Source organism: Merops nubicus, unplaced genomic scaffold (assembly GCF_000691845.1).
Source record: "Merops nubicus isolate BGI_N331 unplaced genomic scaffold, ASM69184v1 scaffold7585, whole genome shotgun sequence".
NCBI classification, from domain to species: Eukaryota; Metazoa; Chordata; class Aves; order Coraciiformes; family Meropidae; genus Merops; species Merops nubicus.
In genome coordinates, this window is record NW_008610270.1 from 1 (window position 1) to 64796 (window position 64796).

Here is a 64796-nt window from a genome sequence, read left to right on the forward strand (position 1 = left end):
TTGCAGGCAGGTCTCTCCCCGGAGACGCTGGAGAAAGCCCGGCTGGAGCTGAACGAGAACCCCGACACCTTGCACCAGGACATCCAGGAAGTGCGGGACATGGTGATCACCCGGCCGGACATCGGCTTCCTCCGCACCGCAGATGCCTTCATCCTGCGGTTCCTACGGGCCAGGAAGTTTCAGCACTTCGAGGCGTTTCGCCTCCTGGCCCAGTACTTTGAGTATCGCCAGCAGAACCTGGACATGTTCAAGAGCTTCAAGGCCACAGACCCGGGCATCAAGCAGGCGCTGAAGGATGGCTTCCCCGGCGGGCTCGCCAACCTGGACCACTACGGCAGGGAGAAAAGATCCTCGTCCTTTTTGCTGCCAACTGGGACCAGAGCAGGTAAATGCAGAGCCACCCACCCGCCTTAACTCCTTCTTTCTCTGGGCAATGCGTGGGAAAATCTGTGCCAGAGCAGAGAGGGTGAGTGGGCAGCAGGGACACACCCGGCTCTGCCCACAGGGGGCTGGGCAGCAGCCTGGAAGGCAGAGGGAGAAGAGAAGGAAATGTGTTCTGGGACTTAGGTCCTTTCCAGCCTTTCCATCCTGTATGTTTTGGGAGAAAATTAGGAACCACTCAGATGCTTTTCTCAGCTGGCTGATGTGAATTTTACACCCTTCTGCTTCCCCATAGTCAAAGCGGGCTGACATGGTAGGTGATGTGCTTACCCCCTGACGAAGACTAGTCGCGGTTTCAGTGGTGGTCTTTCTGCTTCTGTGTGCACAGAGTTGCTCAGGTGCCATAGGAGAACGTGGGAGATGCTATATGCAAAATAGGAGTATCCATCCTGGCTTTTGAGATGAAAAGTTTGCCTGTGCAGGAAGTGGAGGCTCCAAATCCTTTCCCTCAGCTAAAGCAAGCTCTTCCTGAACTACTTGGAAATGCCAGGGTGGAAGTTACAGTAACCACGTCTTTATTTACCCCAGTCATGCTGCTAGAAGTGTGAATTCTCTGCACAGTAAGAACCAAGCACGCAAAGCTTTGGTAGCAAATTGAAGGAGGCTAGTGCAGTCCCTAGAACAATTTCTGATCCTTTTTGGGACTGCTTTAGCCTGAAGACGACTTAGCAGACCTATTCAAGAGCTGTCTCCCATCAAGACCCTTTCTTTTAGCAATAGGCTTGATACTATGTGACACTATTTGGTTATTCTAAATACCTCATTGGGTGTCATGCCCAGTTTCTCCTGCAGTCTGAAATTACATCTACAAAAATAGCTTGATTTTCAGTGTATGTAAATAAATGAATCCATTAAGAGCAAGCTCTAAAGCATAGTCCTGTGAGCACTGCATTGTTTCCTAGACTCCCAGCCTGAGAGAAGGTTTAGGATCTGAAGCACTTCTTGGTGAGAAAACTTAAAATCTTACTAGTTACCTTCACATGAAGCCCAGACTGTCTTTTGTGCAGTCAGCGCAGGCGGGGTACTGGCAGTGCTGAGTGCTTGGTGCAGATATCTCAAGCTCAGCAATTTTGAAACATTAAGTGGTACAGACAGTGTGGATGGAAAGGACAAAATCTGAGGGATTGGCAAACTTAAGGATCTTGCAGGATGCGTCGATAGCCATTGCAGGGAGTGATCCCACAGCTCTCTGCGGCAGTCAGTGTTATAGCTAGGGACGGGTCTCTGCCTGGAGGGCCACTGGTCCACCGTGGCTTTCTTCCTCTCCAGACAGGGTAGCTACCTCCACAGTGACTACAGGGAGAGTTTCCATGCCCCTGCTAGCTCATGAATCATGCCCAGGGACTGGGAGAAAACTGTCTGGCACAAATCAAAACTGCCCACAGCCAAGCTAACAACTAGAACGTGAGGGTGAACATATGCAGAGCTGGGGCCAGCATCCTTTTCCTGCTTCAGTTTTCTGGCAGATGTAGTGAAAGAAGCTGAGTGAGGAGGCAGTGGTTATGAGGTTAAGGACTCTTGAGTGGGCTTCATTTCCTGCATGAGGACCTTCCATATTTCCCACATAGGGACTAGGTCAACTTTTAAAAACAGCCCTGCAAACTCTTAAAAATCCCTGAGTGAAAAATTAGCAAAGAAATGGATGTTTATGGCTTTTAAGTAATGCATCTACCCTGAAAAAGTTCCCTTATAAAAGGTAATGTAGCCTACTCTATATTGTTATTTCTTACTAATGAAAAAAACCCCAAAGCCATACGTGACACTTTTGAGATCATTAGTTCCTGGCCAAAAAGAGCACCAAGAACTCGAATTCAGAGACAAAGTAGCATTTAAAAATTGTAATGTGGAAAGAATAGATTTATTTTCTTCTTAATTTTGGATGTGCTAATTTTTAAACTACATGAGATCAGCTGACACAACTGAATCTATTATGATCTTTTTCATTAAGTACTACTGGTAAAATTCTTATTTATGATATAATAAAGAAGTGGCTGGGGTACACAGGGCTACCTAATGGCTGTCTTGGCAATTGGGTCCCTATTGCTCTCTATCTCTGCCTGCCCCTAGTACGCCTCTCCAGAGCGAGGGGTTTGTTTTCAGATAGACCACTCAGACAAAGGGGAGAGAGCCTAAGCCCAGCTGGGGGGAGTGGCTTGCTCCAAGGCACATGACAAGTCAGGGACAGATCTGGGAATGTAGCTAGATTACTCTCTTTCCTAATTAATTTAGTGGCTTCCATTATCTGATGTTCAGCAACTGAATCTGAGGAGTGTTGTGTATGGAACGTATGCTGGAGCTGCTATGCAATATGTCTCAAGCTTATGCTTTAACTGTCTCGAGATCTTGCAGTACGTAAACTAGTACTCCTCTTACAGCAACACTGGGAGGATTAAATTTTGTTTTCTATCTTTTTAGGACCCCTTTGTATGCTTCATAAACTAAGTGAACAGAGCACAGCAAGCCTGCAAATTTATCACATGTGTACAGCTTATTATGGCCAGCATGTAACAATTAGAAATAAAAACTTCCAATTTGTGTTTTAAATGAATAGCAGACGTACTATAGATGATTTATATAGCACCGCATTAGAGCGATACAATTTACATAGTTTCAGTTAGAAAGAAAAGCGTGGGAGGCAGAAAATTCCTACAATAAAACAAGCCTGTGTACTAGATGTTAAATCATTAAATTAAAGCAGGGCCTGAAAACTGTACCAGATGTCCTACCATCTGAACAACTAAATCAAGCATGTATTTAAAACAAATAAATAAAAAAAGGAAAGGTGAAGGATAATGCATTGAGTAGCCCAGCAGCCTTCCAGTGGGACACTGCTCTAACTCTCCATGCTGTCTGCTATGGGGAAAATGAAAACGGGTGATGCTTCTGTCAGGAGGCTGCATAGCACACAGGGAGGGATCCCTATCAGCTTCCAGATTGTTGATTCATAACTACATTTGGCTTGTAAGTGCGTACTTGCATTTGAAAACTCCCTTTTCTTAATGTGTCCAGCTGATGAAGTTTTTTTCAGTTGATGGTACAATTAACTTCAGCTTTCTGCAGCAAGGGATCTGTTGTCATGCATGTTCTTCTGTATGCTTTGTGGCACCTGTACACAAATTCCCTAAGAAAATCAGTCCATAATGATGCTATTTATTTTAAATCCTTCCCAGCATTAATTATCTCAGAGTTTTTCATAGACAGTGCAATAGAAAAGTGCAGTAGAAGAGTGTAGTGATATCTAATTCCTGTCTGTGTCACAGTGACCCAGTCAGCTCACGCCATCCTCAGTAAATGTGGAAATCCACTGCAATCACTACTGTTAGCTCTGCTGTTGCATCAGATGATTTACAGCAGGGCAAAGATGGAGTCTACTTGTTTCCTTTTGAAACTACGCTGTCATGTGCAGAAGTGCCAGAAACTTTTCTTTTCCTTTTATTAAATGAAAATGTAAATTCTGCAGCTCCTGGGAGGCTGGTCTGCTCCTCAGCTCAGTATCAACCACAGGCGAGCTGGCAGGGTATTTTTTAAGCTCTGATGGAGGCAATATTGGTAAAGCAATAGCAATACTAAAATAATAACATCTTAACAATAACAAAAATACCTAGGTTAATAGAACAGATTTTTGTTTGGAAGTAGTATCTTTCAAATAATAATAATTAACTAGTGCAAACACTATCATGTTTTCTAAAATTTCTCCTGCTGACTGATGCTGTCTTATTGTTCTCTAGCTTTCCCCCGGTATCTTTTAGTACTTGTATTTAGATTGGGAGTGTTTTGACTATGGATCTTTTTGATAACGCTGATGTAAAGTTTAGATAGCTGAATCTTCATCTGTAGCTGTGACTGTTAGACAGTGGGCTAACATAAGGATTAATGAATGGTCCTAAATCTGAATCTAAAAGCTAATCTAGTAAATTGTTTGAAGCAGTTTCTATTTTTCTATGCATTTTTCTAACACTGGTGGTGCTTTTTGTTTTTAGAAAAAGGGCTCATGGGGCATGCTGTCACTACTTAAGCAGAACAGCAATAAGAGAAGTTTCAATCCCCCATATTTTCTTCATTCAAATATTTACCCAGACTGACAAACCAACGCATTTAAGGCATCTAAGGCATCATTTCTAGGTGCTCCTTTGTCTATCCTGAGGGCTCTGGTTTCACTGAAATTGTAAAAGTACTAAGCTAGAGCAGAAGGTTAGAAATGGGATGATGGCTGAGACAGGACCAACTTTCTCTTCTAAACCACAGCGGTACAAGAGCTCATTTGACAGAAACCTTTACTTTTCCAAATGGTGATGAGCTTAAAATACAGATTGTGGATTCCTTGCATGTTTGGGACCTTCAGGAGACCTTCATCTGGTTTAAATTCAAGCAAAGATGTGGCGTTTACCTCTTCTAGTTAATAGTTTGCATCCTGAGAGGCAGACTCATGCCATTCCGTTTTAATTACCAAAATAACTTGAAATATCTGGATATTGGGGGAAGAAGACAAAGAGCAATAAAGATAATAGGACAACTATGCCAAATCAGATTATCTGTTACTTAGTGCAGAAGTGAATTGACTGGAACCAGAATCTGGTTAAACAGCTGATACGGTGGATGCCACCCATCATCAAGAATATAAAATATTGAAGACAGCTGACACAGCTAGATTTGACATGAGACATCTGTACACAGCTTTCTGCCTGTCTCTTCTTTTTCATTTGGCCTGGTGGAAATCACAGTGGCCTCTGGGGGTAAAGAGAATGCATAGACCACATAACCAAGAGGTAAAGGTGAAACATCATAGTGGATTACAACCAAGAGTTGATAGTAGTGTCTGCCAGACTGTTTTTCCCAGAAATCCTTGGAAATACTTTGAATCTGTTCATGTCTCATAAAAAAATTCTCAAAGAACTTTTCTATAAAGGGAAGTTTACTGCCACTGTTTAGTTACAAGAAAATGGGATGCTCAGTTCATTGTTTGGGCTGTTCTGTTATTGACAAATCAAGACCTGAGTGAGGTGTTACCCTAGAAAGCTCTGTTGCTGTCATGGTAGAAATGGTAGCCATCCCAAAGCATTTGAAAGACTTGCTGTCAGTGTGGCTACTAAGTTGTCAAAACTTCTCTGGCTCATTGCTTTAAAGTTAACCTGAATGAATACTTTCAAGAGGTAGCAGTGTGTCTGCACACCAGTCCCCACTTCATTTGAACTCAAATTTGGACTCATATAGAAAAGGAACGTTAAGAGTGCATTATATATGTGTTAACATATTTCCAGCATTTGTTATTCACATTAACAACTAGGCTAAAAAAGTTGTCTAAGCTTTCCATTGAATTAAGCATGGTCCTATAAATAGAGGCATTAAATACATTTAAATTAACCATGAGTACTTGATTATCCTAGCAAATAGTAATACCTTGCTAGCTACAGTGTGTCCCATAATAGTCTGTTTAAACCAGTGAACGCAACTGAATTTAGCTATAAATAAATAAAGATTTATTTCTACACAGCCTAACTCCAGGTTACTACAGAACATGCACTGCAGCAAATCAGGCCCAGCACACCTTATGTACCTGACAGCACTGGAGCAGTCATGGTAAAACTGGGGCCAGGGCAAAACGAGCCGCTTGCTGTCTCCTAAAACTGCACTATTATTTAACACAGATTGGTAAGAATAAAACAATACCATCTTCCCCTTAGAATGAACACCATGCTTTCTTAAAATTAAAGGTTAACATGTTGATTTTAAATTTTCTTTTTTTTTTTTTTAAGTAGAAAGGTAGTCAAAGCCATCTTGGTTCAAATTTATTTCACACTCACCAGCTTATCCTGTTTTTCTCACTTTTGATTGGTTTGATTGGTTGCATTTTTGTATCTATGTAGAAGGTATTTTCAGTGTGGAATAAAAGTTTCAGCAACAATTTTTCCTGCCTTCTTTTCACGCAGGATTTTAATTTCCCTGAAGTCCAGCCAGGGATGGAGTGTATTTTATGGCAGAGCCTGTGCACACTGGTGCTGACAAGAACAGTAGTAGCATTGAAAAGTTGGACTGGGGCAGGAGTGAATTAAAGATGAGTCTATGCAAATAACTCAGTGAGAGTTTTTATTTGCTGTGAGAAAGCTTCAGTATAATTTTTTAATCATGTTTCATTTGCTGGGGCTGTTCAGCTGGTAAGTTCAGTATTGACCTTGCCATTTGCACCACCTAAGATTTCATCTATCACACCAGGTTTACATTTCTGGCTTGCCTCAGCATATGTCCAGAGTAAAAGCTGCTGTAAATATCCACTAATTGATTTGTCTTTCTTGTCAGGTTTTCTGTACTGTACTTAAGTAAGGTATCAAAACCAAGAGATGAGTTTCATTGCAGAATGAGGCTTCTATCTTCAGCTAATTGCCCGGAAGGGTATTTGAGCTGAGAAACTTTGTTGTTAGTGAATTGTCCCTGTACAATCCTGATGTGCCTTTTTCAGACCTAAAAGGGTACTTCAGATACCTTCCTCTGGCAGAAAGTATTCTTCCTTTTAGCTAGAACTGTGTTCTTCAGAACTTGTTTTCATTGAGAAGACAACTTTTTGTCTTTTTCAGTGAGTAAACATACAATATCGTTTTTGTTGTTAGGAACTATATTTCTAACATTAAGCAAACATGCAGTAGGAGTTACAGTGATGATGAATACGCCATAGATTTGTGGAGGCCTAGCCCTGCGATCGTTGACTACTCTCAGTGATGGCTGAAATCCTAGCCTCACTGATGCCTGACAGTTTTCCCATTGATGTGAAAGAATTCAGGACATAATCGGGTGTATTTGTGTTTACTTGTATACACCTGTATATTTATCACTTAGGTAATAAAGAAAAAAAAATTAAAAAAACCCCAACACTTTATGGCCAGTCTCAGAGACCTGAATGGCCACATAAGCAAAGGATCTTTATGTGTAATTCACCAGATTTCTAGGAGCCTTGTGCCACTAGGGAGCTGTTAATTCAAGGCATGTGATGTTTCCTTGAACTCCATAAGGAGGACACTAGAGATCTGCATCAGGAACTTGGGACTCATCTTCCTGGACTGGACTGGACTGGATGCAGGGTGCTTGCAGCAGCCTTCTGCTTTGTGGAGCTATTCTGAAGAATGAGATCCTCTGAATGGGGCAGCATAAATGTCATGTGGGATTGAGGCTAATTCTAGGATTTGAGTGTTTCTAATGTCTGTTTCCTATATGAGCTCTGGTAGAGGATATTCCCCAGAATGAGGCATTAGCTGCTCTCCAAATGTCTCACCTACTGTGAGTGCAATGTTTCCCCTGGGAAAGCCTTCTACAGGGTTTATCTCTGTCTAATTTCATACAGCAATAAAAAAAATTCTGATACTTCCACTGCCTTCTGGAGGTAGCCAGGGTTTTGAAGGCCTTAGGCCATGTTCTGAACCTAGCTGCAACTCTGAGCACAACTATAAGCCTTCTTCTCAGGCTAAGCGTATGTTTTAATTCCGGTGTTGGCAGTTGTACAAAATGCACGTTGTGCAGGGGATTTTTAGTGACCTTGTTTATTAGATGCCCTGCACTGTCCATGCTCTAGTATGGATAGGTAGACTGGTCTGCAGCTACGCTAGGCAAACTTAAGACCTTTTTAGGACCAGTCTATAGTCTTCATGGTGCCCAGCACTTATTGCACATCCATGCTATTACACACACGCAAACTTGTTCCTTAAAAATAGACTTTAAGGCATGCCCTTTTTTCCCCTGTGGTCAAAATTGTATTTACAGAAATGTTCTTTCTTTTCTTTTTTTTTTTTCCTGCCAAAAGGAATAGAGAATTTTAGCATTTTGAGAATTTCCATATGGAAATTACAGAGAAGAATTTTTCTTGTGCTGTTTCCTGTCCCAGTTGAAAAAACCTAAACAAAAGAGATGGAGCACATCAAACTTCCTGTAAACCTTAGATCTCAGAAAAGTAAAGCCTTAGGTTAAAAAGTAAAATCTCAGAAAATTGAAAAAGAGAGGAGTGAATATGAAGACTTTTATCCTAGTCAACTAAACCAAATTCAAAACAAAATAAGGGTCTCCAAGCTGAAGAGAAGAATCATGTAAAACAATGCTTCTCCTAATGTTTTGTGGGGAAAACACACTTTCTCTTGTTCATTTGTGTTAGGCTGACATTAAGAGCCACCTTTTTTAGTCTGGTTCCTAGGAATGCATGGTTGGGAACTTCACTTAATTTTAGTTGGCTAAAGAAAAAAAAAAGGAAGCAATGTTATGAGGAGTCAGCTAAAGGGGATGAATTTCATTTGGGTTATTTCCCTTCACAGGTACTTTCAAAATATAGTTATGTACACAACTGAATAGTGTACTCATATTAAAGCAAGAAGAAGTCAATATATTTTAATGTAATTTCTAAATAGGCACATATGCTCTTTGCTACACATGTAGTATGGTGAAGATTTCTCTGGGGACTCATAATTTTGAGAGCTTCTGTGTTTGATGCCATCATGGGAGACTTTTAAAGGGCCTTGTTTTAAAATATCTGCACAAACATTGACAATTTAACTCTTTCTTTTGTTCCTGAAATATTTCTTTGTCTGATATTTTTCTGTGTTATCCTTCTAACTCCATGTCTGATACTGTGGTGCAGACTGACAAATTTAGATCTGTTTCAGTAACTATTTATCTTACTTTTAAAAAAAGGTTTTTAGATAGAAAACATAGCTGGAAAAACTCAAAACATAAACTACTACTTTCATATCTTTTTTAAAAAAACCAATTTTTTTAAAAATTTCTTTTTTAAATAACCCAATAAGCTAAACTGCAAGTTGATTAATAGCTATTATATGGCAGTCTGAAGATGACATTGCTGTAAATATTTAAGCTATTCAGCTGCTGTATTAGTTGCTTTAGCTTCAGAAAAAGAAAGACTATACTCAGCAGTGATTAGCAATATGGAATTATGTCTCCTTTTACAAGATCATTGATCTAAGAAAAGATTATGTGCATATATGTAAAACACATAATTACATAATGAAGGTGGCATCTTTCTAACCCCAAATCTAAAGTAGAAAATTCTTAGAGCGATGAATACCACATTCCAAACTTAATCCTGGAATAACATAATTTGAGTATACAAAGTACTCAGAAGAAGATATACAAAGACAGTTAAGTAGCTCCTAAAAGGTTGCTATTACTCTTAACCAGAAATAGCTCAAAGTCCTTGTGTCTGTTACTTTCTGCTTTCAAGATCCATGAAAAATCAGCCTTCTGTAATACCCTTTGCAGATTTAAGAGAAAACATTATGCAGAAAGAGGGACAAGGGGATCGTGTAGAAATCCTATTTTTACCTGATACTTTTGCAGAAGCTGTTATTTCAATCTCTTGGAAAAATACAGGAGGAAACTTTTGCATCTAGACTTCTAATATTAGACTCAGGTTTTGGTATCATTATGATTTTAGGAAAATACAATTTGGATAGACATCTTTGTACAGACACATAAGAAAATGCATAGATATTAAAGCAGATTAGGGGACTACGTGGAAGTTCAAATTTGGTTTTGGTTTGTTGTATTCTTGTAGTTTGTTCTGCCTGGTTTATAGTCTAGATGTACATAATCTCCTCCAGAGGATGAGTTCAACTAACTGAATTTTGAGACTTTCCCAGCTTTGCATACCCATGACCTCTGAGGATATATTTGCAATCCTTTGGTTTAAATTTTTGACAAGCAGTACAAAGAAGAATGCTCACAACTTCTCCATGTCTGAGATTGTTGCTCCTTTCCTAACTGAATCTCCCTTTAACTTTCACAGGTACACACTGGTGGATATTTTGCGCGCCATACTTCTTTCTTTAGAAGCCATGATAGAAGACCCTGAGCTTCAAGTGAATGGATTTGTTTTGATTATAGACTGGAGCAACTTCACCTTCAAGCAGGCTTCCAAGCTCACACCAAGCATGCTTAGATTAGCCATAGAGGGCCTTCAGGTAACATTATCCTTTTCTTTCTTTTCCTAATTCACCTTTGTTTTGCATTACAAATCTAGGTGGCTAAAAAACCCTAAACAAACAAACAAACAAACAAAATCCCAAAACTTCTGAATAGCAAGGCTGTTAATACCTTAAGGCAGGGTGGACAAAACACGCAAGCTACAGTGGCACAAGCAAACCCATGAGCTCAGTCAGCTAACTGCAGTAACTCCTGGTGTGTAGGCTCTGTCTTTGCCATAAATAAAAGGTAACTTTTCTGTCTTTATTGCAAAGTGGCTGGCTTCCTGTAAACGCAAACTGTAGCTCCTGCAGCACAAAGTTAGAAGTAATCAGTTTATCTTGTCATTTTGCACAAGGCTGATGAAATATGGGTTGCTTCTGACACATGAAGATGTTTTTTTTCATTAATGCCATTGGAGACAGGCTCTACATCATCTGTCCTGAAAAGTGTGTGGCACTGTACTTAGACAGATAGCTGGGAATATTTACCCAAAGTTCAGCATGCGTTTGGCTCTTTTGCTAGGTCAGGATTAATTTGGGCAGTGGCTTCTGGGACTGCATATACAATGATTTAAATTTCTTTCTGCTCATAGTGAATGCAATTTACATGGCACAGGCACATTGGTGGAAAGGATACTACATACCTCTTGGCTGTCTCCTGTGATCTTTAATGCTTATTAAAATGAAAGACTAGTATCTGTAAAGTAGTCATTTGCTATGCAAGCTTGAGTTGCTGTGTTAAAAATAGCAGTAATACTATGCTATACTGTGGCAGTGTACCTTTGTTTTACAAGGGTGTATATTCCTTTTCTATGATGTTTTTATCATTTATATTTTTTTATTACTCACAAAACAAAATAACAGCCTTATCTTTGAACTTACTTCACTTTCATATTGCTATTTTGGAAGAAACTTGTATAGCAGTAATATGGAGTTTTGATCTAAATCTTGAAATAGCTTGTTCAGCCTGCTGTTGCACACAAAAGGATAGTGACAGTCATGAGACAAAGATCTCAATTTTGATTTTGTTGTGTTTCCTTGTGCAAAGGTATGATTCCATGGTCTTGAGAACTACATCAGAAAGCAGCAGTGAGATCTGTACTCTAATAGTGCTGCACTTCCTTTTATTGCATTTGAAGTTGTTTTCCTTTTTTGTGATTTTTCAAGCTAGTAGTTGTGTTCTTGTTTAGAAAATGAATAAATACTTTAGCAGTCTTTGTTTTTAAATAGTGATGTTTCTTCTTGTACATTAATCAGAGATGGTTATTTTGAGGAGAGCTGCAGGGTTAATTGCATCAGAAAATATGATGGATGACCTACCAGACTTGAGGTGGGCTCTGAGGCTCTGTTTTCCTGCCATTGTCTGCTTCATTACTGAGTTGAGGTGAAGTACATTGGTTTAACTTACCTCTATGCTCCAGCTCTGTTTATTCAAACATGCTGAGTCTGATGGTGGCCAGCACAGAGGGCATCATTTTGTGCCTGCTATCTTCAGTCCTTTTGATTCCAGAGAAGTAAAACTGGGCAGGAAATCCTCCAGAAGAGGGAATGAGAAGTCACGGAAATGGCAAATGTGAGATAAACCTCTCGCAACACTCGAGGACTCTGTCCTAATCAGTTGTTGCTATCTGTAAGCAGTGACTTTTACAAGGCCTTTTACCACATGTCTTTTGAAGAAATCAATTAGTTGGGCTCTCATAATAAAGCATTTCAATTTCTGTGGAGAAACACTAAGGGAATGAGGACTAAAATTCTTATACAAGCAAAACTGATGCACTGTGTAGTGATATTTTCCCAGTAATTATGCTACTTAGGTTGGTTTTATATTGTTTCTTTTTACTTAGACTTTTTTTCTATGTAAAGATATTAGAATCAATGGAAAGGATTAAAACCAACTGTACTGAACAACTTGAAGGGAGAACCTCACTTCAGAAACAATTGTCATCAGGAAGGAAATGAGAGGAAAGCATGGTGGAAAGGTGGTACAGAGAGACCCTGGGGAAAGCACAGCTTTATTTGCACCTTGCAAGATTTCATGCCTGAAATGTTACATTCCCTTACCCTCAAGTGGGATTGCCTTTTCTTTTATTTTGGACAAAAATGCACAGTGGAAATATCATTCTGAATGATGTCAAAGTAAAAAGTGCTCAGTCAGGTGGTATGAAAAACTCACACACTATTTATGATTTTTGTAAATACTTTCTGTTTAATCAGAGAAATGGAATTTACTTTGGCTTATAAGATTTAACAGGGCTTAAGATGCTGAACTTCATCATTTTGGGATTTCAAATATTTATGTTACTTGGTTAGAAAGGGACAGGTAAAGAGGGATTAGTGACCACACTGAATTTGATGTTAACCAAATCCTTTTGACTCCCAAATGAAATCGACTAAATTTACATTGTATTTGCTTACATTCCACAGTGATCAGAATATTTAATATGGTATGTACCAAAGAGAGTTGATTGCAAAGTATAGCATTTCTAGGCTCTTCACCACTGCTTTTTTTTTTAGGAATTGCTTTTGAAAGCACAGTAAGTAAATATATATAGTTTTCTACTGAAGACAAGTTCTGCTTTACACTTTGTCTGCATATATATGTTGAATAGGAGTATGAAAATAATCATATGTCAGCTGACTCGTATAGGTTAGGAAAACCTCCTAGGTAGTTGTTTTCAGGAAAAGAGCCTTTTGGCCATGGAATTTTTAATATTAAAGGACAGTGATTATTTGTAGCCTAATGTGAATTTTCAGCATATCCATCCCAACAGTGCTATACCAACCAATTGGTGCAGTGTGAGTCAGTGCTTATTTTTAAAACAAATGGTTTTGATAGCAAAGAAGCAAAAACCTCCTGTGGAGGTTGGGGCACTCAGCTGGGACTATTGATGCTCCAGTCCCAGCTAGGGAGAGCCAACACGAGGTGCTAAACTCAGGCCATGGGTTTTGGTTTCACGTCTCAAAGAATGTCTGCCTTTTGCTCAGGTTTTGCAGCTCTGGGTTCTTTGGTACTCCTAGGAACCTAATGCAGATAGACCTTTCTCAGAAGATAAAGAGTATTCCGCTGCAATTGTTTATGTTCTTATTTGTCACTAGATATAGGTTCTCTAAGTGCCAATCCTCCTTCTCATTGATGAGGAGCAACATACATGCTGTAGCCACCAGCATCTGCAAGGAAGAGTATTGCTCCTTTTTTCCAAAAGCACAAGGCCAGTCATACATTGTGTATGGGTATGATTCTTTTCTTTGTGACAGTCCTTTTGTTAAGTATCAAGAAAGCATTGTTTTCACAAATCAGGTAAAAACAGTGTCAAAGACTGAAAATTCAATTTGAAAGTTATATTGGAAGTTTGGGTTTATTATTATTTCCAACAGACAGCTTTGGGGGTAATTATAAGTGAGCTTTGCAAAATGGAAAGTTGTGGGTATGCATAAGATACTTTAGCTGATTATTTGATATTTAGGATTCTAAACCCTGGACCACTAGATTAAATACCTGATTTCCATTTAGCTCATAATAGTGGTTGCCTATATGACAGATTTGTTTTGCATACAGGGCAGACTCTACCTCCAAATGCTTAGTAAAACTGTGTGCTTGTTGGCGGCTGAATATTAATGCTGTTCCCCCGGGTAAAAGGCTGGGGAAAAAGAGATGATACACATTTAAACTGGGAGTTGAACATATATGGAGAGTCAGCACTATTGCAGAAGACAGAAGACTTGCTTTTGGCTGAGGATGCTTACGGGAAGAGAGCAATAGTGTTGCTGGGAACAAGGCAGGTCTTTCAACAGGTTGTGACTTTTTTTTTTCTTTGTAACAAAGGAATACTCCATAAGCAAAACAAACTTGTTACTGTGAACATGAAAGAAAACCAGAATGAGCATGAAGACAGCATGCTTGCAGCTACTATTGATATCCAAACTCATTTTTCAAACAGCTGTTCTTGTGAGTTGTGAGGACAATATCTCCAATCAGATTTCCTGCAGCAGTGTAAAGTGGAAGTAACAGAGACCAGACGACATACAGTCTAGTGATGAAAGGGACAGGACTTACTACTCCCATTTTCTTTAAGCATGAACTTCATCAGTATCTTACAAGGAATATGTAAACACGTTGGTTCACCTTTCTATTTAGATATCCATAGACAATGCTTAAATTTCGCTACCTAGTTCTGGACTGCATCTATGGAATCAGAAGTTTGCAGTGTCAAGAATTTGTAAGTCAGGAACTTTCAGAATTAACAATGCCTCCGAAAACAGTATTTTGACTTCATATAATTACATGATCACATGCTCTAGCAATGCATAAGATTGTTAATAGTGAACTTATGGAGCAGTTACTCCATACTAGCAGTGAGTTCAGTGAGCAGCAAATCTCAAAAAAAAAGAGCTTTAAAAGTCTTTGATTAAAAACTTAAAATCATAAAAAACACTGCATTCAGTGCTTGAGTTTTCTGCCAGTTTTTGAGAATAGGGTCCTAACACCTCACATAGTGCTTTTAATGGGACTATATTCTGTTTCAGGAGGGTTAGTAAATGATGTAGGTGTTTTCATTCAGATTTTTTATGAAAGAATCAAGCTGTTTGTAAATGCTAGAGTCCCCTGAACCCAGCTGAGAGAGTGTAGAAATACAGCAACAGCACAATTCATATTCAGTTCAACTCATATTCTGTTGCAGCACCAGAATGGGATAGGTTTCCTAAAAGCTTGTTATGTTACAAGAGTTTGTCTATATTTGCTAATACTAGACTTGTAAAAAGGCCATCAAAAAAGCTTGCCAGAAGTTTACTGTGGAAACAGGGTGGACTGGAAGTGATTGTTAGTTCTAGCTCCTCATCTGCTGTCTCGATGGGCTTAACCTGCCAGGTGAGAAAGGACTTGATGGCTGGAGCTCAAGTTCAGTTGCTTACGGACCTGTCTGTATAGATACAGCTCTTACTCAGTGTGGTCCCAGCTCTTAACCTGTTATCTGAAGACAGAATAATTAACTTCCTTGCCAGATTCTTTTATATGCTCATCAATAAAAAAAATGTTTAATGCCTTTCAAATGGTAATTTATTCATTCTCACAAACACAATTTTAAGATGAGCGGATACTATTATCTCTTGTTTTTGTTTTCCAGCTAAGAGCTATTCCACTGAAAAGTTACTCTTAAAAGTGTGCTATTTTGACGTGCCCACTGTGAAGGGTCATGGTCTGATTTTCAGTCACCTTTTGTATGTTCAGAGTCCAGCTGCCTTTTATTTTTGGTCTAGAGGACTCAAGACTTCTCAAGTCTTGATCCTGAACCCCCAGGCCAGAATCCTGAATTCTAGCATAGCCTAACTTTAGAGCTCCTCATTAGGTGCTCTTTGAATGCACATAGTGCCATGTGGGCTGCTGCCTCTTTGAAACAAATGGTAGAAGCAATAAACTGAATTCCTCTTTCATCTCCAGAAACTCTGCTATGTGGCATCTTACCAAAAACTGCAAGGATGCTTAATGGAGTTAAATATCCACCACCCAAACACTGCCACTGGATTTATCAGAGTAGCTGCCTGCAGTAGGTTGTCATCCTCCATGTTACTCTGCATGAGAAAGAGGGTGGGAACTTTGCCAGTGTTTTGCAGATATTTGCTGTAAGCAAAGTGTGATTAGTTGTGGGGATCTTGGCTTTCATTCAGGCACTTTGATCTAACTGGCACAGACTCCTCTGCCTGTTTCTCCTGCCCTTTTCCCTCTGAGCAGCCTTTGCCCCAGTCCTACTGCAACTCCAGTTCTTCATCCCAGTGCTGTTGACATTGCCTTACTTTGTACTGTTCTTCACTGATGAGGTTTTTTGTCTCATTTTTCTGATGTCATGCTCCAAAACTTCAGTCACTGTGGGTGATTGCATGGCATTTAAATTCTTCTTGGACTCCTTAGGAAGTCTCAGCATTTTGTCATCTCACTGTCCAAATGCTCTCCACATCTGGTATCTAATCAGCTTCAAATCTACCAACCTCAGATCTCCTCCTAACCAGTGTTCCTATTGCTCTTTGCGTCACTCCGGATAGCAGCACTAGAGAGTGAGTCCTAATCTGTTCACATACCAAGTGAGTTCTCTAACCACCAGGCTGTTAAGGAAACAGTCCCTGTAGTTCCTAAAACTGATCTGCTTGGGCTATACAACTCTCATGGGGCCGGGCAGGAGGTACTGAGAGTTGGGAATGTAGTGGAATGACTTGGCACGATCTGGGAAAAGTTTTTTTTGTATCAGTAGTTTTCTTCTACTTTACAAAGCAGCCATGGTTAATGTAGAAGGCAGTGAAAATGCTCCTAGTTGACATTTTTCCATCAGTTATAGTAGCAGCAAAAACCATCCAATTAAAGTTATTGCAGCTTGGGAAAAAGAAAATAGAAGAGATTCTTCTTGTACGTGCAGACTGACTCTTTCACAAGATTTTGCCAAACCACTTTTCTGGTTGGTTTTGTTTTTTTTTTTTTTTTTTAATTGGGAAACTGAATTTATCTCTATTAAATAAAGATAGTGACTAAATTGCCCTGATTGAGCTGAAAAACTAACATTATTTTAAGGTGAGTGTCACCAGCATGAGAAAAGAAGGGCTTTGTAGTACAAACTCAGTGTAGGGAAATAGGGAATGAAAGCTTGGGACTGTGATTGATTTCCTGTTGTCTCTGGTAGGCCACTGTTCAACAGCTACATGGTTATGACCATTCCTCAGGTTCAAAATATATAATTATTTCTGGAAGTGATTTTTCTTAGTCAAGGTCTAAATATTTCTCTTTGCTTCAGTATTTTAAGGCCATGAAGGGAATAAATAGTATTCTGCCTTGTAAGGTCTCTCAGAAATAAAAGTAATTTGTTCTACATCATAATGTCAAAGACAGAAGACATGTTTTAAGATCATAGTTCACTTTCCTGCTCAGGCAAGATCATCTCATGCATTATATTTTCTAGTACTTTGCACCGTTTAATTTCAAGTTTTGAAGGCAGATCTGGCACATTCTTTTGAAATGTTTCCATGACTTCTCGCTCTTCTGATTTCCTTTTGGCATTAATCCCAGTTTTTCTATTTGAAAACTTCACTTCCTATAAAACTCTGTTATTTCACTACATGCTGGTTGGGTTCAACCAAAGAAAGGAACTATTTGATGAAGTATCTATCTGCAGCAGCAATGAGACCTGAGGTGTTCTTCCTGTCTTGTTTGCCGCTGGAGATAGTGAGGATGTGAAAATCAGTAGGATCCTCTTTATTTGAGGAGTTTAAATTTACTTTCTTTGGTGTTGTCCAAATCACCTGTCTTATCAATCCATTTTATATACACATCTTTCAGATTTACCTCATAAGGATACTCTGGATCATTTTTTGAATGATTTTCTGAAATCAGCCTGATCTTTTGTTTTCCGTGATGCTCAAATCCTCTGTGATCTTATTAGGTTGTTCACAGTTGGCTCTGTTATTTTCTTTTGTACATACTGCTTTGCACATAGTGCCTGTGATATCAGCTAAGACCATTCCATAAAACAATACAGTGTAACCTATTTTTTATATTCCTTTGCAAGTATTCAGCTCCTATCACAACTTTTTTTTAATGAATTTGACTTTGTTTATAAGCAACATTTTGACTTTGGTTATAAATGATTGCTGTGTAGGAAAAATATTACTGTGATATTTCGTGAATGTAGACAAACAAACGTGGGAAACTTTTCTAAGTGCCATAAAAATGTGAAATTGTATGGCTGGTGGTGATTTCTTTCATCTTATGCTTCATAATCATAAAAAAATTAAGACGTTTCAATTCAGTAAGTGTTACTCTGGTGATTTAAAGTAGTTAAGGAATTGGAAGTTTAGAATTATTAGACATAAAGAAGATAATATTTCTTAAGAAAAAAATTAAGTGCATACTCTTTCTAAAACTTCATAGTCCAACTTGGATAATATATTTTCTCAAAACACCCACCCCAAAACCCCAAGCAAAATGCATTTCTGCAGTCATTTCCTGCATATTTTCAAAGATCAGAATAAGTTCTGAAAAAAAAAAAAAAATTTCTAAATTCTTATTATGGGAAAATAGTGCTTGTAGTCTTTTCCAGTGTCTTCTGTAATAAAAAGGATTGAGCACTAGCGTTTTGTCTATACATAATAAATATCCAAACATGGACATGCCCTGAAATATGAGGTCATATCATCTGCACATATCATCCTATTGGTGGAAATTTGGGTGTACAATCAATGAAAAACTCTGAATGCAGTGCCTGACACTGGGACAGTCTCATGTCAGCATCTCACACAGAACAGTTTTGGCTATATTGAGGTGCTTGCTGGTTCTTATGAATTACATTTTATAGGCTTGAGGTCACAAGTAGGCCACAGTATAGGCTTGAGCTCTGACTATAAAATCTGTATTCAGTCCCCTTATTTTATGGGACTGGCTCCAACACCACACAGTGGCATTAGAAAATGCAATCTTTAAACAGCTAATTTCTTGCTCTTTTAAGCTGGCTCTCAATAATCTGTTAGAATAATTTTGGGGAGAGCTTTCTGTCTGAGAATAACTTAATTTCAACCCTTTGCACTTCTCCCATTGAAAACATTTTCTGTAAGGAGAAAGTGGTTATACTGTGATTCAGGAGAGGGTCTACCTTAAAGGTATGTTTAAACTTCAGTTGTCATTAGTACTTACCTAATATTGCACTGAATATGCCTTATTACTCACAAAATCTTCCAAGTTTGCTGGGAGCTGCATTCATCCTGTGCTAAGCTGTTTGACTGAAAGTATCATTTAGGTCACTGCGTCTTCTGGCTGAAAGCCACTGGGCTGAGTATGATAGATCAAGGATAAATTGTCAATTACTGGTAGTTCTCCAGCATTCTTCTCACAAAGTCTTTGCAAGGTACAGCCAGCTTGGACCTTCATACAAAACTGAATGGAATATACTCCAGGCACCAGAGAGTGCATATAGAAACAGTACATTCAGTAATTCAGATGCAGTAGATAAAACCCAGCCTTTGCAGCAGGGATTTTCAACCTGTAGAAAAGTCTGTGGTGAAAATATAGCTTCATTTTGGGAGGAAGACAGAAAAGATTTTGAAGGATAGTTCTCCCCCTTAACAGGGGAGAAGAGAGGTCAGAAAGGATGTTAGGACAAGCAGGATAGGACAGGGTGTAGGGCAGAGTGGAGACCTGAAAACTGCCCTTCAGATTAGATATTGAAATGTTTCAAAGTAGGCAGTTCCATTTCCTATTTTATGGCTGTTTCCAATCTCATTAAGTAAAATGTCATCAGTAAAACAAATTTCTAAAAGGTATACAGCCATGCCATTACAAAATAAAGATTAACATTTTTTAAGTCATTGTTGAAATATACCTGCAATAATTAGTCTACATCATACCACCAGATATTATCTGTCCCCTCTAGTTTTAGTCAGTAAGCACACCACCATTACATGGTGACTTTGACAGGCACCAAATGTGCCTTGGGACTGTGTTCCTCCTTAAATCTTTACTTCACTTTCCAGAAGATTTCTATGGGTTAGCTGTATACCTCCAGTAACATATTTCCATTATAAGGGCACGCAGGTAAATAGTTATGATTGATGAGGGATTATGTATCAGTGAGGAACTGGCTGAAACCCTTAACTACTCATTTTCCCATCCTTTATCTTTTAGGAGTTTAGGGATGCAGAATTGCAAGCAAGGTTTGACATATGATCTGGACATTAGTTGAGCTACATTGGGTCATGCTTTTCAAGGATTTTTTTTAATGAATATTGAACAATTGATTTTCTCTGGAAAACCTGATGGCATCTTCATACTATTGCTATCAGTATGATCCAATTCTATTCTCCACAAAAATTCAGCAGGGATACAATTTAATGAGATCTGTGAAAGGAATCTGACCACTCTATTTATAGCATACTAATTGATCAGTGTAGCCATGATAGGAGGACATTTCAGTGAAAATCAATGCAGTATCAAATGAAAGTAGCCCTCGATCCTTTAAAGAGAGCTGCATGGAAAGCCAATTAAGAATGCATTCATTTAATGATCCATGGGAACAGCTTGGACCATGTGTTTTCTTGCTTTAAGTTGTACGAATTAAATCAAACTGAGCAGCATCTTATTTGCAAGGTGAGCCTTACTGTATATTTTCTTCTTTATCCTATTGATATAGTGTCCCATTAAATGTTCTTGAAGAATTGTTTTACCTTCATACGGCAACTGTAAACATCTTCTTTTAAAGAGCTCCTCTTTCACAACTCTATGTTTTGTTTTGGTGAGGTCTGATGTCCCTCCCTGAGGATGGCAGCCATACTTGTGTAACAGAACTGTGCAGCCTCTTGGCAGTATGTCCAGGATTCAGGCACAATCCCAGGTCTTAGGGCTTTGACTTTTATGTAGGAAGAAGATTGTCTATCAACCTCTGTTCTCATTCCTGTCATCCAAATGTTTATAATCATAGTATATATGCAAAGCATAGCTATTTGTACTCATTGCTAACATATCTTGAAGCTGTGAGATGGATCTTTGCTTTCTTCTCGAATTGTATTTTTTTCCTCATGATATCTGCTAAAGTCCTGAACAACCCCCCATGCTTCATCCCTGAGAATTTTTGTTTTGTGGCAGGTATTCTCCATTACTGGACATATCTCTATGCCATGGGGCTGTCTGCCTTTCAGTACAGGACTTTTGTGTTTTAGAAGGATGGAGCAAGCAACAAACTACCATAAAGACATTTTAGGAGTAACTTGCCTTAGAAAGAGGAAAAAGGGGAATGCAGGTACACTTTGGTGACTTTAAATGTGGTTTTGTTCTTGTGTTTGTTTATACACAAAAGTTTTGCCTCTTCTAAAAATTATGACAATCACAGCCAGGGGCAGAATGACTATTTGTGCCTTACATGCAAAACTGCCCAAGCTAGTAGCATATGTCTCCTTTCCTTCAATGCTTAAATGTGCTTGCTTAAACCTTCCTTCATTTTATAGCATGTGGGATACAGTGCTTAGATTCATTTTCTCAGGAAGAATTCACAAATTCTTTTTTTTTTTTCCAGTAGACTAATCAAAGGCATGGCATTGTGAAACAGCTGCATGAATAATTCTGGTTTTCTGCTGCTCAGTAGGAAAGGAGTAAATAACCTGTACCTTCTATGAACAATTAATGTCTCTGGGCTAAATTTATATAACAGCAATAGCTAAGCATATTAATGTTGTTATGCTTTCTGTTCATTAAGTTTTGAGCGTATATAGTGGTGTGAAGTTTTGGCTTAATTAGCTGGTTGAATAATGTCAGGATTATTGTCAATTATCAATATGGTCTTCATCTTTCTTTAAGCCCCAACTGGGAATCCAGTTCCCAATGACATCAGCAGTTGCCGTGGTGAACTTTCATAAGCTAGTCTTTAATCTTTCATTAAATCACAGGCTAGGAAAGCAGACAGGAGGACTGAGATTTAAAAAATAATGCACATTTGCAGCAGTGTTGTCTTCTCTGAAAAAAAAAAAGGCATGGTTCTGTGTTTTTGGAAAAAGAGATAATTTTCTGCATCGGTGAACACACTCTCTTAGCCAGATGCATTGCCTAAGCAACACCATGAAAGAATGATTTGCAGAATGTAAGCAGATGAGATGTGTGGGTCTTCAGAGAGGTCAAAATCAAACATGACACTAGGGCCTGAATATGATGAATGGCTCAGCTCTGTTATGTGCAGCATTTGAGAATGGAGTAGTGGTGGCAAGTTTAGCAGCTCTTCTGGCTAAACTGGGCTTTAAATGAACATTTTTCAGAGCAACAGGCTGCAATTTGAAGTTATTGCACAAGAGAGGGCTGGAGAGGACTTATTCATGTGAACTATCAGTGCAGAGATGATGTTTGAACTCACACTCAGGCTGACACATGGAGAGAAGAGAAAGGGACCGAGGGCAGAGTACTTTGGGGACCATATGAAGCATGGTGGATTAGGATGGTATTTTGAGAAACAGCTCCAAGTTGGGAGGGCAAATGGAAACTGGATTGTGTATGACAGGCCCCCGAGAATTTAATTCACTGAACTGAGACTGGAAGAGCAGAAGTATCTGTGTTGCTATTAAAAGATATAAGGGTGCCATCTAAAGCTTTCATTGTTGAACAACCTCCCAAAATAAAAGTCTAGGACAGTCCATAACTGTGTTGTTCTGTGCCATTTGGTTTAATAAGAGAAAATTATTCTTCCACACAAACCTTAACATGCCTATGTCTTTACAGCATTGTGGCTGTAAGAATATCACCCCTGTAGCTGTTACTGGCACAGGTCTTCTCAGCAGTTTGTTTCTGCCTAGTTCTTGGTCTGCCAGTACAAAGCTCTGTCCCCTGTTTTCTTGTTCTGAATTAGTCCGGCCCCTGGCTGGGACCAGATGTTGAACCAGTGCTTCCTTGTGTTTGTTCACTCTGTGGTGTGCCTACTTTTTGTAAAAAAGAAATAGAATTGCAATTTCATATTTGTTTTCCTACACTAGAAATGGGAAAGCCATAATTTTACACTTTGGAAATGGAAAAGAATTTAAACAGGTAGTAGGGAGAAGTGTTAAAACGGCTTTTTTTTTTTTTTTTTTTTTTCAATTAATGTAAATACATTAATTGAAAAAAAAAAGAAAATAGAGAAGCAGAATCTGGAGGATTTGTTGTGTGGGGTTTTGTTTGTTTCTTTTTTTTTTTTTTTTCCCCCCAATTTTAAAGTCGGGATTGATTTTCTTTAAAGTCATAAAGTTTTGCTCACAAAGCTTTTATGCTTTCCCTGAGGCTTTTCCTTCCTGGAAATGTTTCTAACAATTTTAACTTAGTCAAAAGTAGTACACTAAGCTATAATTTATGTTGCCAAGCATTATTTCCCAGGGCCCTGCCTTCTCACATGTAGGAGCACACTGCAGAATAGGATGACCTTTGCCCACCTTGCAAGAAGAGGAGTTGTCCCTGAGAACACTCTGTCATGTTTTCCTACCAATAGCACCAAGTTCACACTTATGTCCTTGAAAAATACCATTTTCATGGATGACAAACTGTCACAGGGCTGGGACACAGGTTATTGCTGTGAGATAGGAGCGTTTTGGCCTTCTTCTGAGTCACTGGCACCATCTGTCCCTCTTCCTGCAGTAAGGCCGGATGGAGCGAGTGGAGCCCTGGCATGCTGTTTGGCTTTTTATTTGGCATTCCCAAGCTTGCATCATTTGCAGGCTGATGGGGAGGTTGGTTTAGGATAACTTGTTTTGTTCCACGTTCTGCAGAGAACCCCGAGCACAATCTGCTTTGATTCACGTATCGTGTTGCAGGAGACATGTTTTGCTGCAAAGCATATGGTTTCAAAATGATTGTCTTTGCTACCAGTGCATCACATTAGGCTATTAGGCTAGGTGTTGCTCACTCCTCCTTGTTCAGGAGCTTGATTTTCTTCTGAACACACAATAAAAACTAAAAAGGGAATTCAGTCAGACTCAGTCAGGACTCATACAGACCACAGTTCTAGTCACTCAAATAGTCTCAGCCTGCTTTCCTTCTCTACTTTTGCTAGTGGAAGATGTGTTCCTGTCCTTTCTCTCTTGACTTTGATTCTTTCAGCGTGGAGTGAAACTCACAGCCCTGGATTTGTCAAACCCAAATGGATCAAAAAAACCTAACCCTTAAATTGAGTAATTTCAAGGCAACAAAAACCATGGCAGTAGATCAGTACAGGTAAAGGGGTTAGATTCCCCCCAGCATTGTGTGGGGTAAGACGTGGTAACTGTTGGTCTTGCAATGGAAGCCATGGTGTTCGGGGAGAACAGGACTTAACACATAATCTCAAGGATGTGAGTTTACTGAGTGCTTTGTGGGGATTGCTACAACACTATAAAAAGTAAAAACTGAGAGAATTTGAGCTTAGTGCAGTTAGTAAGATTTCAGACAAGTAGTATGACAAGTGAGGCCTGGCTGTGGAATAAAGAATGAGTGGAGGGGTGTGCTTTTCAGCACAGAGATGACAGTGAATTGCATGTAAGCAGGGGGAGTTCTCTGGGTAAGACATTCAGTGGGTAGAGAGCAGGGAATAAGGGCTGAAGACTTTGGGATGGTGAAAGGTGACCTTCAGCACTGAAACTTGGGGAGGAGAGTTTGTATGGGACAGGGAGACTGGGGAGGAGGCAGAGAAAATGGGGGCATCCAGTTTCTTGAGCATTGACTGTAATATAGAGTTGGGATGAACAGTGAGCTATTTTACAGTGAAAGGTACTTTAATGTGTTTATATGGTAAAGAAAAGAAGAAGGAGGGTTGAAAACAGGAGCTGTCACTACAAGGAAATGTCATCAGGAGGACAATTACAGGAGTTAATGTTGAAAATTCAAATCTCCAGCTCGTTTTCGTAGGTAAGAGGTGAGAGTGTTGGGGCCAGGTGAGGTCCAGGCTGTGGAGCAGGACACGGTGATAGAGGTGCATGTTTGTGTGCCACTTGTTTTGCCCTCATTTTCAGAATCCTAAAATAGATCTTGTTTCCCTTAGTATTACATAACGAGTCAAGCCCAGCTTTTAAACATCTTCAGTAAGTTTTAGCAATCCCATTTCTAGTTAACGCATTTATGGTAACAAACGCTGCTCTCCACCCTTGCAGAAAAAGCTCACAGGTTATCTTGCAGTGAGCATGCAGGTGCATGCCACAAAAACTGATGCAAAACTCTGCCCCCCTTTTCCATCCTCTTGAGCTAGACCAGATGCTCCAGTGCAGGATGGTCAAACTTTCCTGTCTGCAATGCTGGTGTCTTTCTGTGTCCTTATGCTTTATCTTCTCCTATGGCCATCTGGAGGGTCCTGTGAGCTCTGGAGCAGCCTCCTGTGCTCCTGTAGCCCTGCAGCTTCAGAGAGCTGGCAGTGGTTACCTGTCCATGGAGATCACCAGAGCTGGTGTCAGTCTGATGTAGATTTAAACAAAGCTAGGCCTGCCAGGTTGGACAGAAAGTTAGTTGCTTAGATTTCAAGATTTTGGCTTCTGGTTTGATTCTTGCTTCAAGCTTTATTTCAGATCCCACATCTGAAGAAAAAGTGTCTTCTCAACCTGGCTGGCAGCCATGTCCAGGGCAATGCAGTATGATCTTCAGTTGGAATACTTTTCATCTGCAGCAACAGTAGATGATGCACTTACTTGTGCACATGCTTTGATAGTAAATAGCATCTGCAATTTTACTGCTTTGTGTAGTAGTGAAAAACACACCTCAGTGTGATAGATACAGATCAGGGAAGAATTGTATTTTGTGTGGATTGTAAAAAATTTTATACAGCCTGCTAATCATGCTACAATGATTTTATTTTATAAACTTCGTGCTTTAGTGAAATGCACACTGCAAGCTTTTTGCATTGATGCTTGGTTATATTAATCTGTCACCACTTGTTTAACAATAGTGCTTTAGAAAAGATAATTTTTTTTTTTATGAACACATCTACCTCTGTATTTACTTTTGTGTCAAAAAACACAATAAGGGAGAGCTTTATTCCCCCAAAATAAAATACTTGTAAATTGATTTTTTTCCCTCTGAAATACAAAACTATGAAAAGGTCTTGATCACATTTATTTACTCAAATTCAGCTTCTCTGTTAGTCTAGTTCCTATTTTTATTGGAGCTGTGCTGTTCACCTTGCTTATGATAGGGTAAATTCTTTTTATTGTTATACTTATGAAGCTTCTTATACAGAAAAAGCATTCAGTAGATGCTAGTAGAGAAGTGTTCCCAGACTGGTACATTGTTTTGAAAAAGCAGAATCTCATAGCCCAGATGAGCTACTCTTTAAGACCATCAGAAGTAACTATCGATGTCAACATTTACAACCTTACATGTGAATTATTATTTACTTAGGATTTATTATTTGTGGAATCAGACTGGGCCTGATTGTTCTCTGATGCAGAGTCTTCTGAAGCAGTTATGTTGCTGTAGCTGAGATTCTCCAAAACCCCGGTGTGCTCTCACCAGATCTGCTGGCCAGTAAGCACTGGTGTATCTTTCACTTATGGCTGATGTTCACAACTGGCCTTTTCCTGCTCCTTCACTTTCCTCAAGCACCAATTTTGTTATTGATCCCAGCCTTTTAAGGTTGAAGCCTTTTTGTTACCTGCTGAGTTAATGGGAATATGGACAGAATTTTAAATATAAATAACAGCACATTGCTCAATGCTATAAGGAAGGAACTGGGGTGCTGACGACCTGATGGATAAGAAAGTTATAAATACAAATATTTTGCTTAGAGAATTGTTTATATCTTGCAGCCATTTCTAGTCTCCATTTCAGACTATACAGAATGTGGACAACAGAAGTTTCAACAACAAAGGATATGAATGAAAACATTTGTGTGATACTAATTTTCATTATAAAAAGCTGTTCAGTAGAGGTCACTACAGTTGATGGAAACAGCTCCCAGGACTCCTTAATATGTGTTTACACAATAGACCTCATAGTGCTTGAGTAGCCACTCTGTTTAGTTAGTAGTATTTAAAAGCTTTAATCTGTGTAATCAATAGAATTTAAAAGGTCTATAGCTTACATTGAAAGTGGATATGTTTTTATTGTATGAGACATAATAATTTTAAAATTGCATTCATATCTTAATATTCAAAAATTTCAAAAATTTGTATTTTCGTGGGTTTCTTGCTGCTTTATAGTAGCCAGCAGCCAGTAGAGAATGTCCCTAGGAGAGTATAGCTATGTCTGTACCCATAAACTAGACATGGTCAAGGCTGGTTCCTAGTGCTGGCTGTTAAGAGTTTTTCTTAACCTAAACAGATAGCTACATCCAAAGAGCATTTTGGGAATGTTACCTGATTTCTGCTTGCTTACCTTTCAAATTGATTGGGAGTGTAGCTTTGACTTGCTCTAACGGTTTCACAGTGTAGATAATTGAGTTTCTTCTCTGTGAGTGCTTCTAGGTGCTGTTAAAGGCACAGTATAGATGCTGCTTGGGTTCTATAAAATGAGCTTGGTATTTCTTATGGTACATTTTAATTGGGCAAGGTGTGTCTTGTAGTCAGAGGTTGTGGTGTACAGCTGATGCAGTCAAACTAGTGCAAATCCAGTGAGTTTGAGAGAGCGAGCTGGGTGTGCAGAACATTGCTTTGGAGATCTTTGCTCTCACCCTTGCATCCTGGAGGAGCAGGACTAGAATGTCACAGGAAGCTGAGCTCAGCTATTGATTTTTATGGATCTTCTCAGTGTTAACTCTTCATAGTGATGACATAATGACATCTTGCATTGAATAAATTGTCATGTCTGGTGTTTTTCAATGCTACATGACACTTTGAGGCAGCTGAATGCTACAGTAAAAATGCTTGAGTCAGCTGAAAGTATAGAGAGAATATAGATAGGCAGAATGAGATTACTTGAGTTGTTATTTGACCAAGACACTGGGGTTAATGCTTCTACTTCTAGAAGAGCACCATGGGAATTTATACAACCAGAAGCAGTCAAGAACTCAGCTGCATTTTTCTGCTGAAAGCTGGCAGCTCCAGCAAGCACCGAAATCCTGTTCAATTGTGCTGCAGCTTTGGGGCAGAGCTAGTTCCTGAAGTGCCAACAACAGTCATGCAGCATTGGGGCTTCCACGTGGAGATGAATGTACTTGGCCTCGCCTCACAGCTGAGGTCTGTCACAATCATAGAACTGGGTGATGAAGTTTCCAGCAGTGGAACAGCTCAAAATAGCAAAGCAATCTGTTTGAATACTGAGTATGCCTTGGGACACAGAGGTAGCGCTTGTCTGTGATTTATTTCATCACGTAACTCTCCACATCATGAAATTCAATTTCTGATCCTGGTGTAAGCTTGCATTTTCTATGATTATGGCAAATAACAGAGTAGAATCTGTTAGTATAGCTGTAAGGTGCTGCATTCATATGCACAAAACCAAGGGTGCTGCAGTTCTTTTAAAAGTTTAACCAGAAACGTTACAACCTTTGACATGACAACCTTTCTAAAAAAAGTCACAAATTTTCCATCAAGACTAAATTAAAGTTTTATGTAAAGTGTCTCCCTTCCAGATATTTTTCCTTTCTGTAGACAAGTATTAAATGGGTCAAAACAGAAATGTTTCACTTTGAGAAGGCTGCTGGTATTGAGTGGAGCATTCAGACACCTCATGTCCCCATTTACCTCTAGGCTGTATCTGTTCCTGTCTCCAGAAGAGGCTACTCTACACTTCAGGAAAAATATTTCAACCAAATAATATTGTCTTTGTGAGGAAATGGAAGCTTAGAGCACTTAAAGTACAGCTCCTAGGGCAGTAGTAATAGCTAGCAAACATTTTGAGACAATTTCCCCCATTTTTTTTTTTTACGTCTTCCTTCTTCCCCTCCATTCTGTATTTCATAGAACTAAAATTCTAAGGTTGCCTTTGCCTTTGGTATACTAGCAGATTTATATACTGCAGTCTTATCACAAAATGCTTAAATATTCATGCTGCTTTTAATTTTAGTGCTGAAAGCCTGTAGTGGATATGGTGATGCAGGAATTTGGGTTCAGAAAATTGAAGACTTTTTAATACTTCAGCTATGTGTAAAGATTTATCAGCCCAGCTCCCAAATGAGCAAAGCTGACTGGAGTACTGCTCTAAATTATTTATTTCAGTAAATACACAGCCAGGATGTTTAAGTGACTAAGCATTCAGCTGGGATCTGATATCTAAAATGTGGCTTGAAATCTTCATTCAGGATGAGGACAGGTATTATAGATCTATAGCACTACAATGTACATGTAGATACACATAAGCAGATTTATGGTTATTCCAAGTGGGGTTTAGTACATTTAAGAGAATTTAAATGAATTATCTGTGCATTCCTTATTTCCCTGTGTGCTGGCAGCAGGCAGCCTGTTTCTCCATTGCCAGCACTTGGCTGATTAATTGTCCCCTTGCTTGATCCATTTTCCTTTTTTTTCTCTGCATAGCTTAGTGCCTTCCCTTTTTAATATGGTAACATCAAATTTGCTCAAGGTCTGTGAACTAATGCAGATTAAAAGTCAAGCAGCAGCAGCAGCAGCTCTAATGCATAATTGATCTACCAGTAGGACACAAAGAACTGATTCTGGTTCCTAGGTAGGAAATGCCTTTTTTTTTTTTTTTCCCCTGCGCAGATATTCTGAGCTCTTAAATCTGGTTCAAAATAAAGTGATTAGGCTATTGGAAACTTAGAAATTATCCACGGTAATAAATGATTTAAGAGATGAATTTGATGTTTGAGGCAGAATGATTTTTATACACAGACAGACACACTCTATTTGACACATTCTTTTTTGAGTTTGTTGCAGTTCTGTTCATTGGCAGTTGAAAATACCTTGTGTCTAGCAAATGTATACTTTGGGTGTGTATTTGTTTCTTGCTGTGACTGCACACCTAATGATACCTAACAGATTTCACTTAATTAAACTATTTCCTGTAGAGGTGCAAGTGCTTTGTGACAGGCTCCCCATATACCCTCAACAATGGCATCCCTTTGTGAATGGACAGGTTGGAAAAGGTCATGTCTGCTTACATTAACATTGGCTGTGAGTTTGCTTCAGCTTGTCATAATGTCACCTGCCTTAGTTGCTGAGGAATGACTCTTGACTCTTCAGTTCAGTGGGGTAGAAGCTCATTTAAGGTGTAACGGTTAATGATGTTCTCACCGAGGTGAAGCATTCTGTATTTTCGGGCTCCTTTTGAGGTAGGCATGATGGCCACAGCAGGGGCATTTGCAGCTGTAGCGTGAATGAGAAGTGAGTGATGGTTGCCCGGCTGGGTGGCTAATTGCACCTATGTGCCCAATGGCGTGGCATGATGCAGTGTGTGGTGCTAATGGAGGGGAAGCAAGTGACAGCTGTCAGGGTGTCTGCCTTCCGTTAAGTCCATTCAGGCATGCCATATGTCATTGTCCCTGTACTGGGGGTTTAATTCCCCTGGTATCATCAACCACTAACATTGGCATTAACCACTAGTGCTGGAGTGACAGTAATATAGGAAAGCAGAATATTTAAGCCGTGATGTAGAATAGGGCTGCAAATCAGAAGGTGGATAAGTCAGAAGAATAGAAAGAAAGGAGAAGGAAGTATGATTTTTGTGCACATTCTTAAGCTGTCTATAAAAAATAGGTTACACTGTTTCGGTATACTGCAATGGGCTTTTGCCAGAATTTGATTAACAATTTAACAGTAGAGCAATAAAGATTTTACAAACTATAGTTACACTTAAAGATGCAAAAGCAATATCCTTTGTTAAACAATGCTGTATTTGGAAAAAGACACGCTTTCAGATGCAAGTGCCTTTTTTTAGGTTGGTAGAGGTAAGAGCATAGCAGTAAACAGTCAGTCTCAGCATGGCAATGGAACTTCTTTCCTAGAGGTTTTGTTAATGAATGGAGTTAATCTGAGTGTTGCAGGTTTTCTGTGGTCTGTGAGCTGCTTGTGTTGCCCTCTGGGACATTTTCAAACATCTGGGCTCGAAGATGGATGTTGAGCTAGAATGGGGGAGCAGCTCAGCCCCAGCCTTTGGAAACTGAGCCTGTTCATTCATGTGCAGACAGCTTGGCAGTAGCTACGTTTTGTAAACCCTGTTTCAAAGAGTGTGATGCATGAAGCTTTGGGGTTTTCAAGTAATGGAAGCCTTCTTTTAGGTGGAGAAAGCTGTGCACATTTTCAGCAGTTACTTGTGATGGAAAGCTGAGTGATCTCAAGCAAGCTAAGCAGCTTGAGTACATTACATAGGGTAAATATTAACATCTACCTGCAATTCAGTTTTTTATTTAGTTTGAGAAATCTGTCATCACATTGGTTGCTTTGGCTGTTGAACTTCAAAAATAGCACAGCTTTGGGAAGTGAAGTGGTTTTTTTTAAAATATGCGCTGAAAAGACCTTATTCATATAGCCTCAGTGAATTTATATTTTTCATCACTGTCTGACTTGTTCAGAACTGTGCACTCTTATGTGGTTTCCTCATGTTCAGAAGGGCCCTCCTGTGTTTTGTTTTGTGCCCATTGCCACTAGTCTGGTCACTGGGCATCACTGGAAAGAGCTTGACTCCAGCTTCTTATACTTTCCCTTTGGGTATTTATACACATTGATAAGATCCCCCTGAGTTTTTTCTCCGCCATGCTGGACATTCCCAGCTCTCTTTGGCCTCTGCTGATATGAGAGATGGTCTAATCCCTTAGTCATCTTCTCATCCCCTTGCTGGACTTGCTCCAGTATGTCCCTGACTGCTTTGTGCTGGGAAGCTCAGTGCTGGACCAAACACTCCAAATAGTTTCAGAGTTCAGGGATTTTTTGTGAGTATCCATGTAACATGGACTGAGGCTTCTGCTATTGTATTTTGCTGAGAAGAGGTTCACACGGGTTCCACTTTTATTTTAGCAAGAAGAGGTCTGCATTTCTGATTTTGATATTCCAACTCCTTGGAAATGAATTTTCAAGAGTTCTGAAAGTGTGATTTTAGGATAGATTCTACCATCACATTTCTTCATTACTGGAACATTGTGATAGCACAATAAACATGTTATTTTTGACGTAAAGGTATGATAAAACAATTATTTATTTGCCCAGTTCTTGTGAATCTGTTTTTTTACTGGCAGGCTTTACTCTGTATCAGCTAACACTGAGACTACCATGCTTATATGGCTTTAAAAAGACAGGGTATCGACGTCTGAAGTTAGAATTCAACAACAGTGATTTACGATCCTCCAGAGTAATAACCAGAATGACAGTCTCCTTCAAACAATATTGAAATTCCCTGGGCTCCCAGCAGCATTTAACAAGTGTGTACCATGAGCAGTCATTCAGGAGTGCAGAAGAAGAGGGAAGGGAAGGTACTCATAAGAAACCATATCTTTCAAGCGCCATTATAAAGATAAAGTGTAGCTGAGCAGTTCAGACTGAGGCTTTCTTGAAGCTGAAAGGCTGAAATAAATCTCCATTCTGTACTATGACAAAGACATTTGAACACTTTTTGGAACTAGAAATAGTTCTGTACTGCCGGGAGCTGACCTCTTGAAAATTTGTGTGCCGCATAGTTCATGTTACCTCTACTTTTAATAAAATATAATACTTATTAATGGATATCAACTCAGTCTTCAATTTCCTTGGTAATTTAAAGCTTAATTATTCTGCATTTTAGATCTCAATGGCTGTCCTCAGCTGATTTTTCTTAAACCACTATTCCTCCAATTTTACAGTTCAGTTTGATTCTCATGGCTCTCATTTGCATGGAGTGACAGATGAAAATTGGATGGCTAAAATGATTATTGCTCTTAGTCCCTACTGCAGCGATGGAGATTGATTCTTCATACTATGAGGAAACATATGGCTCATGAAATAACTCTCGAATCACTACAGTTTTTCATCTATTGTATTATTATAAATTGAAACTGATAAAGTGGTAATCCAATTTTAATGCATACAGTCTGAAACTGAGAGTCGCATTTTTGGAGGAGCTTTGAATAATAAAATTGTAGGCAACAGTTTGGAAATTCTCCATTTCCAGGGGGAAAAAGGGAATATTCTGGTTGGAGAACTGGTATCTTCTAACTCACTAACTTGTTGGCACTACAAAGCTGCACAGTGTTGTTTGAAAGCTGCCACAACAAGGAAATTTAGATTTTTGCCTGTGTGGTACCTCTGTTCACCTGATCTATTTGCAGACCCGTGAGCTCTGGATGGGTATATTGATATACCACTAAGGATAGTCAGTTCACATGTGGCTTCTTGCAAATTTTGGCTAAAGCTACCCCAAAATTAAAAAAAACCCAGGGGTTGGCTTTGGTTCTTCTGGGAAATTGTTAGTTGGGTTGATATGCAGAAATTATATGGAAGGCATAAGTTTTGGTATTTACTTACGCTATTTGAGTTTAGGTCTGCAAAATCAGTCTTGACACGTGACGGTAAAACATGGGTCCTCTGTGTAGGAATATTTTACATTTCTCTTTCCGTGCAAGTTTTGGAGAGGAGCTATAAAAGAAACATGATCAATATGTTTTTCTTTTATGCACCATAATAATTTCTGTATATCCCTCCCTAAATTAATTTTAATTTAATCTTTCCTGTTTTCCTCTGCTCCTCACTTTTATCTTATTTCTGTGGTTTCTGCCTTGCCACTGTTTTTTTCAGTCTTTGTCTTCAACATTATCCTAAGGTTTTCCTGCCTTCTTTCTGCTATGAAGGAAATGTAAGGTCACATTTTGGTTGAATAAAACAGAACAAATAAATGTATCTTCCCTAAGGCAATTCTAACTAAGGTGCTATTTAGCCTACTCACATTTGGAAATGAAGGCACAAGAAGGGGGCTATCTGATAACTACTGATGCTCCTCTTTGAAATGTCCTCAGGGCTGTGGGGGCTTTCTGTGTGATGAAAAGCATCATGACAGTAATTCTGGGGTCAGTGGTTTTGGCGGAGACCAAGGGCTGTCTGGGCATCAGGATAGCCTCACTGACTAAAAGAGGGTGAATTCAGGACAAGGGTGATACCAGCTGAGAAGCTGGTGTGGCATTTCAGCTCCACCTATACAGTCCCTGGCCAAAGACTTCCTGCCTTCAGGAATTTAAGTATAGGATTTTTATGAGCAGTAATTTCGTGCATTATTTTTGTTCTACCGGTGTTATGAAAGTATCATTACTAAATTTATGCACAACAGTTTGCAGTGTAGTGTTTTTTATCTATTTATTTATTTTATTTTATTTTTTATTTTCCTGTGATCTTAATTTGCAATTCACGGGATGCCTGGAAAATGGATTGTTTTTTCCCATGTGGGAATTTCCATAGAAGAAATCACCATCTGATAATTGCTTATTGAAAAGAATTAATTTCATCACAGGAAAAGAAAACACTATAGAAGAACCTACTTCCATCATCTTTCTTACTGGCTTCTTACTAGCTTTGCCAATTTAGAAAACAGCATCATGCTGTGGAAAAGTTTTGGATTTCCAACCCCCACCCCAACCCTCCCCTTTTAACACCTGACAGTTCAAATGAAGTGGTACTTATAATTAAAAGAGAGGCAGTGTTGATAGTTGAAAACAGCATTTTTCATTTCTTCTTTAAAATTAAAGCCTTCCTTTTTCTGGGTTCAAAGTACAGAAATGAGCCAAGGAATAAAAATACACAAAACCCCAAGCTCCTGTCAAAACAAACAGAAATTGCTAAAAGAATTTCACAATTGCTGAAAGAATTTCACACAATTTATATTTAAGACTATTTTAAAAATCAGGCCAATACCTCTTGAAGTTAATTTGCCAAAATACAGTAATTTCCAATGAAAAGGAGAGGCTTTTTACAAAGTGTTTTCTTTATGAAGCCCATTGAATTAAAACACTGAATGATCTGAGCCCTTTATCCAAATAGTGGCAGCACCAAATCCAGGTAGACTTTTTAGTTTTATTGTATTTATAAGTAAACATGCACACATATGTGGTCAGATAGCGTTTAAATCTCTACCCACCTAATTAATTAAACAAGATATCATTTTTATGATTAACATATTCAAATGAAAGATGGATGATTATTTGAAATTAAAACAGATACTCCAATAAAAAGAGCAATATTCTCACTGGATGGATACCATCTCTCTCTCTTCTCATCTCATGCAATTTAACATATTTCTATATGAGCTGTAAGATAAAATGACTAATAGAAATGAAAAGGACTGCCAAAAGTCAAATTGCTTCACTGTATTCTCAGCAAAATGACAACATCCAGTTCTAGATAATTAAATCTTATTTTGTACGAAAGTCAATGAATGATGTTAATTTGCCTTTAGGTGGTGGTCTTTTGGTTAAACACAGGAACAAAAAATTATTTGGGCACTTTTTGTTTGTCTTAGAAAGGGTTCAACATTGTTTAATAAAAATGAAAAGCTGAAGACAATGTTGTAGTCTTACAGAGGGAAATAACTAATGCAGCTATTCCAAGGATCAGGAAAAATTTCACCACCATTAAACCTGAAATTATTTTTTGGATCTGAACCTTAGAGCTTGAATGGAGAGGGACAGAGTTGAAGTCTCCTGTTGTAACAGACAACCTGAAGTTTAGCTTCCTCATAATTTAGTAATCTTTCTCTCCAAATGAATTAGGTTGCTTATTCCTTCTCAGACTTGTTGGATGTTTGATGATTCAAAGCTGTCTATTACTTTCCAAATTAGCTGCATTTGTGGTGATCTTTTTCTTGTTTGAGTGTCAGCATTTTCCTTTGTTTTGAAAGGGTCTTTCCTCACTTGTTCTTTGTTTTCCCTGGTGTGTTTATAGATAACATCTGCCTTCCAGTATTTGTTTTCATAAAGAAAACAATAAAAATTCTTTTTGACTCCACAGATTCACTTTTCAGTCACTTTGCCATGCTACCATACCACTGGGTAGGCTCCCAGTCTACGCTCATGCCTTGACCACAGGTGATTTGTCTTGACATACAAGGTACTTTGTTTTGAGACATTGCAATTCCCCTTGTCATGGATGCATACTTGCTGGAAGTTTGGTATTAGGAATGCCTTGTTCTTTCATACCTTCAGTGACAAAGTCTGGGAGCAAGACTTGGCTTTCCTTTCCTGATGTGGATGGCAGTGGTTCTTGGTTCCTCTTGATAATTCAACTCTAGGACTATGAAGAAAGTGACCTATTCCTTCTAATCAGAGCCTTTTCTTTCTGTGATTTTCCATAGTTTCCTCTTAAACATGCAAAAAATTAAGTGTAGTCATGCTGTAACTTGCATCAGACAGAATGTTTCAGTGCGATTCTAATGGAACTTTCCATTATGAAGATACTATTTTGCTTCATCATAGTGATTTTTTTTTTTTCTCCCTGAAGTGCTTGACTTTTTGGAATAGCTGAAGGAGACCTGAATTTACTGTCTTCAGGAATAACTCTTAAGTGACATTTAAGATATTAATCATAAAGTGTACTATCTTTGAACTTGAAGTTTTTGTTATGAAGATACAGTTTCCAGAGTCTTGACTTTAGCCTCTTGTCGCCTGCAGATGCTACAGCCTGAATTCATCACGGTGCTCAAGCACAGCCTTAAGCAAAGTATGTCACTGAATTTGTTGTATTTGCCCAGATAGTCCTTTGAAGGATGCCTCTAGACTCTCCAAAAAAACAGTTTCACTGCCCATAAAGACAGCACAAACCCTCAAACATGGCCAAAGAGTATATGTGCCCAGGCACTCTGGCAGTGTTAGTATGTGGCAAAGTGTGTCTAGATGGTCAATCTGCAGGTAGTGTGCAGCCCACATGTGAGGCCTCGGTGTGGCTGAGCTGCTGACACATCTTGGTGTGCACAGTGGTCTCAACAGCTTCTGAGACTATACTTCAGCTGTGCAAACAAATTTAACTCCAGTACTGATTTCAGCTGAGTTAGCTAATTCTTTAAAAGTACACTTCAGAGGTTTAAATGTAGACACGATACCCAAGGAGTGGAGAATGTTGTGGGCTTTAAGAGTTCTTTAATTTTTGTGCATTTTGTAATGATGAAAAAGGTGGGTCATTTTTGTGATCTCTGATAACAGTTCTGACACCACTAAGTAGATTCACACTGATTTTCAGTAGGAATTTGTCACTTTCCTCTCTTAGGTACTGTTGAAAATGCTATGTGCAGATTTTGCTGTTATTACCTGTGCTTTAATTAAGAATTAAGAGTTCTTGCTGGCCACATTGCAGAGCAGAACCCTCTGTGAAACGCTGAGAGCTGTCTCAGGTGATGGCCAAGCTCAGCACAGGGTGAGATGTGGTGCCCAGCAAGTAGAAACCTGGCTTCTTAGCATGTGCCAAGGACAGTGGCAGGCAACAGCTGCTGTGTCCTTGGAGAGGAACCTTGTGGAGATGGGTCATATAAATTCAGGGCATACAAATTATGTGTGGCAGAGATTACAGCATTAGCTTATAGATGCTAGAGGAGACATCAGTTACTGCCAGGCACTGGTAGCTGCCCAGTCCTGCAGACAGTGTAGGGATCTGCTTCTTCCTTGGCAACCCACTATTGATTGTCACTTGTAAGTCTTGTATTACAAGGGCTGTGGTCCCTAATTGTAAATACCTATTTGCTTGTGTCTGTGGAGTGGCCATGTGCCAAATTGTGTTCATCACAGGCATGCTTAGGTTGTGTACTTATGCATAAACAGGGGTTATGTGAGTGCTAAAAACATCCACACACTATGTATATATAACTAATTCTTTTTAACGATTGGGTAATACCTCATCTGATTTATTACTTTTCCAGTCAGATGCACAGTGCACCTCGTGGCTGATTTCCATTTCTTACTGTTTTCTGGCATGGGATTCCTTTTACTTAGAATTCACGTGATTCATGGGTTACAGGCTTTTCTGCTGAAGTGCAATATGTCTATAGAGGCAGTTGTGCCTGCCACATGACACTTCTGACTTAATGTAAAAAATCCACAAGAATCAATGATTTGGAAGAAATTCCTACCTGCTGTTTGTGTAGGATGGCCATCTGTGTGGCAAATTCCCATGTGGAAGTCAGATATGTCTGAGAACAGCCAGGCAGCTCCCGACACCTGTTTCTCCAGCAGCTGCAGTTGCTTCCACTTTTTTGAGCAATAAAGAGCAAATATTTCATAACTTGGAGTGTGTAAGTTTCGTGTCACTTGAATTAATTTTAAAGCTTATAAAATCATGCAAGAAGTCAAGCAGCTATGAATGGCTGTTGTGGATAGTACCTACATCATAAAAAGTGTTTGGCTCCCATGGGACTTAACACAGGTACCATTCCAGAGTCAACTCTTCAGACACATCTGGATGAAACTAACAAAAGAAGTCTTCTGCAGCTCTAGAGTATGCTCTTTTGTGCATTGTACACAGCACGGTTCGCTGGACTCCTTTGCTGAAGCAGTAGCCATGATAAACCAAATAAACACAGCCTTCTGAAGATGAATGGTATCTCCTGCAACTAAAGGTTAAGGTGTCATCCAGTGCTTTATTCTTCCTAATGGATTCATTGGATTGCTGTGATAGGGACATAATTTACTACCTTTTGTACATCAGAAGTTGTGTTCTCAAAATGGTATTTGGGGATTTACGATATTGAACAGGGTGAATTACATGTCAGATTATCAGCCATCCAGTTTGACATTTAGTCAGCACTGACAGAAACTAGGCATTTAGCAAGATGAGGCTTCTGTAGCACAGTCTTTTGATAGGATTGTTTTATTTCAAAGCCATTGTTAATCAAATGTTTCTGGAGAAAATCTGAAAAATAGACTGTTTATTAATTGTGTTGACTGTTTTGTCGTGGCTAGTCAGATGTTAGTGTTGTGTGTGGTAGCTGTTATCCTCCCTGTAAATTATTTTTAAGACATTCCCTCCTTGATGGAAAATATTTCATCTGGTAATATGCCGAGACGTTGCAATTTGGAGGCAGGTGGCACCCTGATGTAAAGACCTCCTGGGTTAAGAGTGTCTGACAGTATTTGAATGGTACTTCTGAGAGGAGCAAGTGACCTCTTCAGGCTTCATTACTGCCACAGGTCTGTACACATTCACAGAACTAAGGGGGTTTCTTGGCATATGCACTTTTTCAAAGTACATTCCTACCTGAAACATTTAATGAAAGATTTCCTTCCTAGATTTCATGCCTTCCTTATCTGATGTTTCTTGATTGGTTGATATAACTTTTGATTTTTTTTCTTGGCCATTTTTTTTTGCTGTGTGCTGTATGACCACATATCAATAAACTTCAGTGGTGCTTTGTGGCTTATGTCTAGACTGATGTATGCTTCTGTATAGCCTATAGTCTTGTCTCCAGAGGAGCAAAAATATGTCTCATTGGACTGAGTGCCACGTCTAACCATTTGATTGCCTCCTTTTGAGCCTCTGATCCCATTGACAGAGACCCGAAGCTGCTTTTACAGCATCCACACAAGAGGAAGAGAAGATGCAGCTGGAAGCATGTCCTTGTTTGTACTTGTATTGTCAAATCGGAGTTGCTGCTGATGTGAGGAACATGAGTTAGATCTGACTACTATGGCTGCCTAGATCAGACCACCTGTAGAATAAGGGTTCAGATGAATGCCATTAATTTAGTACATTTCATAGACACTGAGAAGGTTCTGACATAAGCCATGAAAACAAAAAGGACATGTGTCAATTTACAACCCTCTTTGCACTTGATTCTTTGCTCAGTGCTGTAACTCTTGGCAACATAGGAGATGGCAGCAGCTTGTTGCATTGTGTGTGTGTACATGATTAACAAGGCAAGGACAAAACGAGGACACGCAATGAATTTGGCAATAGTATTCCAGGACAGAGTGGCTGCCTTCTTCAAACTGCCAAACCTTCTGGCATATTCTCTTGACTTAGAAATTGAAAGTGCAGATCAAAATCTTTCCTAGTGAGTTGTCTGCCCCTTGTGTTTTTCAGCAAGAAAAAAGAAAAGTCATTGCTTCAATATGGATATGCTGTCCTTACATTTAAGCTCCCAGAAGGTCCCTGACTGTGTGACAAGAATTACTGTCATGGATATTGCATAACAGTTTAAGCATAATGTTTAATGCATTCTCAGTTTTATGAAATATGGATAATATTGGAGACATTTTGAATACTAGTTTAGATTTACACTTTCTTTTTAAGGTGGCAACAAGAGGGACATTTCTAGTGCTCTTCAATGACACTGGAAGAATTGAGATGGTTACTATTAAAAATGAATAAAATCTGTAGAAGTGGAAAAGAGAAAAATATACTGCAGAGATGGATTACGAGCAAATCATAAATGTTTAAAGCGTTTCTGGAGATTAGAAATGCTGTGTTTTTATTTGAATACCATAGCTGTTTCAGCACGCTTCCTCACCACTCTGTCTAGGGTGTGTTGCTGCTTGGTGTGGAACACTGGAACTCAAATGAGACGATACAATTTTGAAGAATGTTTCTTCTTCTTTAAGTTTTATTATTAAAATTAAAGCATTTTGCATTAAAAAAATGTTTTATCTATGTGCAACTTCTGTTATGAGTCAGCTCACATTGTATGTGTTTGTTTTGTGACACACAGGACAGTTTTCCAGCTCGGTTTGGAGGAATCCATTTTGTCAATCAGCCGTGGTATATCCATGCCCTCTACACAGTTATACGGCCCTTTTTAAAGGAGAAGACACGAAAAAGGGTATTCTTCTGTTTAACTGTCCATTGCCTGGCAGGTGTAATCAGCAGATGTATCATAGTCTAATAAAGTAGATATATACAATATAGCTTGCTATTAATGGGAAGTATTTAAATATATCTGCATTGTAGAGTATCTTTAACTGTTTCAGAAACTTACACAGCATTATCCTTCAAGGACACAGTCAGGCAGCACACTTAAGTGGATTTTAAAGTTTAAGCATATACTTTCTCCTGGGCTATATTAAAAATATTGCCAACATTACAGTTTCTATTAAGATTCTATTAAATTAAATTTCTTTTAAAATTATTTATCCCTTTCTTTTAAGAACAGAGGTGATTACAAAGTCACTAGTTTCCTAGTGTGATTTCATTGACAATAGCATGAGCTAAAATACATGGCTGTTGTGTAGTAGTTAGCAAATACCGATTTGAAGGAAATCTACCAGAAGGAAATTTCTGTGCATGCATCTGTGCATAAGCACAAGCAGTCTCTGAGATGCTGCTGAATTTGCAGCATTTGCATCAATACAATTAAGCTAGAGCTTGGCGGTGATAGCACATAGAATGAAATTATTTCTGTAACAGGAAATTTGTCATTCAAGAAAACACAAGCAACATCATGTACGAAGCCACTACAAAGAATAGGATGATTGATTTTTTTTTTTTCCTCATGGGATCTGCTTTCTAAGCAACTCTATTTTCTTTCCTCTAACACAATCTGTTTACAAGGCCACAATGATCCTTGGTATTTAGCTGGTTTCTACTGACAGATAATGCTTGAGAGGCATCTGGTATTCACAGATTGTGAACTATAGATCACAAACCCTTTTATGTAATATCTGTTATAAATATGCAAATGAAAACCCATTTTGCAGGATTCATTTGAACTGTGTTGACTACAGCTTCAACAAAGAACATTATAGTGCCAGGTATGTTTGAGGCCTTTTTAAGTCAAGCGCTATGTATGTATAACCAGGGAGTAAAGTACAGCTCATGAGCGTGTTACAACATTAAAAGTAAGTGACAGGGCAGTTGAACATGGGTGCTCATCAGTTAGCATCTAAATTTTTATCTAGGTACCTGAATCAGTGGCATAAATTTTCAGAAATACTGACTTTCTGTAATTGTTTTTGTCAATGCTAAATACCTGTAAGAAATAGTCAGGTGCTGAAATATTGATTTAGAGTCCAGAACTTTGTGTCAGAATGTTAAGTTTATGTCCAGCACATTAAATTTAAAATCAGCTTTACAAAAACGTGTAAGAGGCAGAAGAAATGATTATGAAAAATCCTCAGACCCAACAGATTTATCTTCAGAATTTTGTCGGGCTTGTTATTTGTCTGTTGTGTTTATCCTGAATTATTTTGCATTTTTTTTAATATGTCTGGTACATTTGCAAATAACAGCTATAATCAGATAAACATAGTACTGGGCAAGTATAAAGACAATTCTAAAAATTGAAACATTCTGTTGGAGAGGCACCATAAAACAAAGTACTCTCAGCATTAATATTTTTCTTTCACACAAGGATAAATTCCTTTATGAGATAGAAGAACATTACTGGGTTTGCATGGTCACATTAAGCTTTCTGTCTCCACAGCTGACTGGAAGACAGGCTGAAATAAGCAATACAAGACAAGCATATATTTGGCCTTTTTTTTTTTTTTGCTTTTTGCATTTAACCTTTGATAAATCATGCTAGGGGTATAGCTTTCCAGAGAAGCCCCTGCAAGGTGAAATGCCATGTGAATTGATAGCACCTGACACCTGTCTGCTTATACCCTTGTCTGCCCCACATGGAACAAGAGCCAGCCTGTAGCTGTTAGGAGGCATCATCCTACCTTCCCTTCTGGGCTACTTTGGTGCTAGTCAATTAAAATCCTCTAAAAGTGGTCTGCACACATTTCAGATCTCAGAGGAGAAATAATAAGGTTAAATATAAACATAACCACAAGTATTCTTATATATATATGTTGTATACATATGCGTATATAACATATTAATATACATATATATGAATGTGAAGTATTTATGAAAATCGGTCTACCAGAACTTTGATGGAAAATATCAATAGTCCATCAACTATTCTGTCTTTGTTGTCACAGAGATTATTTTTCTTACTTCATATATTGTCAAGTATGATAGTAGTTACTAGTACCACCACATTAAGGAAGAAAGTCTTTCCAGTGGAGTTTTCAGTACACTGGACTATTTACCTTGTTTATAGAACTCGTGGCTGGATGGTGAAAGTCAATATATATTTCTTAATGTATATAGGCAATATTAATTTCATTGATTATTTATGCTCTTAATTTATTAATTTAATTCACAGGATTAGAGAGAGCAAATAACAAAATATAGACAGTCTATCTAATCTTCAGTCCATCTAGTTATCAGAAGTCAGTTCTTACCCTCTTTAGGCCCTTTGTTCTGCAAACATTTTAAGTCATTTACACTTTAATCACTTTATAGGTTCATGGTCATATTATGCTAGTGAGGTGATGTGTGCCTTGATTGGTGGCCACCTCTGTTAGCCCAGCACAGCCAGAGTATCGGCATTGTGCAATATCTTCTAATAATGCTGGTGTCATTTGGGCTTTGACAATTATTGTGATACCACTTTGTTTTCACCTACATGTGTGCATACAGATATTCCTGCATGGTAATAACCTCAACAGCCTGCATCAGCTAATACACCCTGAGATCCTGCCTTCAGAGTTTGGAGGAATGCTGCCCCCCTATGACATGGGGACATGGGCAAGAACACTGCTTGACCATGAATACGATGATGACAGTGAATGCAATGTGGACTCCTACAACGCTCCTGCAAAGGATATAGAAAAGGACCTCTCTCCCAAATCCATGAAAAGGTGGGTTAAAGTTATTGTGGTCTTCTGGTATTGCCATAAGTTTAACATTTGCCTTTCTCCCATCTTATGAAGCTGCTGGTATTTCCCTCAGTTTATTATATAGGAGGACCATTTTTTTTCCCTTAACAAGATCACTGTTGATTATAGAACACAGAAGTGATTATTACCCATGTGAGTTGTGATCTCAGTGCAAATCATTATTTCTGTGCTGCCATATATGTAATGTACACAGTACTGTGTTTGGAATAAGCTGATATCCTACCGTAGACTACAGTACATATCAGAGAGACAGTGCTGGCTGAAGTGAGCCTCAGTGCAGAGGGTAAATTGGGGCCAATTATCCAGCTGAGTAGTGATGATAACTCTGATTTTCCTCCATCTCATAGCCTAGTGCCTAGTATACACTAGGAAAAAAAATCCTCTTTGAGAGATACAGTATAATTGCTTGTTGCAATTTACCATTCAAATTAAAGTACAGGAAGAGGTTAGTTTCCTCTCCAGTAACTATGGAAGTAGTGAGGGGATTCACCTGGGAGGTCCAGCCTGGTCCAACTCTGCCAGGGCAAGAAGAGAAAGGGGAAAGATTACTTCACGGTGAAAGAAAAGGTTGAGCAGGGCAGTAAAAGTTGGAGTGCAGCTCCTAAGGGGTAGGCCTAGAACTGAATTGGAAGAGAAGAAATAGGGCAGAAAACAATATATAAAGTCGCTAAAATTAAGTCAGAATATGCTAAGCTAAGAATTCAGTTTCAGGAGAGGGCATTTGATGCAAAAGGGACTCTGGAAGCAGATCAAACAGGATGAACTATTTTCAGTCTCCCCAGTCAGGGCAATGATTTTGGCTGGAAGATATTTTATAGGTTGGGGAGGACAGTGCAGTTTGAGAGGGAGATATCTTATGGGAAGTAGAGAGAAGACAACAGGAGGTTTCCATAGGAATAAAAAAGGAAAAAAGCAGTGAAGTTTAAAGGGTTTTGTGTTTAAAAAAATCTATGGTGCACTGAAAGTGGGAAAGAGCAGAGGCTGGATGGGAATGAAGTAGGGTAAGGAGAAGTTAAAAAAAGTCCTGAAGCTGTATGACAAGGATGCGATTAACACAAGTAACAGAGAAAATGAAACAGCAAAGAGCCAGGAAAAGGGGAAAAGTGAGCAATACATGTATATTTGAATTGCATGTAATACATTAATTATGAGACAATAGAGAGGCAGTCTTGGAGAGAAGAGTGTAATTTAGGAGCTGAAATGCAGAATTCTTAGTGTTGCAAAGTAAAGTCATGAGAGTAAATAGCTTCGTCCAAGGATGCAACAAAAAAATACACGAGAAGACCTGTGACAAGACCCTTTGGATCAGACTTTTAATGCACTGGGAAAGTACATTGTTAAATGGAAAAGCAGGGGATTGACCAGATTCTTCATTCTTTGCAGAAGAATTTTTATTCTCATTTAAATTGTACTTGAAATATTCTTCACTTCAAGCTTCGAATTGACATTCTTTCAGTCTGGCCTACCTAGCACAGTAGGAGACATACTGCAGAAAATAAGCATGTTGAAATTTGTCTCTGCATAATATTGAGCTGAAATTTCCTCACCTTCTTCAGGTTCTTTTTCAGTTAGTGTGATTGCTAATTCACACTAGCAGCTGCTGGAATCCTTTCTGGCTGTTGGATATAAAAGTACTAAGTAGACTTACTCTGCTAGTACCAAGTAGAAAGGATTGGTACTGAGATGGACAGAAAGTCCCAGGACTTTGATGTATTAAGTGCATAGTATGTGTTAAAATAGTAATAGAAAAGTTAAGGTAAAACAGATAAATTCTATTTAATTAAAAATTATGTTTAACTTAAATTCATCACCTTATTTTTGTTTCTCTCATTTTAAAATGACAATGTGGTTAGTGCAGAAAATGGTTTTTAACATATTAAAAAACCATGATAGTAAGTCAATGAAAAAATGCTTATCTTCTTAGAAAACAATTTCACAAGTATCTAGCAGATCTCCAACAATTACCTTGTTTAATTTGGCTTGCCATTTTAAAATGAATATCCTTCTTAAACCAAAATATGGCTGGGAATTCTTTTCTTTGTAACTCATTTTTTGCCCCCATATGAACTACTGATGCTTTTACAGATCTCAAATTTCTGGTATATAGGATAACCTCCACTTGGCAGGGAGGTGGGAGAGGTGGTGGAGATAAGGAGAAATTAATCCCACCTGTAGCACAGACCTCTGGGGAGAACATGTTCACATTATGTGGCACCATTGCAGCTGTCTCAGCAGTTGTGTTTAGTCTGTGGCTGTGTCCTCATGGCTCTTGCTCTCATGGCTGAGGATAGGTCAGGATTTGTACCATTCCATTTTCACATCTGCCTTGGCATCAGAGAGTTTGGAGGCCCTGGGAATTTATGGCCAAAAGTGCCTCAGTGGGAATTTGAAGCCAAGGAGGAGGCTCAGTCTCCTATTAGTACTTACATGCAGTTGAGAATCCTTTGAAATGAGTATGTTTCTACAACACTTTTTATCCTGATGAACGGGATTTTCCAGGAGTACAGCTTCCCACCAGCAAATTTTCAAGCATCTTTGGATTGGCATGGTACCTTGTGAAGATTTTAAAAAAGCATTTTTAATTCAGTGGTTTAGTTTTCTGCCTGAGGAACCAAAAAATGTTCTAGATGAGGATTATTGTACAGTTTTAATTAGATTTTTTAAATTATATTTGTCACAAGATAGACCTTCAGATTGTTAAAGCTGATTTTCTTGATTTTAGCATGCGTAAGAGAACATGGAAAGTATTATTAGAAAATATACTTGTGTTTAAAGTTTTCACCTAGGCTTTAATTCAGATGTTTTTTTCTTGTGTTTTTAAAGGTTTTTCTTTACATTTTTACAGAAAGACCAAACTGTCTCCTGATTGCAGCCTCATTGATTTGTCTCAGTGGGTGGTGCCAGTTTATAAGAGTGGGAGATTGACTCAGTATGTTTATCTTAGGAGAGGTCAGAATTCGTAAAGGTTTCTCTCGGTACTGTAGCCCTCCAAACGGGCAAATCTGTAGCAATGCTGCAGTCAGTGTGCTTCCCCCAATCAAAAATAGATACCTACATTGCAGAGATGTACACGTGCTCTAGCCATTTCAAATCTTCTTTACAGAAAGGAAGAAAAATAGGCACTTCTAGCATGAGATTCATCTCACTAAAGGAAACAACAGGGGTTGCTTTTACTGTATCCCAGAAGTGTCTGCTTTTTGACAGGCTGAGATACACATTATGTAAACCCTTGTCTTAACACATCAGACTTTGATTTTAATGAAGCATTTTGATTTTGTTAGAGGTTGGGGTTTCCTCTTTTTCCCCTCCCACATGGCTGTTGCAAGGAAGCAGTACCAATGCTATGCTTCTGTGCTCAGTGAGAGAACCTGGAGAAATTTTACAGTCCTCACAGAATTTGCCCTTACCATCATTCTCTGCTCTGTTTAGTTGAACCAGGAAGTGAATTTGACAGATGTCTGCTGCTCCAGAAATCCTGCTGGCCATGGCAGGATTCCCTAGGGTTGGCTTCAGATCTCACATTGTTACATTTAAGTGCTATTCAGAAAAGGAGCAACTTGTGCTTCCAGCTAACACACGCCACTAGTTCCAGTGTGCCATTAGCTGGCTGGGTGGCTGGATTGTGCCTTCTTTAGCAGCCCAGTGCTCTATAACCTCCTTGTAGAGAGGGTCAGTGCTTAAGTCCGTGCAAAAGACAGCTTAGTCTGCCCTGTTTTGTGCTGAGGGTGCACCCTGTTTCACTGTTTCACTGAAGAAAAGGTTAACTTTATTCCTTTTGCTCCTATATCCACAAACCAGCGCTGAGCTCTTTAAAGCCATGTAGTCACTCTATGAGGGTGTTTTCTGACCATTTGCAATTATCAGATGCTTGATTAGTGCTGTACCATTATTTTTAAGCCCTGGCAGAAGTTAAAATAAACAAAAGAAAGCTGAGATTTACCCTCATTTTTCTTGATCTAGAAATGTCAACCATCTTATATCCCTCTACAGGTCTCAGTCAGTTGTGGATCCTGGGGTGCTGAAACGCATGGATAAGAATGAAGAAGAAAACATGCAACCTTTGCTTTCACTTGACTAACAGTCCCTGAGCATTGGACATGTACTGAGGTGGAAGGCACTGCCTCTCAACAATGAGCAACCTACTGGGAAACAGTGTATTGGCTGGAATCCTATTTACTCATGTTAATGTAGCATAACGGCAACAGGCAGCAGGTTTTACTATTCCACCTGAATTGTGGATGCTCTTGAGTGAAAAAGAAGAGGAGAAAAACGGAAAATAAAAATAAATAAAAAATTAAAGAGGAATCGATAATTTATTCTGTAAGTGCCAACTTGTTTGTAAATACAATATAATCAAATAATACAATCCAATTTGACTTTGTAAGCTATGGCAAACAAATGCTATGGGAATGAGTGACTATTAAATATGTCAGTGAAGTGCACCATAAAAAAAGAGAAGAAAACGTGTGCGTGCTCACACATGCACACACATACACGCTGAGGAACAGATACTGGACAAAGAAAAATAGCAAAGCCACTTAAATGTCCTTCTCATAGGAAGCCATATTGCAGATAGTATATTGACTGCTGTTGTTTTCTCTCTGCAATGCTCACGTAGTGTGGAAAGATAAAGAGGGAATATGAGAACTTGGAGATGCTGTAATCCATTGAATATTTCCTAACTGTAGGAATAATTAAAAAAAAAGTGATTTAGGGTTATGATTTAGCATAAATCATGTAGCATTGTGAAAAAGAAAACCAATGAGCTGGAACCAATTCTTTGACAGCTTTGTTGTTTGGCTGTATGGATCTGTGAGTTTTCTTCCTTAACTTTTAATTTACAGTTTGCAAGTAGCCGGGCTTATTACCCTAATTTGGGTGCTATAACGTGTGACACATTGAAGTTCTCTTGCATTTTGAGTGCATATCAAGAATTTTTCCAGAACTTTGTTCTGCCTTGGAATGAGAGAATAGTCCTCCGAGTACAGCTTAATAACCAGTATTTGAAGATAAAGCCTGGCAGCAGAAGTTAAAAGTTAATCGCTGAATCCTGTGCACTGGGCGTCTGGATACATACATATGTTTTTACCAATCTCTGACAAGCATACAAGGTGACGTTGTTAGACAAGTATATTTAATTGAAGGTTTATACAAGAAATCATACCTATTCAATGTACTTAGATATATTATAGATTGTATATTGAGACAATGTCATTATTAATATAGTAAAAATTTTCATAGAACAACAGCATCCCACTCCAAGCAAGGATTAATAAGTTGTAGCCAAACATCTCAGCCTTTGTGTTTAGGACACTTTTGTTTTGTTTGTAGTGTAACTGTATATACTGAACATGTGCCATAGTAGAGAAATATATTTTACCTCAAAAGGGCAACAGGTTTCACTAGGGAATGGGTGAATCAGCTATGTCAGACATAGGAGCTATGCCATCTCTGCGTGCTGGTGTGTGTGCAGCCTGTTGTATACTGAGGCAAGACTGTATTTCTTATTAGGACTTAACTCTGCAATCAGAGTGAGAAGACACAGGATGCCCACCAAGACGTCTGAATAGTTGGAGGTATTATAAGAGCATGTCCAGGTAACACAGGGATTAGTTAAGAGTACAGTGACCACAGTGGAGGAGATCGCTCACAGCAGCCCCGCCTCCCAAGCACCAGAGTTTCAACAATTTTTTCCATCACTTCAGTGATCACTAAAATGTCAAAGTCACCAGCTGTAGGTCACCTCTCCTCCTTGCAGCTGTAAGATTTAGTAGTCTGGGATGAGTGAAGAGCGAGCAGAGAGTGAAGTCTCAGAGTTTAGCTGTAACTCCCGTGTGGTGCAGCTTTGGTATTTCTCAGGGCCGAGACAACCCTGTCTCTTTCAGCATCACCTTTGACTAGCCCAGGCAGCACAGACAAACTTTCCTACTCTGCAGTTCATTAGCAATGCTGATAAATAGTGTGTGTCTCAACATGCCATTGCATTGCAGGAACTTGTCTGAACAAGGCACTGCCTTTCTGCTCTTCTATTTTCATGATATCTGTTACGAAATGCAAAGAGAAAAGACACAGGGCCTGAACATCTTTTCAGTCTGTCCTACCAGTTTTCAGTAGTAGAAACTGTTATAATACTAATTCTGTGGTTTGAGAGACTTGAAAGACTGACAAATTCCTATATACTATTTTATTCAGTCCTGTTTTTTCACATAACTTGTAACATCATGCTGGATAGATGAGACGTTTCTCCAGGGTTTGCATAAATGCCATATTTGAATGTATGTTATATATGCCCACACTTTTGGTTATTACAACAGTATAGTGCCATTGATCTGATTTTTAAATCCTTATCAGGTGAAACTCTAATATCAGTAGAAATTTTCTCCTTGTAAGGGCTTCAGGATTTAGTTGGTATTCCACATGTATGCAAACTGTGACACAGTGGTAATCAAAATCTTCATGGATGCTTTTAGATACATGGGCCAAACCTTGGTGTAAACCAGCCCAGTGCTGACTTCAGAGTGCACCAGCTGTCTGGTCAGAAAATGCAAATGCCTATTACACTTCTACAGAGCATTTTTGTAGGAAATTGTATCTGCTCAACTGTGTGAAGCTTAAAATCTGTTTTGAAGCTTATAAATTTATGTTTGCACATCCTTTTAGTTGTGCATTTAGCTGTAATTTATGTAATGTCTTCTGAGGCTTGATTTCAGCTTCAAGTTAATGAGTATTAATATATTTTTTTCCAGAAAGTGAAAGTAGGATATATTATAATTTTGTGTAACTGGGACCTCATCTTTCACCAAGAATAAAATTACTTTTTCAATAAGATTCTCATTGTTAAAGAGTTGGGCTACAGGTCTTCTTGGCTGCAGCTTTTCTTTTGCTGAAATAAATTCTGATAGTGGTAACTGCAATTGTGACATTGGATAAGAATATGAAAATGGGTAAGAAAAATAATCATCCTTTACACACTCTCAGTATTCTTTGAAAGCATTTTTCTTCTACATATCAGGGTACATAAAAGGCTTCCACCTTTCCCTTGCTTCTTTTAGAAAATCTTTATAGGTAGGTCAGTTTTTAATAGATTAAACTTGAACTGGAAACTTTTTCCAATCTTTAATATCATAGGAACTGATACCTAATTTTTATAGCAGACTTGAAGTACTGAAAACAGAATTCAAATGCTTGGGAGGAGTTCCTTTTAATTTCTTACCTTTATTGTGTATTAGGTAGAATAAACCTTGTTATAATTATGCATGCTGCTATGCATATAAAAAAAAAAATCCTGCAATATGAGGAACTTAGTGGAAAAACTGGATACACCTGTCCAAACAACTAAGTGCAAGAAAATAAGGAGGAGAAAAAAGCACATAAAAATCAACAGTTTCAGACCTTTGGCAAGATCTAAAAATATCCCCCTACATGATGTGTCCTCCATGTTTGAAAATATATGGAAAATGTATTTGAAAAGTTATGGAAACTTCCATGCCCAAAGCCTTCCTCCTGTAATAAGAAATGTCAATAGTCTCTTGGCTTTATAAAGACAGGTAATCTGCCCCACTAAGCTCCAACAAATACACAGGCTCACAATATTTATTAGTTGTAAAATAGCTCTAGGATGTCTTTACAGAAATGTAAATTTACTGTATAGAATATTTAAAAAGATGTTTTGCACTCTACAAACATGCTATGCCTAGTCACAAAAGATATTTCTAGAGACATACATAAACTAAAAATGGATTTAAATAGAAGGGCCCTCAAGAGGTCATTGTGGAGGAGCAGATTTAGCTCAGTACCTTGCATGGAATGCTCTTTGTATTATTTAGTCACCGTCACAGCAAAGCCTAAGCACATTACCTGGCAAAATTATAACCTGACAGTATTTTGTTCATGCTTTTTATTATTTACCTGTTCTATTCAGGAAATTAAAAAAATTGCCAAGCGTCACAAGAGCTACCATTTAGAATTACCTGGGAAACACTTCGCAATAACCTTTGGTCATGTCCCTGTTATAGTATTGTTTCTGTTATTATCAGTGTATGTATTAGTCAAGAATTTTGAAAAAGTAATGTTTGAAAGAGCATGGAAAGGAGAAAAATTCAAAATCAGGATTCAGAATTTTGTTTAGAATATTAAAATAGGATTTGGGGGGAGGAAGGTCTGAGTTTGATTTTCATAATCTTTATTTGCCTGTGGAGAAGGTCATGCTGAGCTATCGACGGCATTGGGTACCAGCACAGATTTGGAAGATAAACATCAATGTACAAGGCAAGAGCAAAGATCTCAAAGGACGGTACTGAAAAAAACACTTAATCACATGACTAGCTCTAGCATGCCCTTTTAATGAAAGGCATTTTGTAAGCAGCTTATGAGCATATATTTTTGGTGCAGAGGTTATAGTACTTTTGTCCAGAAAACTCAAAGCACGCTATGAAATTAAGAAAATAATAGTTATCCCATTTCTCAGGGAGTAAAACAGAAACACGGCCAGTTAGAAACATTAAAATCTCAATGGAAGACATTCACATTGTGTTTATATATGGCAAAAATGACACTTGGATCACTCAGTCTAGTTTGAACTGAAGGAGAGAAAATAACATGTTCCTACTTTGTGTGAAAAGGATGTCTGGTTGCTGATTCAATCACGCCTAGGTTCTTTAGGTCCATGTTTTACTATGAGACCTTTACAAACCAGGGGTGAGCTGCTTTCCCACAGAGTTAAATCTGAATGTGCATTTTACCATTTCTGCTGAGGAAATGATAAAAAGGAAGTATGTGCCCCAAATGAAATGCCATTCTTGCCTGTATAGTTGATGGAAAAGGGTAGTTTACTCTGAAGACCCTCAAAAGGAAATCTTGGCTGCTCAGTAAAGAATTTTGAACTTGGTCAGGGAAGACCTTGTTTTGAGAGCCATGAAAGATACTTACTTCACATTAACTACACAAGGAACATTGGCATTTTATTTGGAGGCATGCTTAAGTGATCACAAATGAAAGTGCAGGCTAGGTAGATAGGACCCCACATCCTTTACTGCCTTGTACCCTTGAATGATCCTGTGTCAAGAGCCTGTATTTAGCACACTGACTTGGACATACCCTTCAGGCTGCATTTCAGCTGTCAATTCTGTGGGAATTTTTTCTATCAGCTTTTGGGATCTTAATTTTGTTCTCTTCATATGGGTCTGTCGCCACAAAATGGCATTGACCCCTATTGGGTTGCACAATTTGCAAAGTGATTGTGTTGTTAAAAAATAACAACTTGTGGTACCCTGTGCAGTGGTGAAGTTGAAGCATAGGTCACAAGCTCCCGCTACTTTGTCACTCATTCTCCAGTGTTTTGGGCATGTAAACCTTTGAACGATAACAGCCATGTCAGATTCACACGATAAGAACTTGAAAAAAAGAAGTTTCTGCAGTGAGTTAAAAAATGAGTTGATGGTGCCTCTGTGCAACGCAAATGGAGGGGAAGCACTACACACCGTCAAAATAGAGCTCCAAGAGTAGATGCTGAGGCTTCCTTTTGGCACATATTTTTGCTAAAACATGGCCAGAGTATTTTGATTATGGGGACCATGGTCACCGGCCCTATTGTTTCTCAATCAGTCACAAGTGCTCTCTGCTAAAGGTGTGACAAAGCTTCTTGTTGCTATTGGTGGAGAATTCATTTCCAGAGAATTGCATGTCTGTAAGATTGAGGCAGAAAAATGGGAGTGGTTCATCAGGATTTGTATGGATATGGAAATATTGCTGTGATTCCTTAAAGAGGCTGTTGCTACATCAGCACCACAGAGCAGTGCCTGAAGGCAAGCATCTGAAATCAGGTCCCTTGGTTAATACAAATTTAAGAGGAGGAAAAAGCAAGGTAAAAAGGTAATAGAAGATGCTTAAACACAATAAATAAAATAAAAAACAGAAGCAAGCCTGAAGTGGAAAGCCATATGAATGGTAAAAAATTATGTGAGTGAATTTGTATGAACACTTCCATAAAGTGTGTCAGTAGCCTATTTTGTCCCTCGTCTATGCTATGCAAGCTCACCTTGAGTACCATGTCCAGTTTTGGGCACCACAGTATAAGAAGGACATGGAAGTGCTGGAGCAGGTCCAGAGAAGGGCTGGTGAGAGGGCTGGAAAACATGCCTTATGAAGACTGGCTGAGAGAACTGGGGTGGTTTAGTCTGGAGAAGAGGAGACTGAGAGGAGACCTCATTGCTCTCTGCAACTACCTGAAAGGAGGTTATATTGAGGTGGGTGTTGGTCTCTTCTCCCAAATTACTGATGATAGGAAAAGGGCAAATGGCCTCAAGTTGCACCAGGGAAGATTTTGATTAGATATTAGGAAGAATTTCTTCACTGAGAGAGTGGTTAGACGTTGGAATGGGCTGCCCAGGGAGGTGGTGGAGTCATCATCCCTGGAGGTGTTAAAAAAACTAGTAGATGTAGCACTTGAGGCTATGGTCCAGTGGTTAGGGAAGTGCTGGGAGGAAGGTTGGACTTAATGATCCTGGAGTTCCTTTCCAACCATGGTGATTCTATGATTCTATGATTTTTCACATGTTCTACCTTGTATGACTACGGTAGAGTTTTGTAAATCTTTTGAAAATGCTTAAGTTACCATGTGAAATTTTAAGTGCAGTAGCTGAGGTTGTGAACATGGTTTAATGGATCAGTGCATGCCACCAGACCCTCACCTGGAAATGGGCCCCAGGCTGACTTAAAACTGGGACCTGAAGGAATACGTGAAATGCTGTGTCCTACCTGGCTGAAGAAGTCATGCAGGAGGAGAAGGAAATGAGCTCTTTGCCCATAAGGAAAGGTGGTAGACCTATGGAGAAAACAACAGAGATTTGGAGCAAATATACTAATCATTTTAATGTAATGGTGAGGGAGGCTTTCATTTGCTCTGTACTATAAGAGAAGACTTACAAACCTCACCACACATCTGACATGAGAAAGGAGGGAGAACACCTTTCCAACACAAACTTGGTTTTGATTTGTTTAAACCTGATGTTTAAACCTTGATTTGTTTAACCTGCCAGGCCTGAGCTTCCTCTGCTGCTGCTGTTTCCACAGTGGCTCTTGGGCTGTGAGTATCATGTGGCATGCAGGAGCTGGAATGCTAACGTTCACCAACCTGTCCACAGGAAGGGAAGGGAGAGATGTGCTCTGCAAATCCCTGCTGCAGAGGTAATTTTGTGGCAGAACTCATCGTTTGCTTGGATTAAAGCCTGTCTTGCCCTGACATCAGTTTCGGCATCTACTCTGTGTAGAAGGATGTGAGTGTAAGTGGTGTGGTAATCTCCTCTGCACACAGTGTCTTTTGCTAATTATGCAGCCTTCGAGCTGTAGCTGGTGATCTGTGTTCTGTGTCTTTAAACAATTCTGCTGGTGATGTTACTTGTAGCCATTAGTTGCTCAGAGTGGAGATGACTTAGAGGAAACTGACAACTTCAAGCATTACACTTAGGGTCTAAAAATATTGAATTAGTGATTGTTACAAGTAATGCCTAATATTATCATAACTTAAAGAGTTTCAGGAGTTGATTGCATTGTTTCCTTGATGGGTCTTAGTGCATAATTCACTTACCCTTAAATATGATTTTCCCTGAGGTTCCTGTGCATCTTTCACGCATCAGTGGCAGAAGGAATTAAATAGTAGAAAATGTGATTTTAAAACCATTAGTATATTGAGGGGCACATATAGAATATCTGACACTCTTTAAAATAATAAAAAGTGTTTTGCAGTTAACTAGTGTTTAATTTGAAAATAATGTCTCTTTTAAATCATTCAGTTCTCTAGCTCTTTCACTTTATGGACTGAGAGTGAAATGTGTCCTACAAAACTTTTGCAGCTCTGCATCCTTTCTTCTCCTACCCCCTTGCATCCAACAACGTCCTCTCTTCTCTACATACTTTATTCTACGAATAACTGGAGAAAACTGTAAAAAAAACCAAATACCCTGATAATCTGCAGGCTAGAGTTTGAGGACCACTATTTTAGGTATTTCCCTTATACAAATCTCTGGTAACAGAGTGAAATGGAAAATGAGGGCAACAGCTGACCTCTCATAGAGGAATACAAAAAAGACTCTGGCTAGAAGTCTGCACAGGGGTAGCTAGGCAGTCATCTGAGACAGCTCTTGTGATTTAAGATGTTACCTTCCCCTTACTGTTAATTATCACTCTTCAGGTAGGGAGTACTGCCCCAGCGTTTAAGCAACATTAGATTATGGATATACTCCTGTCTCAATTGGGGTTGCGCGCAACTCATGCTAATTCTCTTGGTTCTGCACCATTTGCACATGCAGACGTAGAACCACTCACATAATCTATTAATACAAATCTGTTATGAGAATACTGATTAACAACTAGTTGTGGTGACATCTAAAATTGCTAGATTGGCTATCTGTGCCTTAAGGCTCTCATGATCTGTAGTGCTTGTGTAGCAGTAACCACTGAATATATTTTTTTCACATGCAACAATCTACTTCGGAGCCTTATGGAAAAATACTATAGCACCATATCAGAAATCTAAAAATTAAATTACAGGAGTAGTTTGCAAACAGTGCTTGTATCCTCAGGATAAAATTTGTTTGTTTGTTTCTCAGTTTAGTACTGTTAGGACTCAGGGGGTCTGAGATTTGTAAAGCCAGGACAAGTCTATCAACCATGTTCTTTCTATGTAGTTTCAAAAACTGTTCTCTTTTCACAACTTGTTGTCAGTTTTAATTTTGTTCTTGGACCTAGTAAAATGGTTACTTTTGGTCTGTTGTGTTCCAACCTAAAACCTGAAGATTAAGCAACTTTGTGAAACATGTCACTCTTTATATTGTATATTAAAATATAATAATATCTCTGTGATCAATGGGCTGTTTTGGAGAGTACTACTACTTTAAATTATTGTTGGTTACTGAGGAAGAATGACATTCTATTAAATAAAATATGACCAAAAGAAATTAAAATACATATATATTTTTGTGTTTATACAAAATATCTAAGCCAGTGTTTGTCTGGCTTGCTTGTGCCAAATATGTGGAACACATATGTTAACTGGATGAATGGTACTTGATTTTTTATCAAGGTTTTGAAAGAAAAATGAGAAATAACTGAGTGGGATATCAGCACTTTTTTTTTTTTTTTCTAGTAACACTGAACATCTCTTTCTACCCAACAGTAAGTTTTAGAGAGCTGACATATTTCATGTTTACAATACTGTTGGGAGCTGTCACTTCTTGGAAATCTGCAGGCCATGAATGTCCTCACAGATGAAGACCATGCAGAGATGCAGCACAAGAAAAGCTCATTTTCCCCTCAAAGATATTTCCTACTCTCCTGCCTCTTCTTTTGTACTGTGTTCCCTAGCATCATCTCAAGTTCATTGACTTTTCTTATCATCAAGGAGAAGTGATATTAGTTCCTCACAGAGATGTTCCTTTCTTCAGGGAAATGTTGCTGTTCTCAGGAGAGAGCAACCAGGGTAGGACAGAACAGGCCCTGTGACAGTGAAGCAGTACCTGCAGAAATACCATGTGTCATTCTAGATTTTATATTTCTTGGGGCAGATATTCAGTGAATAATAGTGGTGTGTTTACATACCTCTTCAATGTCCTTTCTTTAGGCACAAGGATATTTATTCACATTTTCTGTACATTTTCCGTATCTTAACTTTGGTTTACACACATTACAAAAGAGGCTGCAGTAGCTCTCTGTTTCACACATAATCTCACTGATACATTCAGATGCATTCTGTAGGCCAGTTCTGCTAGGTATAACTACCTAAGAAGTAGTACAGATTTCCCAATTATTATTTAATGAAAATATGATTTTTAAAGTTTTATTTCCAGAAGTGGTAATGCTATAAGAAAGAGTTAATTGTATTATTTGATTGATAGCAATAATTTTCATTTCAATCTCTGGAAATACCTGCTTTTTCTTTTCTTTTTTTCTTTTTTTTAGTAGAAAAAACTTCCCCATGAAGCAACGAAGTGAGAATCAGGCTGGTTTTATTATATCCAGTTCCTAGAATCACCACATAAAGGTGATCCCCAGTGAAGAAGCTGTTAAAATGCTGAAAAAACAAACAATTTTTCTTTTAGTTTGATGTATAAACTGAAAATCTATAAAATTTGAATATGAAGTATAAAGCTTGTAATTGGTTTCTAAATTAACACAATGTTGGAAAACCACAACATATTCAAAGACTTTACAATTCTTTTCCTTTTTTAGTGCATATAAACTTCTACAGTTCATATTAGGCTACCAAAAACTAAAACAAAAATACTCTGAAATCTTAAAGTGCTCATAATAAAGTATGAGGTACAACCATGCATCATACTACTAACTATTATTTCTTTTTTTTGTATTAAGGCTTTACATTATTATCATTGGACACTTTTAGTTCTTACATAACAAATACCTCAAGCATAAATAAAGCATCATTTGCAGAAAGAAACAAAAACACAAACAGAAAAGAAACATGAAACTGGCATACCACAGGTTATACTGATCTTTCTTTATTTAATTCCTCATACATGTGACTTTCTTCTTTAAAAAAACCCTGTAGCCATGGATTTCAGCCTATGTGGTGCATCAAGGTGATGCAACCCTGTACAAATGTGCTAAACTATAATAGCTTCTTATATTATTATACTGTCATTAAAAACAATAGACATATAGTATAGTTTCAAAAAAAATAGAGACAAAACTTGATCACAAAATAAAGATTCAGCACTGAAGAAAGTGTTTGGAAAAACCCTTGCAAAGTTCCCTGTCAGGTACATAGTCTTTTCAAGAGGTATAGTTTACAGTCACTTTTGGTATGATGGTCTTCAAGCTCCAGAATTAAAGAAAGAGAAAAATTAGTATATCTACCAATAATATATGTAAATCAGCTGAATTAAGAAGAGCCCATGCTGTGGTGTGGCCAGCAGGGCAGAGAAGTGATTGTGCCACTGTACTCAGCACTGGTGAGGCCACACCTCGAGTACTGTGTTCAGTGTTGAGCCACTCACTGCAAGAAGGACATTAAGGTGCTGCAACATGTCCAAAGAAGGGCAACAAAGTTGGTGCAGGATCTAGAGCACAAGTCTTATCAGGAGTAGCTGAAGGAACTGGGGTTGTTTAGACTGGAGAAAAGGAGGGTGAAAGGAGACCTTATTGCTCTCTACAACTACCTGAATGGAGGTTGTAGCGAGGTGGGGATTGGCATCCCAAGTTGCAAGAAAGAGGACAAAAGCAAATGGCCTGAGTTGTGCCAGGGGAGGTTTAGGTTGGATATTAGGAAAAACTTCTTCACAAAAAGCATTGTACAACGTTGGAACAGGTTGCCCAGGGAAGTGATGGAGTCACCATCCCTGGAGGTATTTAAAAGATGTAGATGTGTAGATGTGGTGCTTAAGGACATGGTTTAGTGGTGACCTGGCAGTGCTGGGTTAACAGTTGGACTTGTTGATCTTAAATGTCTCTTCCAAACCAAATGTTTCTATGATTCTATGGAAAAGTGGATTTAGCTTACTGTTAATTTCTCAATATGAGAGAACTGCCCCGTTACAAGGCTTTAGTAAAATTCAGAGGCAACTGCAGTGCCATGTGGTTTAATTAAAATTCATGCATTAACTGAGTTTGATCTCTCGTCCTAATTCCTGTGAGTAACATCCTCCAACACTTGTTTTTTTTCCATGGAGGATCTTACAGAGGTTTTCAGGGAAAGTGGGAATGAGGTCTACTTCCTTCGCTTCTTTAAGTTCTCTAAAGCTCATTGCCTTCAAATATTTCTGCTAGTGTCCCTGCATTATGAAAGGCAGCAGATGGATCTACTGTATAAAAACTTCTTTAGTTTTCATTTATTGCCAGTTCCCTGTATTCTGATTTTATTGATGGTGAGTTTTGTGTTACGGTTTTTTTGGGGGGAAGGTGGGGACATGTCTTTTTTTTTTTTTACAGAAAATGGAGTGTCCCTTTTTCTACTTTAAGGTAATTCATCAAATTATGTTTTCATAACCCCGCAGCTGCAGACATTTATTTTTAACTGTTCAATCCTTCTCAGTTTATTATTCAAAGATTGGCTGTTTGTAATGATTACATATAAGCACCTCAGAAATGCACAATGATGCCAATTTTCTGCCTAGTTGCCCTTTCCTAGAAGCACCTTATCAGTGCAATAAAAAGCCTAAGATGACAGCAATTTACACCTCTGCAGAGACAATAAAATGCAAATAGTGTGCTTTAGCTTGAGTATTTCCCCTGGAAATAATTAGTTTTACCTTCTCATTATTAACCCTCCAGCAAAAGAGTATGCACTAATAAGACGACTGCTGTTTTGCTTTGGGATTATTTATTTATTTATTAAGCTCAGATAAGAGTTTATCGATTACAAATGCCTATCAGGGAAAGTTGCGTATGTGTTGGATACCACATAATGATGAGGGTTTTGCCTGCTGTCTTTCACCAGATAATGGCACAGCTCCTTGGTTTGATTTGAGATACACAAACCTCTTCTTCATAAATGGTACTTCATATGGATTTTAGTTTCTGTGGGATTTTTGTCACATAGACTTGCTGAACAAAATTACTGCACCCTAGGGAGAATAGTATTGGTGCCATCAGAAAACTAATTTTGAGAAGGCAGAGAATAAAACTGTCAGCTTTTCCAAGCTGAAAGAATTTCCCAAAGGGATTTTTTATTTTGTGAGGAAAACTACCAGAGGCTTGTAGAATTACTGGTATTGATTTTAATGTTCAGTTTGCAGTCTTTATTTGCAAGAGCATTTTGATTTTCCTTCTGAAAATGGCTTTGATTTTAAAATTGATTTTATTACATTTATAACATATAACCAAAATTGTTAAAGTTTTTCTTTTTTAATCACTCTTTTGATTATTAATGTTAAACTGATATTATAGAATCATAGAATCACTATGGTTGGAATGGGCCTCTAAGATCATCAAGTTCAACCATCACCCAACCCTACCATGACCATGAAAACATGTCCTTAGGTACCACATCTACATGTTTTTTGAACACTTCTAGGGATAGTGACTCTACCACCTCCCTGAGAAGCCCGTTTCAGAGCCTAACCACTCTCTCAGTGAAGAAATTCATTCTAATACCTAATCAAAACCTCCCCTGGCACAAATTAAGGCCATTTCCTGTTGTCCTATCATCAGTAATTTGGGAGAAGAGACCAACACCCACCTCACTATAATCTCCTTTTACGTCGTTGTAGAGAGCAATGAGGTCTCCTCTCAGTCTCCTCTTCTTCAGACTAAACAACCCCAGTTCCCTCAGTCAGTCTTCATAAGGCATGAGTCTGAATTTTTAACATTACATTTTTGGAAGGAAATCTCAGGTCATGCTTGTTTCTGTGTCAGAATCAATTCAAGCACCACAGTTTCTCATGGAAGAGAAACTCTTAGACTGAAGCTGCTCTGTTGCTTGACTCTATCAAAATAATTCATAGATACCAAATATATATTGGTTCCTTTTACTGATTCACTCAAGATTAAAGAGAAAAAGACGACACTAAGTCATTTACTTGCTGATTTACAGAACAAGAAAAATAATCACATCATTAACTCCCATCTTAAAATGTAATACTAGTCTTCTGAAAAGTTTAGTTAACGCTTGCACCTGCTCTATAAATTTAAGAAACTCATCCCTCAGCTTTATTACCTCCATGACAACCACAGCTAGTGAGGTCCATAATTCCAGTGCACAGGTGATTAATATCACCCTATTTGGATTCCTTATTGTAGCCTAGCATCACAGATCATCGGAAACTGCCTCTACGTGATGAAGCAGACAGAATGGGAGGGCACTGTTTTAAGCATTCAAATTTTTTTGCATTATGAAGCTTTGCTTCTGATTGAGACGGGTCAGAATTTGTCCAAGCAGTTATTTCCTATTGAAGATTATAGATAAAAATAAATTGAAACTGTGAAATGCTGTAGTCTACATTTTCAAACTGAATTTTTAAAACCGTTTTAAAACATTGATTTTTCTTTTGATTATGTTAGTTAAAACAATAAGATAAAATAGTTCTGCTTCCGTTGGGGTGCATCAAGAAGAGTGTGGCCAGCAGGTAATGGGTGGTTCTTCTCCCCCTCTTCTCTGCCCTAATGAAGCCACATCTGGAGTATAGTGTCTAGTTCTGGGCTCCCCAGTTCATGAGAGACAGGGAACTACTGGAGACAATCTGATGAAGGGGTACAAAGATGATTAGGGGATTAGAGCATCTCACTTAAGAGGAAAGGCTGAGAGACCTGGGTCTGTTTAGCCTGGAAAAGACAGAGGGGATCTTATTAACACCTGTCAATATCTGAAAGGTGGATGTTAAGAGGATGGAGTCAGACTTTTTTCAGTGATGCTCAGCGACAGGACAAGGGGCACAGGCACAAACTAGAACACAGGAAATCCCATTTGAACATAAGGAAACACTTCTCTATTATGAGGGTGATGGAGCACTGGAAAAGGCTGTTCAGAGAGTCTCTTTCTCTGGAGATATTCAAAACCTGCCTGGACACAGCCCTTTGCAACTTCCTTAAGGTGAACCTGCTTTAGCAGGAGAGGTTGGACTAGATGATTTCCAGTATCTCTTCCAAACCCTACCCTTCTGTGATTCTGTGACTTTGTGAATTTAGATATTTTATTTTACTTAAGCTTTTGGGATTTTTACACTTCATTATAATTTGAGACAAATATAATCTTGAAATCCATCAGTATGTTTGAGGAAAAAAATTTCCTTTTTTATTTTTTGTTCTTGTTGTTTGGATCAGCTTCTCTAGTTTGCTCTAAGTGACTTTCAGAAAGGTCATGATTCGATTTGTATATGTGTCCAGTCCTTCAGATACATAGTCATCTATTCAAAGTTTTATTCATTTTTTTTCCTTCTTTTGCATACATCTCAAAATTTCTGCTTCATCTACTCTCACTTGACTACAGCCAAAGAGATCTGCTTCTAAGGCATATATTAAATAAACAAGTTGGTGACTTTGCACCTTTCCTTTCAAAATCCTACAATTATCAGATATACTAGGTCAGAATCACTTTCTAATGTGTTAACTGTGTGTGAAAACAGACACATTTCTTGACACCATAATAGACAAGGAATTCTCATGTATCAAGGAAGCAAAAATAACCACCCCAGAGAGAGAAGGAGTAGATAAGAGAGAGGAAAAAGTGAAGTTCCAGACCTGACAGTGATGGCAAGGAACCAAAGCATCAGGATAAATATTATCATGCTCAAAGTGCTATTCCAGCATAAAAGGATTCCCTTTCCCTTATGATCAAATATCAACTGAAAATCAATTTACTTTAGTAGTGATCACACCACATGTTATTGTGCTATTTATAAAAAAAAAAATTGTATACCCTTTGCAGTGTTGTTGACTGCCATTAACAGCCAATCTAGAAATTACAGTTCTAAGCTAGCTTGCACAGAAAAGATATAATAAAACTAAAAATTAATAGAGAGTGATAACAAAGATGATGTAATAGTATCTGCACACAGAGAGTAAATGTGCTAGGACAATTCATCCCTGAAAATAGCTGGTGGGGTTTGAGGCATGATGAAAGCCTACAAACTCATATATAGCTTAGAAAAACTTAAGAGCCTTCTCTTTCTTTGTACAAGAGCAGAGTCACCACACAAAATGATCAGACTGCACATTCAGGGTGCATAAGGTGAGTCTGCATGAAACCTCTAATTAAAAACTTTAAATTGTTTCCACAGGGCGATGTAGAGGCTGAAAGTATATATGACTTCCAAAAACATATTCGTAAAAGAATTATCTGTCTAGGATCCAAAAAAAACCCCGTCCAGTGGCTCAGGGAGATCTTGAGACACAGGGCTCCAAATATTCTGACAGTTTACCAGGGGAGCATCAGTTTTTACTTGTAGCATTCTCGTATCCTTCCTAGGCATTGGCTGCTGCCCACTGCCGGAAACAGGACTATGCAGACCTTTAGTCTTGCCCAGTATGGCTTTTCCTACTTTCACTAAAAATAGCTTGCATGATTTATATAGATTTATATAGTGAGTAGTGATTTATACACTGCAATTGATTCGAGATTTGCTTATTATAAAGGCTGTTTTCTTTTGTTATTCTTCGAAAGCTGCTACAGGGGCTTGTTATCATCTTGCTATAATATATACTGATATAATATTATAAGTATATAATCATATATAAGCCCAGTCCTGCTTCATCCCTTGTGGAGTACATTGCATAAAAAAATTGAGGAAATGTGGCCTTTTTTCAGATTGGTATATTTTCTAAACCAATACCACAAGAGCAATCCAGCTGGAAAAGCTGTTTGGCACACAGACTTTAACCAGGTTTGGGGGCCACAAAGGTGTTAAAGATAGACTTTGTTATCCAGAAAGATCTTTTGTTTTCTTCTTGAGTGTAACATATCTGCAGAAGGTAAATATGGCTACAAAAAAAAAATTAATTTAATTGCTTTATCATCATGTAGTTCTGCCAAAATCACAGTTCTACAGTTCAAAGGGCTAGGACCAAGAAAAATGCATTTTAATCACTCCAGGCTCTTAAGAGCTGTGTTATGGAAATTAATCTGACTAAGGATGGTGTCAGATAGGAGGTATATACATAGCAATGTACATATGTACCCTGCCTGGCTGGCACCACTAGGAATGGTGAGAAGCTACTACTGAGGTTCAGAGGGACCAGGCTGTATAGCTCCTGGTGGTTGAATGAATTCACAAATGAATTGTATCCAGGTATATGACATGTAGAATTTTCAGTATTTATTCTGTTTTCAAGGAAAAATAATCTGGCCTTCTGCCATATAGAGGATTGTTAACTGGATGTTCTTCTTATCACTGGTGAAGAACAGCTTCCCAAAGTCTATCTCCTTTTATACATATAGTTATACCTGTACCTTTAATTCTCTCTCACAATATTTTTTTCCAAGTTGAAAATTATTCCCTTCACCTCCTCTTTGTCTGCATCTATAATAGGCCATTATTTATTTATCATGACACTTAAATTTCCCACTACTCCTTCTTCAGCCAAATTAAATATACCACAGACCTTTCAAGGTACTCCATCTACCTTTAAGATGGGGTTCTTCATATAATCTATGCTCCAAATGCTATGCTTTGTATCATTAATCTGAAAGGAACTACGTTCTGTCATGGTTTGGTCTTTTGATGCAAAGCTTCTGGATACTTATGTGAAGGAGAATGTACACTAAAACCAGCTGACAATTAGCATTTGAGCCAAAATGAGTGGGATTCATTTTACCAAACTCCATCTATGTGTGACCTAACTCTGTGAACCCTAGTCAATAAAGAGGAAGACCCACTTCTAAGGCACTGCTCATTATATCCTAAAGCAGAAATCTTAGCTAGGGTAAACTGTAGGGGAGGCACAATGGGAACCTGAAAGAGTG

General features: G+C 38.5%; 1 protein-coding gene across 1 annotated transcript; it reads left to right on the plus strand.

The window, feature by feature from the left end:
* Positions 1 to 3: 3 nt before the first annotated feature.
* Positions 4 to 47672, plus strand: CLVS2 (clavesin 2; the record flags this gene model as incomplete). Its single annotated transcript, XM_008940857.1, is given in 6 exon segments — positions 4 to 339; positions 342 to 385; positions 10217 to 10391; positions 40372 to 40482; positions 43131 to 43351; positions 47381 to 47672. Coding segments are annotated over 6 exon segments (975 nt in total), but the record flags the coding sequence as incomplete, so codon positions are not given.
* Positions 47673 to 64796: the final 17124 nt, after the last annotated feature.